At 41.7% G+C, this 72,089-nt stretch overlaps 4 protein-coding genes across 4 annotated transcripts in view; 1 reads left to right on the top strand and 3 right to left on the bottom strand.

Moving 5' to 3' along the window:
* The window catches only part of RAB9B (RAB9B, member RAS oncogene family), an 11,354-nt gene extending 1,474 nt beyond the window's left edge, over window positions 1–9,880 (bottom strand). The window contains exons 1-3 of the mRNA XM_084870531.1: window positions 9,682–9,880; window positions 4,386–4,477; window positions 1–2,079 (exon numbers count right to left, since the gene is read on the bottom strand). The exon at window positions 1–2,079 is cut by the window's left edge and continues 1,474 nt beyond it. Coding sequence (XP_084726657.1) covers window positions 1,434–2,039 — 606 coding nt within the window. The 5' untranslated portion in view covers window positions 2,040–2,079; window positions 4,386–4,477; window positions 9,682–9,880 and the 3' untranslated portion in view covers window positions 1–1,433. The remainder of the gene's footprint in view (window positions 2,080–4,385; window positions 4,478–9,681) is intronic.
* A 24,006-nt stretch (window positions 9,881–33,886) lies between these two features.
* LOC311615586 (rhomboid-related protein 4-like) lies at window positions 33,887–35,569 on the bottom strand. Its single transcript, XM_084870920.1, is given in 4 exon segments — window positions 33,887–34,729; window positions 34,731–34,954; window positions 35,062–35,188; window positions 35,192–35,569. Coding segments are annotated over 4 exon segments (945 nt in total). The 5' UTR covers window positions 35,495–35,569; the 3' UTR covers window positions 33,887–34,438.
* A 20,260-nt stretch (window positions 35,570–55,829) lies between these two features.
* On the bottom strand, window positions 55,830–64,181 carry SLC25A53 (solute carrier family 25 member 53). Its single transcript, XM_084870507.1, has 2 exons — window positions 64,100–64,181; window positions 55,830–58,349 (listed from the first exon to the last, which is right to left on the bottom strand). The coding sequence occupies exon 2, from the start codon at window positions 58,316–58,318 to the stop codon at window positions 57,407–57,409; it is 912 nt and encodes a 303-aa protein (XP_084726633.1). The 5' UTR covers window positions 58,319–58,349; window positions 64,100–64,181; the 3' UTR covers window positions 55,830–57,406.
* Window positions 64,182–65,764: 1,583 nt separating this feature from the next.
* ZCCHC18 (zinc finger CCHC-type containing 18) lies at window positions 65,765–66,961 on the top strand (the record flags this gene model as incomplete). The annotated part of the gene is given in 3 exon segments (XM_084870484.1): window positions 65,765–66,087; window positions 66,089–66,804; window positions 66,807–66,961. Coding segments are annotated over 3 exon segments (1,194 nt in total).
* Between the last annotated feature and the right edge of the window lie 5,128 nt (window positions 66,962–72,089).

The raw sequence follows: 72,089 nt of genomic DNA, 5'->3' as shown, positions 1-72,089 counted from the left end.
GATAGAGCTATGTAGTTACTGTTAAATGCTTGATCCCAGAATAGTTTGAGCATTTTTAAAAGTCCCTCTCCATAGTCTTAGCTATTGTCTTAAGATACATCTAATTATAACATGGCACTGAAATGTAGTTTGTAGCTTATAGGTTTATAGTACTTAGAGCTGGAAGGGACCTGAAAAGAAACATTCAGCCAGTACAGAAATCCTTTTTTATGGTATTTTAACAGATGGTCATCAAGCATCTACTTGAATATTTTTACTGGAAAGTTTGCTATTAAGGCAGTCCATTCCAATGTTGGACAATTCTAATTATGAGAAAATTAATTCTAATTCTGAGTTAAAGTCTGCTCTCTTGTCACTTTTAATATCCTAGTTTGGCCAGCTGAATAGATAGTACAACATACAAACAAAACAAAACAAACAAACAGCAAAAACAAACAAACACACACAAAAAAAACCAAACACACACACACACCCTGTTTCTTCTTATACAATAAATATTGGAGTTAAGGAACCTTGTGAGAAAAGCCCATTATCCCCCACTCTTTTCTGAAGGCTTCTCTGAGAGCACAGCATGATGGACCAAATGACCATCAAAATTATGAGCAGAGAGCACTGCATCCAAAGCCATATACCAAGCAGCATCGCTAAAGTGATAAGAGGTTGTCAGAGAAGAAACATGCCTAGGCAGCAAAAGTAGACTTATGAAGTAAAAGCAGACCAACCATTTATTTGCAAGAGTGGTTGGCATATTTAAGTATAACACATTCTCTAGTACCCTGTTACTTCAAACACAAGGAGTATAATCAATTTCCAGTGTCATCAGTGTATCTCTTATTGAGATGGTATATTTTGAAAAGCTCAGATGGCAGCAAAGCATACATAAAGGTTTAAACAAGGCAGTATACATCATAATACTTTTGTATTCCTAGTAATTGCAATGTCTTTAAAATTCAAGCTTAGGAAATCCTTGTTTGAATTACTATTTTACTGTAATAAAGTTCAGAGTATTATTTCCCTCCTTTGGCAGACATGTTGAAACTGCTTGGCAAAAGTTGGTGGTGACATTTGTTAGCTGATTAATGGACACTGTAAGGGATAGCTAGAGCTCTTTAATTCCTTCATGCAGCTGGGTTCTAAGTTTAAACTATGATTTGAAAAAAAAAAATACTTAAGTCTCTCAGGACTAAAGTTTTCTGAAATGTCCTGATGCACACAAGAAGGAAATAGCAGAAATCACGCAAAATACACTTGACTTGATAAAGCACTTTTTAAAAAGTTGCTCTACAACTTCAGTGTGAAAGGCTCTAATTAACAATTACAACCTTATCTCTTACCCTTTCTTTTTTTGTGTGTGTACAGTTTTAGAGGGGCACAGTTATTCTTACACTATCGACTGACCAATTTGGGGTACACCTTTAAAAGGCTTCTTATTTTTAACAACATGAAGATCCTGCTTTGGAACCACCGTTCAAGTCAATTGTGTGACCTAGCATGCAATGCTCCAACTGTTCCTCTACAGCCAACACCTGCCTGACAGCTTCTTCAAAGGCCACTGTCACATTAGTATCATCTTTGGCACTTGTCTCTAGATAAGGGTAATCTCCATTCTCTATGCACCAGGCTTGTGCCTCCTCAGTAGTCACTTGCCTATCCTCTTTGTCTACCTTGTTACCCAGAACTACAAAGGGGAAGTGCTCAGGGTCTTTCACATCTGCATAGTAGATGAATTCTTTCTGCCAGTTACCAAGGTTCTCAAAGCTCTGTCGGTCGTCCACACTGAAGGTCAAGAGGCAGCAGTCTGCTCCCCTGTAGAAGGGTGTTCTAAGGCTCTTGAAACGTTCCTGCCCTGCAGTGTCCCAGATCTGGAGAGTTACAAAACGTCCATCTACCTCCAGATCTCGATTTAAGAACTCTACCCCTATGGTGTGAAAAGCCTGGGAGTCGAATTTATTCGTTACATAACGGTTCATAAGCGAGCTTTTCCCAACTCCACCATCACCCAAGAGAATGACCTTTAAGAGCAGGGATTTACCACTCATTGTTGCAGCACCAAATGGGGAAGTTTCTAACCAAGATAACCTGAAAAGAAAAGAAAAAATAAGAGGGAAGACAGTTAAACTTGAAATGGAAATCAACTTCATAATACATTTCTCTGAATTGTGGAGCCTTCTAATTCATGCTCATTAACTGATATAGTTTAGCAGAAGGAATAAAACTCTTTTTGCATGAGGAAGAAAATAGGTCTTGATGGTTTGAGGTCTATTGTCTCTGCCAGGAATGGATGGATGCCATGGGACTAGCAAATGGTGCTGCAATTTGGTTCAGTTCTGACCATGTTCTCTCTTAGATGAGAAAACCTAGAGCAGGAATGCCATTAAAATGTGTAACCATATTAGCTTCAGCTTTTGACAGTTCTAAACAGGCAAATAGTATAAAATTAAATTGGAGTTTGAAGTCTGTTCATGATGTACTGAGGAGAGAAGGCTGCATAAGTTAGAATTCTGTCAGTAGAGGTTTAGGTTAGAATTAGACCAAACTTGGAAGAGAGAAAAAGGTCAAGTTTCTTCTGGCGTTTGCCTCATTATACTTGCATTAATATGGATGCCCTCACAAGTAAAGGATCATCCATAATATTTTCTTCATGGAAGAGTAGCAATTAAGTTGGTGACAGTTGACTGGTACCAATATAATAGCTGTCACTCAGGAATAATATCTAGAATAGCTTATTAATTTTTAGTTTATTAGTAGGTTCTAATTCCATACTAGCACTAAAGAAACATATTGTAACCTCGTATTAATAATTATACTGAACCCTTTTGTTACCTCCATAACATGTCTATACATGAAATACCTAGACTGCATCTTAAAAGAAAAAGATCAGCCCTAGCTGGTTTGGCTCAGTGTATAGAGCATTGGCCTGGGGACTGAAGGGTCCCAGGTTCAATTCCAGTCAAGGGTACCTTGGTTGCAGGCACATCCCCAGTAGGGGGTGTGCAGGAGGCAGCTGATTGATGCTTCTCTCTCATGGATGTTTCTGACTCTCTATCCTTGTCCCTTCTTCTCTGTAAAAATAAAAAATAAAAAAATCAATAAAATGTATGTAAAAAAAAGATAAGAGATCAAATGCTATCTTGTACTAGATTCTGTTAGGCTCTTTCATATCAGCTCCATTGTGGAAACTCAACAATGATGATGTTGAGTGTTATTTATGCATGAGACCCAAAGAGATGAAAAGTAATCACTAATCAAACAGCACATGCAAAAGTGTTTCTGGAGCCAAATACATTTGAAATGTAATTTTAATAACCCTTAGTAGTCCTTAAAATTATATTGTATTAATCATGTGTATTAATCATATATTTTTCTAAAGTCATTTTTAGGAGATCCAATGAAAAACATATAAAATATATATCTAGCCGGGTCTGGTGCGGCCAGGCCCGGAGCAGCGGCGGCCAGGCTGGGAGCGGCCAGGCCCGGAGCAGCCGGGTCTGGTGCGGCCAGGCCTGGAGCAGCGGCTGCCAGGCTGGGAGCGGCCAGGCCCGGAGCAGCAGCTGCCAGGCTGGGAGCGGCCAGGCCCGGAGCAGCCGGGTCTGGTGCGGCCAGGCCCGGAGCAGCGACTGCCAGGCTGGGAGCGGCCAGGCCCGGAGCAGCCAGGCCTTGTGCGGCCAGGCCCGGAGCAGCAGCTGCCAGGCTGGGAGCGGCCAGGCCCGGAGCAGCCGGGTCTGGTGCGGCCAGGCCAGGAGCAGCGGCTGCCAGGCTGGGAGCGGCCAGGCCCGGAGCAGCCGGGTCTGGTGCGGCCAGGCCAGGAGCAATGGCTGCCAGGCTGGGAGCAGCCAGGCCCGGAGCAGCGGCTGTCAGGCTGGGAGCGGCCAGGCCCGGAGCGGCCGGGACCGGAGCAACCGGTCCCAGAGCAGCCGGGTCGGGTGCAGCCAGGCTTGTAGCAGCAACAGCCAAGTCCAGAGCAACTAGGTCGGGAGCGGCAGTGACCAGACCCGGAGCAGCTGGTTGTGGAACGAACCAGAGCAACAGAGGCCAGGCCCGGAGCAGCCAGGCCCGAAACAGCTCGCTCCTCGCCTGTACCTGCCCACGGCTGCCTCTCAGACATGGCTGGAAACTTTTGCGGGAACTTGAGGGTCTGCTGAATCAAGTGATGAAGGCTTAGATCTGGATGTGTTGAGTTAGTGTAGCGCTGGGGTGTTGATCTATAAGTGCCTTGGGTGGGGCCTGGATGAGGCTGGTTGACCTATTTGGAAATGTCTTTTGTGTGAAGTGTATCATTGGGCATGTGGAGGTATTATTGATATGAGATAATGCTAAGTAACAGATTTACAAAAAAAAAAAAATATATATATATCTATACAGTTGAGTATAAAATATAAACCTACCCAGTTTGGTCTTTGTCACAATCTTGTCTTTTTCTTGTTTTTTTTGTTTGTTTGTTTTTTTTTTTTGTTTGTTTGTTTTCTGTTCTAGGATTCTAAAAAACAAATTGGGAAACATTATTTTTTTTAATCTATAATAAAAAATATATACTATACTCAAGTCATGAAAACAACAGACCAACCTCAAGCTACCTAGAGAGAATGCTTTTCATAAATATACTTGAGTGTAAAATGCTATAAATGTTTAATATGGACAAATAATTTTATTGCAAGAACTTAAACTTGTCCTAATTTGAGTGTACTTTATGTAATTTTTAAACTTTTATATTGTATTTCTATTGAACTCTCCATTCAAAGTATATCAAAGAAAGTAAGTGATATTCACAGTAGAAGATATTCGGGAAAGGGAAAGCAGAGAAAGCTAAGATATGCTGAGATTCTATGGCAGAGATGAAACTCCTTCCCTTTACACCTATCAATGTTCCCATCTCCAAGAATTTTCTAGCACACTCAGCAATCTTCCTTGAGTTTGTCTCTGCATTTGATTTCACAAGATCAGAGAAGAAAAGTTTATGTTTGAGGATACCCTATTTATAATATGTTCTATTGGCTAATTATTTTACTCATTAATTTTGATCATCTGTCTTGAACACAAGTTTTAGTACTTAACCAGCTTTATTAAATTCAAACACAACTTCATTTAACATCTTAGTTAATTATGGCAAGAATCTTACTTAATCATCACAAGAATACTGGTCTAAACAGCATGGGATGGCCACAGAGGAAGGGGTGGGGGGGGTGGAGGTGGGCAAAGGGGGGGAATGGGGGACATCTGTAATGTCAACAATAAAAATAAAGTAAAAAAAAAAGAATACTGGTCACCCAGCCAGCTTGGTTTAGTGGTTGAGCAATGACCAGGAGGTCATAGTTCAATTCCTGGTCAGGGCACATGCTCAGGTTGTGGGCTTGACCACCAGTGTGGAGCATACAGGAGGTAGCCAATCAATGATTCTCTCTTACCATTGATGTCTCTCTCTCTCTCTCTCTCTCTCTCTCTCTCTTCCTCTCTGAAATCAATTATATATATTTAAAAGTATACTTATCTAAAAAAGAAAAACAGTCCTTAGATTTGTTGAGTATTCTTTCATAGTGAGGAATAAAGAAATGTTAAAAAAACAATCTCTCTTGCTTAAATAATCTCATGTAATTTTTAAAATTTATTTTTATTGTTGAGAGTATTATAGATGTCCTCCATCCCCCCCCGCCCCTTTACTCCCCGCCACCCGGCTTCCTCCCATACTCCAGGCCTTCATTGCACTATTATCTGTGTCCATGGGCTACGCATATATGCATATAAGTTCTCTTCCTGCCCTCCCTTCCTTCTAAGATCTGTAAATCTGTTCCATGCTTCCAAGTCTCTGGACCTATTTTGTTCATCATGTTATTTTCTTCAAATATAAATAAAGAATATTATAAGAGATTTATTAGAATTATAAATTAGTAATTATGGATTTAAATAATGTCTTTTAAATTGATAGGCTTTGTCCTTCTTCTTGGTCTATATCTATTCTAAAGAATTCTCAAGTTTACCACAATTCTTTATTTTTTTCTGTCCTCAGACTGCTGTCTTTGGCACTAGCTCAAGTAACAAACATTTCTTTAAAGGATGATGAAACAAGTGTTAGTACACCTCTTTATTTTTAATACTTGTCTGTGGGATAACTTTCAGAACAGAACTCTTGAACTCTCACTTAAAATAGTAACAGAAGGAAGAGAAAACTTGAGCACAATACTGGTAGTATTAAGGGCTTCTTTAAGTATCTAGCAAACAGGTGTTCATATCATTCAATGACTTACTAACTCTACTTTCCTGACTGTGGATATAGCAAATGAAGGACTGAGTGCATATGGAAACCAAATACTCAGCTCCAGGAATAATGATGAAGTATTAATAACTATCTGACATAATGCTGCAGTTGCTTGTGCATTCCATTTTTGGTCATGTGCACACATAACTTCTAGGTACATAGGGAGGAAAAACAATGTGGTTCAGTGTCAAGTGCACTGGGCTGGCAGCAATCAGGAGATAAGAGTCTTCATCACTGCTTTCTCATTAATTTATTTTATGAAATTGGACAGGTCACTTAATCTTGCTGTGTTTTAATATTGTCCTTTATAAAAACAGAACTGATAATACCTGTCCTACTTAACTCATAAGGATTCAGTGTATATGTGTGGTTAGGATGAATAACTTATGAAGCCTGCAAAGATATGTATGCATTTATTGAAATTTTTGGTTTGAAGTGTTTGTTCCTCTCGCTCCTCCACTTCCTTTCACTCACTACTGGGAGCCTTATGACTCAGTATTAACCCTTCTCAAAAGGGCCTGCCAGTAGGAATATAACAATTCTTCCTTTTCTTTGTCTTCCATATTTGAGAATGTCTTGTTTCCTAATAATTTTGAGCATCTGCATATACCACAGAATCTCAGTGTGGAGGGACCTTAAGGGTCTTCTGGTCCAATCCTGCTACTGCTGCTTGAGAAAGCATTTGAGTGCCTATTGGGTGCTGTTTCCCTACTAAGGTGACCCTCTATTACCTCTGCTGTCTCCAACTCTTGTTTGTTTGCTGGAAGTAGAGATTAATACTGTTCAGTTAAGGCTTGTCTTCTTGCCTTCAGTCACTAAATCCTGCTGATTTTTCCTTGAAATATTCTTTTCTGATCCTCTGCTATCATCCTCATTTGGCCCACATCTTCTTGTATCTAATCTATTATGAAAGCTTCCCTGCTGTTCTCTCTCTTGCCTCTGGTTTCTCCTTACCTAATCTACTTTGCAAAGCTTAGTCACTTGAGCACTCACTGTTGGACATGCATACATGTTTAGGTGAGGTCTTACCCTCAAGGAGTTTACAAATTAACATATAAGCTTCAGATCTCATGTTTTACAGTTGAAACAGTAGCGTTGTACCACCTTATTTTGTTACCAAAACCGTTTTTACAAGTATGTCTTTCTGACACAACCAAATTTTAAATTCCCAGATAGTAAGACCCTTGTTTGTATGTCTTTGAAGACATTTGAACATGCAGCACCAGGGTCCCCATATAGCTAATCAATAAATATTTGTTCATTAATTAACTTTAAGTAGGTGCCAAAAACTAATGCCTCTAACTTTATGCCAAGGTACTATAGAGCCACAATTCCGTAAGAAATAATACCAAATACTATTATTTATAAGGTGACTAAAGAGCAGAAGTATGGTCTTATAGGGGTCACTTTCTAAATGGAATTTAACAGGAATTCCCCCTGTTGAAAGTTGGTTGAAATACTCAAGTTTCCCTCCCCACCCCTCCCCTCACATTTTAAAAATAAGCCTACAGATCTCTCCATTCCCATAAAAAACAAGAGGAGAATAATTATCTTCCTGTTTTCAGTGGTTGCTGGCATCCCCACTATCATCATCATCACACTGAAAATGAATGTGATCTTCTTTATTACATTGTTATCTTTTTTCAAGGTTTGATTTAAATTTGGCATATTCTGGGGAGGAAAAAATTGATTTGCTCTCCCAGAATATGCCAAATTTAAATCAAACCCTGAAAAAAGATAACAATATATGCAAGAGAACCCTTTGGTAACGCTAAGTATATTTAATAGGTAAGTCAAATCCCTTATACATGGCTTATGGATCCCATATCAGGTTAGAATTTGGACTAAAATGTTTATTCTGATTTTGATCCTATTCAGAGAAATATCTGGCTTTAACAGAGCAACTATCCTAGAAATGCAATTCTCCTTTCCTATCCCACGGCCCCAAATAGATTAACAAGCATTCTCTAAGGATAACTTATTCACTTTTTTTTTCAATTAGGGTATACATATTAGAGTCTAAGACTTAGTAAGGTCAATTAGGAATTCATATAACAGATACTTGACAGCTCTCTTTGCTTTTCAACATACTTGGAACCTTCTGAATCTGCTGTGCTGGCACCCACTGATTGGATTTAGTTGGGAGTGGGAATGGAGATGAGGGAGGAGACAGTACAATCATGAGAAAGATGTTGAAGCTTTGAAAATAGTAGATTTTAGTGTGATGATGGAGAGAAGAGTGATAGAAATGCAAATTGGCAAGTCAATTCAGTTGCCAATTATGCTCAAATCCATAGTGCAGATTGGAAGCAAGTCTTGAGAGGGATTGTACTGCATGGTTGGGAGGTAGGGGAAGAGCAGCAGGGGAGAGCTAAGCAGTGGGTGCGAGTGGCACTGGCTGCAATCTACACAGGAGAGGAGTCATAGTTGGGGCTGTAGGGAAAGCCCATCTTGTGGTGATATACTGGTTGAGGCTACTCAACTCACTGTTGATTTCTGGCACAATATTTGTTAATACTGCACTGAAGAACCGGGAGATGCTTTCTTTAATCTATATGAAAATCAATACAAGTAAGAAATGACAAAATATTTGAGTTCCTCCACCTCAAATGGTGTAGGTTATTTCCAATTCAACCTGATGCTTAGTGGTGGTGGTGGGGTTCCTAGCAGGTAAACCCTCTGACATGTACACTGGATTCATTTTGTAGAGCTAACAAGTTATCAGCTACATTCAGGCACTGAGTCCAAGAGTCACAGTCGCCATGCCGCTGAAATGCTATTCTCATATTTATGTCCATGTTTAGATCTTATATGCATCTAGAAGGGACCAATGTGGAATTTCACCTCTAACCTTTTATTCCTCAGGATGACAGCTCCGTGGCTATGAGCCTGAAGGCATACTAGATAGCAATTTGGCACTGTCTCCAGGCCACTTCCTAAGTAGACTAGTTTAGAGACAAATAGGTAAGGTTTGGGTAAGTGATCAAGGTACCAGGAGAAGCTTCTTTAGGAGACCTGGAATGTTGTCATCTCTAGGACGGGGCATTGCTAGCATTGGGGATCTAAAAATGGAGATGCCATGCATAATTTCAGCTACCTCGGACCCAGGTCCTCTCATCTCACCCCCAGCTCTTAGAACCAGAGACCGTGGTGCATGCGCACTGAGCCACACCCGTTCCCCAAGGAGCCCTACCCCTCCCTGCCTGGCTCTGGCAGCCGCTTGGATTACTCAGCAAAGACCACCTCCCCCAACAGTCACCTATCCCCCAACTGCGATCCCTGCACTGTCGAGGTCCCTTTCCAAAAAGGTGCGAGTGCCCTCGGAAATCACCAAGACCTCCCTTTATCCATCTTTCTCCAAACACCCAACCTCCGGGCCTCTGGGGTCCCGGCTGTTGGCCTTGGTCCCTGCCCACGCACAATCACCTTACCCGATACAATGGGACAGAGATAGCAGAGAGCCACGGGCACCAGGCAGTCAGCTCTGGGAGCCGGCCGCCCTGCTCCTCAGCAACACTATCACGGCTCCTATGGCCTCCCGGTCCTCAGTGGGGCAGCAAGTGCAGCTTGGACCTCCGTAGCCGTCACTGACAGCAGCTGCTCGCACGCCCGCCGTTACTGCCGCGCAGCGTCTGGAGCCGGCGCCTGAGAGGGGAGGGGGCGGGGCCCGTGCCGCCTCCTCCTCTAGCCCCTTTCTTGTGCTGGGGATCCGGCTGCCTCTGGCCCTCGCAGGTCCAGAGCGCACCCTGTGTCGCTCGGTTTTTTTGGTGTTCCGTGGCCAACCCAGGTCTCCCTTGTCCTCCTCCCCTCCGCTCAGTAGGCACAGAGACAATGGACAGTCAAATATTGCTCTCCCATTGGCTCCTCTGCAGCTGGGTTCCACAGTCCCATTTCCCGCAATTACCCTTTGACCTACCTCATTTACCTTACAGCTAAACCCTCTAGTTTTAACAAAAGGATAGCACATATATTCTCCTGTTTCAAACAGCGCAGGGAAATATATTACTAGGAAATACATTACACAACACATTACTAGGTCCTCTAGCTGACTACTGCTCATGAAATTCTCATGGCAATCCAAAAAGAGATTCACATCTGCAGCTCAGGCATAGAAGGCACACCATCCTTTATCCTTACCAGTTAACATTCTAGAGGGACATACAGAAAGCATTGCTAGAAGTTTCCGGAAATGTTGCTGAGGTAGAATGAAATATTCCAGTTGTGCCCAGCTTCTTTTTGTTGTCTCCTCTAGCCTTCTGATACCTCCAACTTTGTGGTTTATTCTTTCCTGTTATGAGCTCCTGGGGTTATTTAGCCCATATTCCATCTCTCTGTCAGGTAGATCCACCTGTGAATCTTCTCTGATGTCTGAGAAACTGTGCCTGTAATGCACTGCCCCTCACTCACCATGGACCTCCTGAAGGTCCTCACAATAACCTCCCTCCATCTAGGCCAGTCTCACTCTACTTCTTCACAAGTGAACTATTTAGTCAATCCCACATGGGCCAGTTAAAATGTCACTTTCTCAGAGTAACATTTCTAAATAACCCTAGAATGGAAAGACTGCCTTCTCTTGCAGACTCCTGTAGACTGCTGTGCTTTTTCTTCATAATACTTATCTGTTAATGATTAGGTATTTAAATATTATTATTTTGATTGACACCTGTCTTCTTCCAGTAAACTATATTGCATTATAAAGTCAAGGATTGGGATTGTCTAGCCTAGATTCACCATCATTTCCCAGGCCCTAGGGCAATGCTTGTTAGATAGGACATGCTCAGAAAATATTTGTTGAATACGAATGTCTATCATAGCATCAATAAGTATTGTTCTCTAAAAATAAAATTAAGAGATCTAACTTAATCCCTTTTGCTCCTACTTAAACCACTTCTTCCCCTCTCCTCCAAACACACTAAAACTCTCTTCTGATGGAGGGGGAAGATACACATAGTCCTCAATATCAATTTTTTTACTCCCACATTTGCATCTGTAATAACATTTTGAGCACATATATATAATAAAAGAGAAACATGCAAATTGACCATACCTCCACTATGCCCACAAGCCATGCCCACCAGCCAATCAGGAGCAAGTATGCAAATTAACCCAACAAATATGGTGGCAGCCTCAGAACTGGAGAGAGCAGGAGGCTTGGGTTGCCCCAGGCGATGGATGAAACTAAGCTTTCCGCCTGCCCTGGCCTCTGCTCAAGGCTACAAAGTTTCAATTATAGAAGATAAATAAATCCCAGATACCAGGGCCTCCACTTGGGTCGCTGGGGGTGTGGCTGGCCTGAAAACAAGCACAGGCTCCTTGCCCAGGCTGCCCATGCCCCAAAGGAACCCCCACCCTGATCCAGGACACCCTCAGGGCAAACCAGCCAGCCCCATCTGTGCACCATGCCTCTATCCTATCTAATAAAAGAGTAATATGCAGATTGACCATCACTCCAACACACAAAATGGCTGCCCCCATGTGGACACAGGATGGCTGCCACAAGATGGCCAGCAGGGGAGAGCAGTTGGGGGGGACCAGGCCTGCAAGAAAGGGCAGTTGGGGGCACTCAAGCCTGCAGGGGAGGGCAGTTAGGGATGACCAGGCTGGCAGAGGCAGGAAGTTGGGGCAAACAGGCTGTCAGGGGAGCAGTTAGACATCAATCAGGCTGGCAGGGGAGTGGTTAGGGGGTGATCAGGCTTGCAGGCAGAAGCAGTTAAGGGCAATCAGGAAGGCAGGCAGGTGAGCAGTTGGGAGCCAGCAGTCCTGGATTGTGAGAGGGATGTCTGACTGCCGGTTTAGGCCCGATCCCACCTGCCTAAATAGTCAGTTGGACATCCCTCGAGGTGTCCCAGATTGGAGAGGGTGCAGGCTGGGCTGAGGGACACAAATTTCGTGCACCAGGCCTCTAGTTTGGTATAATATGACCAGATTATTCTTCCTAAAACATTCATCTAAGGCCTTCTAAGATCTGGCTCCTCTCTGCCTTTTATCTCCTCTATACATTACTCTATACAAGCCTTTAAATAAAGCTAAACTGGACTATTGATTTTTCCATGCACATACCTATTAGACATATCTTATATTTCTACTCATAAGGTGCCCCAAGCTTAGACTACTATCTTTGCTCCCATTCCATCTTCTTCCTTGCTAGTTTCAATCTTCCCTTTCTTTTGAGGTCCAGCTGAAATCCTCTTTCCTCAATAAAGTCTAACAAATCCACTTTCTGCCACTTTCTAGTTAGGTGACCTTCAGCAAGTCATACTAACTTCTCTGAGTCAGTGTTTCTAACAGTAAAATTTATATCAATTGCTGGGTTACTGATCTCAAAATACTTATTAATATTTGCTGATCTCAAAATGGCTCAGCAATGAGGCAACCCAATCTAGTAACTTTTCTCTCTTGAACTACTTGATCAAGATTCCATGTGAGCCGAGACTGGTTTGGCTCAATGGATAGAGCGTCGGCTTGGGGACTGAAAGGTCCTGGGTTCGATTCTGGTCAAGGGCATGTACCTTGGTTGTGGGCATATCCCCAGTGGGGGATGTGCAAGAGGCAGCTGATCGATGACTCTCTCTCATCAATGTTTCTAGCTCTCTATCTCTCTCCCTTCCTCTCTGTAGAAAATCAATAAAATATATTTTAAAAAAAAGATTCCATGTGATTGATGTCTTATGGTAAATATTTAGTAATATTTTTATAGTTAGGTAGCAGCTGAACCACCTTTCTCCATCTTGGTTGAAGAAAGTGCCCTGCCTCTCACTGAGAGGCCTAGTGGGGCCAAATACTTCTACTTCTTGCTGACAACAACTACCATGTTTCCCCAAAAATAAGACATCCTCTGAAAATGATACCTACTTACAGGTTTCCTTCTGAGTGAAATATAAGGCATCCCCCCAAAAGTAAGGCCCCCCCTAGGCTCTGTCTCAGAAACTTTGTGAAATCTAAACTGCAAGAAGTTGTGACTTGGGTGAAGAATTCATGGGAGAAAATCACTGACAGTTGCATTGCAAATGCACTGTGAGCAAGATGTACTCATTGACAAGAAGTACTCATTTAAAGACAGTGCTATTGCTAAACATGAGAGATTTGGTCCACTGATTCTGAAAGAAATGGAGTCACAAGAAATTCACCAGGAAATTCAGGAATTGGATTGTTATGATGATGTTCCAGAAGATGATGCCATGATTGTCATTGAATAAATGAGTAAATTCTTGATACTGTAGGATTCACAGTTTGTCTGGTTTGTGTTGACACTACCGTACTACCGTACCATATACAGGTCATAAATTTCCTTTATTTTCATTTAACAATAAATGTGTACCGTATTCTTCTTCATGGAAAAATAAGACATCCCCTGAAAATAAGACCTAGCGCATCTTTGGGAGCAAAAATTAATATAAGACACTGTCTTATTTTCGGGGAAACAGGGTAGGATATGAGCACATGACCTAGACTCAGCCACTTGACCTAGGTGTTTAGCTCCTTCTCAGGACTTTGAAAATGGAGGAAGTGTATACAGAGGATGTATGTTCGACTTCCTGTTTAGGCCCCAATCCTGTGAGAGGGCAGACAGACATCCCTCTCACAATCTAGAACTGCTGGCTCCCAACTGCTCACATGCCTGCCTTCTTGATTGCCCCTAACCCCTTCTGCCTGCCAGCCTGATCACCCCCTAAACACTCCCCTACCAGCCTTATTGATGCCTAACTGCTCCCTTGCCAGCCTGTTTGCCTCTAACTGCCCTCCCCTGCAGACCTGGTGACCTCTAACTGCTCTCCCCTGCAAGCCTGATCACTTACAACTGCCCTTCCCTGCAGATCTGGTGCCTCCCAACTGCCCTCCCCTGCTGGCCATCTTGTGGTGGCTATCTTGTTCCACATGGGGGAAGACATCTTTGACCACATGGGGGCAGCCATCTTGTGTTGGAATGATGGTCAATTTGCATATTACTCTTTCATTAGCTAGGATAATGTGTTTTGTTAAAGAATATTTTTTGAAGACTGTGTTTAAAATGCTGATTCTCAGCACTTTTCTGCTTCCAGAATCCTAATTCAATAGGTCTGAGATCAGGACTGGAATTTATTTATTCATTTATTTATTTACTTACTTATTTATAGAGTAATTTTTTTAAATTATTGTTTGGAGTATTACATAAGTCTCCTTTTCCCTCCATTGACCTCCCCCCAGCCACCCCAATCCCCCAGCATATGCCCTTACCCACCCTGTTTCTGTCCATTGGCTATGCTCATATGCATGCATACAAGTCCTTTGGTTGATCTCTTGTTCCCTCTCCCCACCTTCCATCATAGATTGGACAGTCTGATAAATGCTTCTATGACTCTAGCTCTATTTTTGTTCATCAGTTTATGTTGTTCATTATATTCAACAAATGGGTGAGGTCATGTGATATTTGTCTTTCTCCAACTGGCTTATTTTGCTTAGCATAATGCTCTCCAGGTCCATCCATGCTGTTGCAAATGGTAAAATGTTCCTTCTTTTTTATAGTGTCATAGTATTCCATTGTGTAGATGTACCATAGTTTTTTAATCCACTCATCTGCTGATAGGCACTTAGGCTGTTTCCAAATCTTAGCTAAGGTAAATTGTGCTGCTATGAACATAGGGGTGCATATACCCTTTCTGAGTGGTGTTTCTGTTTTCTTGGGATATATTCCTAGAAGTGGGATTACTAGAAGGACTGGAATTTTATGTTTTAAACAAGAGCCCCATCAATCCTCATGTTTAGGTAAGTTTAGGAACTCTGCTAAAAAAATGAAGCTACTTCAGAGTTTAATTTTGGTACACTTACTTTTTTATTGGAATATAACATACATACAGAAAAATCCACAAATTGCTCCAGGTATCTTCATGAAGTGAACACACTGTACAATTTACATCAAAATCAAGTCAATAGCATTGTAATAACTATGTATGGTGCCTGTGGGTACTAGAAATATTGGGGAGAACACTGTGTGAAGTATCTTATTGTTTAATCACTATGTTGTACACCCGAAACTAAAAAGAGATAATATTGTACATAAACTGTAATTTTAAAATAAAATTAAAAAAGAAATCACGACCAACACCCTAGAAGATCCCAAACTGCCCCCTCAGAGCAACTACTTTTTCTAAGGTAACCATAAACCTAATTTCTAACAGCATTGATTAGTTTTGTCTTTTTGAACTTGATGTAAATGGAATAAAATGCTGTGTACTCTTCTGTACTTGGCTTTTTTCATTCAATATTATTTTTGTGAGATTCATTTATGTTGCTGTCTGAATGGCCATCGGTCATTTTTGTTACCATTCTTTTATGTGAATACTAGAGGCCTGGTGCATGACATTTGTTCAGGGGGGAGGTCCCCTCAGCCCAGCCTGCACCCTCTCCAATCCGGGACCCCTCATGGGGAGCAGGCCTAAACTGGCAGTCAGGTATCGCTATCACAATCTGGGACCACTGGCTCCTAACTGCTCACCCGCCTGTCTGCCCTGGTCACCCCCCACTGCCCTCCCCACTGGCCTGGTCACCCCTCACTGCCATCCACCCCCCCCCCCGCATTGGCCTGGTAGCTCCCAACTGCCCGCCCCACCCCACCCCCGGTGGCCTGGTTGTCCTACACAGCCTGCTGCTCAGTGGTTTGGTCACCCCTCACTGACCCCCCTGCCGGCCTGGTCGCCCCACGCAGCCTGTTCAGTCATCCGTTCAGTTGCGAACGTCACTTAGGCATATATATATATATATATATATATATATATATATATATATATATATACACATATACAGTTTATCTATTCTACTGTTGGTTTTTTTCCAGTTTGGGCTATCATGAATAGTATGGCTATATACTTTCTTGTGCTTGTCTTTTTGTGGATGTATGCACTTATTTGTTAGATATCTACTACTCAGGGTCACTTGTCACCGGATATGTACATTCTTAGCTTTAGTAGATCATGCCAAATGTTTTCCAAAATGATTGTTCCAATTTAAACTTCAACCTGTAGTATATAGGAGTTCCAGTTTTTCTACATTATTGCCTACACATGGTGGTATTAGTCTTTTATAAAATTTCTTTATTGATTAAGGTATTACATATGTGTCCTCATCCCTCCATTAACTCCCCCCACCTCATGTCCTCATGCCCCCTGGTATTAGTCTTTTTTAATCTATGCATTTTGTTGGGTATGTAGTAATATTTAATGTGGATCAAATTTTTATTTCCCTCATGACTAAAAAAGTTGCTCCTTCAGGGTTTTGAGGCCTCAAGAAACTGGCTAGGATGATGGCTTGATAAATATACCATTAATCAAACTTTTCCCCTGACAACTCTGACAGAGTACATGCTGTATATGAGGTATTAAAAATATTTGTTGATGAGTGAATCAATAAATGAAAATAAATTTAAAAAATGCTTAACTACTTTTTGTAACTCTTCCATTGCTTTCACCAAGCATTGAGAGCTTTGTTGAAAAAAAAAAAAACAGTTGTGGAAAACCATTCTTTAATGATGTAAGAAGGGATAACAGTTCTTCATCAATTCAGAATTATTAAAATTAAGGAGCCTAGTAGGTTTCAATGTGAGTTACATAATTAAACGGAAAAATTAGGTAGTGAAGGATAAATTGAGGATTGTAATGGAGCTTAATAAGTAGGTATTACAATTTTTAAATTTTTGTTTATATCTCTGTAATTTGTATATGTAATGTGTATAATCAGAGGATAGTGGATACGAGTTCTTTATTCATTCATTCAACAGATATTTGTTGAACATCTACCAGATGGCAGGCATTGTGCTAAATCATGGTAACTTGAGAGAGCATTGACTTTGTATATTAACAATACCTGGCTTTGAATTCCTAATTGTCTGGAAGTTATTTAACTTTTCCAAGTCTCAATTTTCTTATTTGTAAAATGTAATTGTAATGTTAATCTTGCAGATTTTATTAGTATTAAACAAACAAATGCATATAAAGTGCCTGGTACAAAGAAGGCACACAGTACATTAATTCCCCACAACACTTATCACAGTGTGACTGTTACTAGACTAAATAGGTCCAGTTGTCTTCACACATCAAAGCTCAATAGACATGAATAAGAGTTTCAGAAAAGAAAGTAAGAGTTTATTAGTTGAGGAAGTGGAGCCATGCTGGGAGTCACAGGTGAGCTAAATCTCAAAGACCTGATTCCCTGATGGCTTTTAGGGGATGAGTTAAATAGGGAACAAAGGGAGCTAAGGTCATAGTTAGGGTCATGGTCTCTACTGATTGGTAGGCACTAGGGTAGGAGTTAGCTGATCATTGCTTCTGGTCCTGATATCAGCCATGACATCGTTTCATCTGGTTTTGCAAAAATGTGATCAGTGGGGTCATTCTGGAGCTGAAACAAAACTGAGGCCTGTTATGCCTGATCAAGTAATTGAATCGATACACCCTCCCCTGGGAATTGACCTTTAGGCCACTTCACAATGGACAATCAACTTGCTTAGACCACATTCCACTTGCTAAGACCATTATCTATCCCCTTCAGAGTTTCCCAGAATCCAGAACTGCAGAGAATTCTCTGCCCAGAAAAAACCTGCCTAGAGTCCTTTAAAAACCTCTGACTCCCTGTCTTTGGGGGCTGGTGCCATTTTGGGGCTCAGCCCATATGGTATCCAGATGAACTAATAAATTTATAATTATTCACCCTTTTTTTGGCCTCATGCATTCCTCCTTTGGCGACCCTAACATTTGGTGCTAAAACCCAAAAGGGTTCCATGGGGATGGGGAACCATCGCCACGGCTTCAATCACCCTGACTTTGCTATTTGGAGAGCAGTAGGCAGCAGCAGCTCGTCCTGAACTTACCTCTGAATCCTAGTTAGGTGACTTGATTTTCAGCCTTGATCAGGCCTCCCTCCCTTATGGGCCCTCCTGAATCAGCCAAGGAGGACACTGGGTCGGGAATCATCTCTCCTTCTCCATTGCTGACCCTCCATCCCACACTGGTCAATCTTCTCTAGGTGAGTGATGTTCCACAATTTCCCTTGTCTTGAGTCTTCTGCCCACTCTCTCTCACTGACTTCTCAAAAGTCTCTCATCTCAAAAGTCCTAGAGCTAGGCCAGAAGACTCCTCAGCCATTGGCTTTGAATCCTTCTGGATTGGGGACACGCACGCGGTCCAGAGGGTCACTTCTCATTTCTCATGGTGATTTGTTGAGCAGCAGGGACACCTGCCCTAAACAGTCACCTTTGGATTTGTGGTCTGTCACTCACCCTTCCTCTTTTGTGGGCCACACTACACTCCCTCTGCACGCTCATGGGGAGACCACGCCCAACCACCTCACTTTATTTTGTAACACTATCTGGCCACAATATAAACTAGATAATAAGTCTAAATGGCCTGAAAATGGCCTTTTCCATTTTAACACATTGCCTGATTTAGATAATTGTTGTCACTACAATGGAATATGGTAAGAAATTTCCTACTCTAGGCCTTTTCACCCTTCAGTCCAAATTCTCTCTCTTAGTCTTGCTTTAGCCATCAGATCTTTCTCCTTCACACAAAACATCATACCCCTAACACTTCTGATTCTGAATCTACTTTTGACCCAGCAGATCACCAACCTCCACTCCCTTACACATTCCCTCCATCACCTGCAGTAGATTACCAAAACCCAGACCTTCCTAACCAGTAACCAGCTTCTCCCCTAGCCCACTGAGAGCCCAAATCCTGAGAATGTGAGCTTCAATACAGCCTTTTCCCCACCTAACAGTCACTCTGGGGTTACCTAAGACTGCCTTTCTCAACAGCCCCTTCAAATCCCACGCCCATTTTACCCCTGAGGGACTTAGCAGGAACTGAGGGTATAATCCGGATACACATCCCATTTCCACATCTGACCTCTCACAGAGGTGTCTCAGGTCTTTTCCCACCATCCCTACCACCTTTACTAAGGAATTTGACAAACAATGAAATCACTCAGGGCCCTGACAAAAATCCAACTCTTTCTCTTTCACATCACAGAGGCCTTACAGAAATTTACCACATTAGACTCCATCTCTCCAGAGGGAGCCCTTCTTCTGAACACCCATTTTATATCCTAATCAGCCCCTGACATACACCACAAACTTCAAAAAATGGACCCAGGCCCACAAACCGCTCAAAAGGACCTCATTAACATGACCTTTAAGGTCTTTAATAATAGAGACAGGAAGACCCAAATCCAAAAACAAAGGCGAGATCAGGCCAAGGCTGAGGCCCAGATGGAGGTCTTCCAGCTCCTAGCCACCTTTCTCATGAAACCCAAACAAAGTGCCCGTCCTCCAACCAAGGGTAAGTCAGGGGCTAAGCCTCCTCTAGGCTCATGCTTCAAAGGAAACAAGGAAGGACACTGGACCACGTCCTGCCCAAAACTGACAACCCCACATGGGCCCTGCCCAAGGTGTGGAAGGAAAGGCCACTGGAAATCAGACTATAGTCTAGCCCCTCCAGGTCAGACCTCAGTAAGGCCTCCCTCTGGATCAGTTTGGAGCTCCCAGACCTCCTGGAACTGGCCACTGAAGACTGAAACTGCCCAGGCCATGAGTGGGTCCCATAGACTTACATCACCAGGAGAGAGCCTCGGGTTGTGTTGGCAGGTAAGCCAATCTCCTTTTTATTTATTTTTATTTTTAAAATATATTTTATTGATTTTTTACAGAGAGGAAGTGAGAGGAATAGAGAGTTAGAAACATCAATGCGAGAGAAACATTCATCAGCTGCCTCCTGCACACTCCCTACTGGTACATGCCCTTCACTGAAATGGAACCTGGGACCCTTCAGTCGACAGGCCGAAGCTCTATCCACTGAGCCAAACCGGTTAGGGCCAATCTCCTTTTTAATTGACACTGGGGCCACTTATTCTGTCCTCCCTGAATTTTCTGGGACCCTTGTTCCCACCTCAGTCTATTATGGGGGTTACTGGATTAGTCTCATAGCCATTAGCCATCTCTACACTGCATCTTACTAAATACCCCCATTCACTCTTTTCTCATTCTACCTCAGTGCCTGGCCATGGCTATCATGCATTCCCTCAAAAAACCCAGTTGTCCCAAACCACCTCAGTTTCATTCTCTCACCCCACAAAACCAAGCCATTCCTTGGACTATAAACACCTTATCTCCTTATCTCCTCTATAACTATCCCCTCCTCTGAACAAGAATTGTCTTATTTAACAGGCTCACTGGGTACTCTCGCCTCTGGGTTCACAACTTTAGTCTTCTTGCTAAGCTCCTCTATGACATGACATGGTGAAGGGACCCCTCACTGAGCCTTTTTATCTGAAGGCCAATGTTCTCACCCCCGCCCCCCCCCCCTTAATGCTCTCGAAACTGCTTTCACCTTAGCACCTTCTCACTCCCCACCCCTTACTTAACAGTCCTGCTACTATCAGAAGTTGAACTCATTATCACACAAACCTTAGCATGTTATCTTTATGGGAAAATGTGGCAGTTTTAAATCCAAGTGTCTTGAGGCCTGAGAACAGGCTGCTGGGCCTCCTCCCTTTACCCTCCTCCGTCTGCCTTCTCTCCAGCCTCATATGCCTATATATAATTTTCCAAAGTCTATGGTAACTTAAAGACTTTGGAGCATTGCTGGGTTAAATTATAAACATCTTTAAAATAATATACTAAAAAATATGGAAATATTGGTTACTAGACATCTTCTAATTTGCCTGCTATTAGTTTTTTATTACAGAAGGTATCTTGTACTTCGTTGAGTGTGTATTTTCTTGAAAGTAAGAATGTGTTTAAAGTGTGTTGACAAATATGAATGCTGGTTGTTTACTTTTTGGCTAAAGCTTGTTATTTGTGAATGGGTAGGAGGTTTGTGTTGTCCAGTGAGTCAGGAAATGATCACCCCTGACATCTGCAAGGACCCCTTATCTCTTAGTAAGCTAAAGTAGCCCCACCCCAGGCTCTCTCCTGTTGCTTAAGTCTTTATATCTGAGATTAGACTTTCTTTATTTCCATCACTCGTTCATAGTCCTTGACACTATCATTGAAAGCCTCAACAGGTCTTTCTGATTGGTATTTAGGAACCTCTTTCCCCTTTTCTTTAAAAAAATATATATCTATATCTATATCTATATCTATATCTATATCTATATCTATATATATTTGAGTTTTTACAGAGAGGAAGGGAGAGGGACAGAAAGAAACATCGATCAGCTGCCTCCTGCACACCCCCCACTGGGAATGTGCCCGCAACCAAGGTACATGCCCTTGACTGAAATGGAACTGGACTTTTCAGTCCGCAGGCCGATGCTCTATCCACTGAGCCAAACTGATTTCAGCCTCTTTCCCCTTTTCTAGCCTTCTTAAAAGTCATACACTGCAAAGGACACTGAATCAGGAGTGATCCCGTAATAAAAGGAAATAACAAAGGAGACCAGGAGGCCAAGGAAGTGGCACAGAGGAAGCCTCCATCTCCCCAACTTTTAGCTATACCTCATGTAACACCCAAATACACTCCAGAGGAACTTCAGTCCCTATTAGTTCTTGGTACAATAAGTAAGATCCATGGTTAAAATTTCAGGGAAAATATATCCTTCCCCAGAACAGGCCCGTGATATTTTACAAATTACTCAAAATTCCTTACATATTGGATACAGACCACGTTTACAACTCCTAAATCCATCATCACATGTCCTAGCCTAGCCTCCCTATTGCAAGATATCACCAAAACCTGTTCCAATTGTTATCCAGTATCTCCCCAAGGATAGGTTAGACCTCCTTTTTACCCCCACTCATTAGACTATTGGCCAAATCCCTAGATAAGACTGGCAAATTGATTTCACTTGCATGCCCCCTATTAAAAGAAACAAATATCTCTTAAACTTAGTAAATAGCTTTTCAGGCTGTGTAAAAGCATTCCTCACTAGGTCTGAAAAGTCCTCCAAGGTCACTCAATCTCTCATTCAGAATATAATTTCCAGATTCGGCCTACCTACCTCATTACAATCAGGTAATAGACCTGCTTTCAAATCTCAAATAAATCAACAGTCTCCTCTACTCTGAATATCCTGTGGCACTTATTACCCCCTCCGCCCCTATCAGCCCCAATATTCAGGCAAGGTAATAAAGGCAAACTCCTTAATTAAGTCTCACCTAACTAAATTAACTCTCAAAACTAAAGAACCTTAAAGTACTCTCCTACCTCTAGCCTTTATGCACATCAGGGCATCCCCCCATAATCCCTCCTTTCTTAGTCCCTTTGAACTCATCTATGGAAGAACCCCTCTTATTAGGAAACTTTCCTTCCACAGAGATCCCTCTTGGAGACTATGTTCCCATTTTAAATCCCATCATATAATTACTGAAGAACATACTGATCACGTCCTACCTCAACTTTTACAGGAGAAATCCCCCCCCCCCTATTCCTCCTAAAGGAAATCCAGCAATAATTTACAGTCCTGACAATGTCCTTATCAGAAACTCTTAACTGCCCTAATTGCAGCTAAACTATCAGGGCATACCCTATGGTTCCACCTTTCCAGATTAAAACCCATCCCCATAACATCTCCATCACATGAGCTGGAGTCCCCTTTGTATTACAGCCACCAGATCAGGCCACCATACTCTGCTTTACCCACATACCAGAAGAAGACAAATGAGTGAGCACCCCTGCAGGTGCCTCCTATGTATTGACCCTACCAACCCTGACTTCTCTGAAAGCCCACATCCTCTTCCAATATGCATCCTCCAGATCCTAGCTACTTCTCCCACTCTTTTTGCATCAGGATTCTCACCTTTCTATGGGACACCCTTCTACAAAGGAACTTTTATTACCCATGAAATAAGATTTCCTTCCTTCTGAATCCTGAACATACCCCCATCTTGTGACAATCCAAACCCTGGAAGTGGGAATTAGTTATCCTTTTCATTCTATTCCAGCTCTCCTCTCCTGTACCCATAAGGGACTTTCTCACCTCCACTCATCTCAAGCAAACATTTAACCTTACCCATTCCCTCCTAAACCAGACCAATCCAACCTTTGCCATGGATTGCTGGCTCTTCCTTTCCCTCTCCTCTTCAGCATATACAACCATCCCTATACCAATCAAGAGATGGAATCAGGCAAAAATCACTCTAGCTCATAAAAGTAAAAGGGAACTATATTTCTCAAAAAGGCAGACAGCTTTCTAGGTAATTATCTTATAGCCCAGGCAAATCAAGCCTCCCTTCTTTTCCATACTTATGTTCTATATCTTACTAAGGTAGTTCCTTCCTCCCTCTTGGTCACAGGTCCTATCATTCTACACACCCCACTATTAACCTAAGTTCCGTTATACTTTACAAGGTCACAGGGCAATATAACAATAGGCCATCTCCCATCATCAGCTTGCAATACCACAGTTAACCTAGAACTACCAAATGGCCATTGGTCCCAACATCTTGACTACCAGGTCTTCCCAGAAGCCAATGGTTATTTCTTATAACCAGTCCATTTTACTTATCCAACCACCGAGGCCCAAGCTTAAACTGTTCCTTTCCTTCCCTTTCTCTTTTCCCTTGAATGCCCATTCTAGCATCCCCCCTCCCCTTTCACTGCAAAAAAATCTCAACCACTCATCTGTCACCCCTTATCGGCAGCGCCATGGTGACTATCCTCTCAACTTGGAGCACAGAACCAGGAAAAGGAACCTTATACACGTTAGTCTACCTCTTCTCTCTATACCTTTCACCTTGTCTCCATGATCAGGAATGTTTCTTCCCCTGTGGAGAAAACATATAAATCTGCCTCCTGATCAATTGGACAGGAACCTGTACTCTCATTTATCTCTCACCCAATATAGATGAAGCCCCGAATAATCAGTCTTTTTTAAAAATATATATTTTATTGATTTTGTACAGAGAGGAAGGGAGAGAGATAGAGAGTTAGAAACATCGATGACAGAGAGTCATCCATCAGTTGCCTCTTGCACACCCCCTACTGGGGATATGCCCGCAACCAAGGTACATGCCCTTGACCAGAATTGAACCCAGGTCCCTTCAGTCCCCAAGCCGACGCTCTATCCATTGAGCTAAACCGGTTTTGGCGAATAATCAGTCTTTACCAGTCCCCATAACCCATCATATTTGACACAAAAGAAAAGTCCAGATAATCCCTCTCCTAATAACCCTAGGCATAAGAGCAGGGGTTAGAACTCCCATAGTGAGCTCAACCATTGCTCTACATATTTTTAAATCCTGTCTCAGGATTCAAACTAGCCTTATCCAGCACCCTGACTCACCTGTCTCCTTCTCCCTTGCATCTCCACTCCCTTAATCATGAATAAAAAAATAAAATAAAATAAAAAAACACCGTCATGCACTGCTGGTAGAAATTCAGACAGGTGCAGCCACTGTGGAGGACAATATGGAGTTTCAAACAAAAACAACAACAACAACAACAAAAAAACCTAAAAATGGAACTCCCATTTGACCCAGTAAAACCACTTCTAGGAATATATCCCAAGAAACTGGAAACACCAATCAGAAAGGATATATGCACCCATATGTTCATAGCAACACAATTTACCTAAGATTTGGAAACAGCCTAAATGCCCATCAGCAGATGAGTGGATTAGAAAACTATGGTACATCTACACAATGGAATTCTACACTGCTATTAAAAAATAAGGAGTTTTTACCATTTGCAGCAGCATGGATGGACCTGGAGAGCACTTTGTTAAGTGAAATAAGCCAGGCAATGAAAGAAAAATACCAATGATCTCACTCATTTATGGAAAATAAATAACATTACAACCCGATGAACAAAAAGATAGATACAGAGGCAGTAAAGCACTGAACAGACTGCCAAATTACAGTGGGAAGGCTGAGGAGAGTTTGGGGGGGGGGGAGAGATCAACAAAGGACTTGTATGCATGCATATAAGCACAACCAATGGACACAAGACACTGTGGGGTGGGATGAGGGCATGCAACAGGGGGTAGGGGAGGCTGGGGGAAGGTCAATGGGGGAGGGAAAGGAGATATATGTACTATTATTCGTACTACTTTAAACAATAAAATAAAAATTTTTTAAAAAAAGAAACCAGATGAAAACTCTGCCTCCTAGGCAGCCATTGACTCCTTGCAGTCACCCAGATTTGGTTCTGATTGGTCAGTTTATATGCCAGTCAGCATCTCTGCACCTATCTATGGGCCTGATCAGAGAGGAGGGGCTGATCAAAAACCACCCCAGACTGCTGGTGAATGGGCTGAACCACTGATCTCTTGGAAAGAGAGAGGCACAGCTGCTGGTGAGGCCCCAAGAGAGAGAGAGAAGCAGGGTCTGATCCCTCAAGGCTGCAGATCCGACCCTGCTTCTCTCTCTCTCTCTGAGCCTTTCCAGCAGCTGCAGTAGCTGCTGATTAGCCCTGCCTCTCTCTCTCCTGGAGAGGTCAGCAGTTCAGCCTGCTCATCAATCTCTTTATTTCTGCATCTCCTCTAAGTCTCAGTGTGCTTTTCTCTTTCCTTCTAGGTGTAGAATTTCCACTCAGCCAGCCTTCCTGTGGTTCTGGATGTTGTTCATTTTGTCTTTTAGTTGTAGTTTTGATGTGGTTGTGCAAGGTAGCAAGTTCAGGTGTTTACCTATGCCACCATCTTGGTTTCTCACCCTGTCATTATTTCTTCAAACAGGTTTTCTATTCCTTGATCAGTTTCCTCTACTTTTGGCATCCCTGTTATGCAGATGTTGTTTCGTTTTGTGTTGTCCCAAAGTTCCCTTAGCCTCTTATCCTGTTTTTTAATTTTTTTTTCTAGATGCTGCTCTGCTTATGTATTTTTTTTTCTACCTTGCCTTCTAGCTCACTGATGTGGTCTTCAGCTTCTTCTAGTCTACTATTTATGCTTTCTATTCAGTTTTTTTTTCAGCGATTAATTTTTCATTTTTTCTTGGTTCTCCTTCATTTCCTTTTGGTTCTTGTACACATTATTAAATTTGCCTTCCATTTTTTTCAGAGACCTTCTGACCATTTCTCTGAATTCTTTCTATGACATTTTGCTTTACTCAATTTCATTTACTTGCTTTTCTGGTGATGCCTCCTTTTCTATTGTACTATTATTTTATGCAGGCTGTTTCTTTGTCTCCCCAAGATCACTCCTCTTTGGATTTCTGGTCATTTAGCTTTTTCTCTTCTGCATTGACTTAAAGGCACAAAATACACCACAATAAGATACAGCACACAGGGCACCAAACACAAATGTTTTCGCAATACTAATAACCACAAATAAAAGTGATCACCAGAAGAAAGATTGTTAGGGGATAGAAAAGAGTCCAGAAATGATATTGAGAAAAGAAAAAACTTTAAGAGAGAAAATAGAGAAGAAAAAAGAAGGGGGGGTAATATATGTATATAGGGAGAAAGCTCTAATAAAACAACAAATAATCAAAACAATGCAAGCAACAAACAGCCAGAGATGAATGCAAACTACAATAACAACTAATACAAAATATGTAAACTACAAACTCTCAAACAACAAACATCAAGATAAATCTGAGGAAGCAGAGCTTATTTCCAGAAGGTAAGGTCAAGGAATTGAATGAATAGGGAAATAGCCACAATTCAGTATAGAGGAGGTAGGAAGTGAATGAGTGTATAAGAAGAAAATTTTTTAAAAAACTAAATACAAAAAAGAGAATATATATATATATATATATATATATATATATATATATGAAAAATTTCCCCTTCTTTATTCTATATATCTATGTATTAATTTACTATTGGTAAAGGAGAATAGAGAGTAGCTAGGCATGAGTTTGTTATTATAATTAGTTAAGCTATTAGTAAAAGAATAGAACAAGTGAGGGAAGGAATAACAGAAGCAAAAAACAAAAAACAAAAACCCAAAACAACAAAACAGCAGCAACAACAAAAGAAAAAAACCAAATACAAACAAGCAATAAAACCAAACTAATCAACAATCAAACATTAACAAGACAGACAGAAAGAAAAAGGCAAATAACTAAAAGAAAAAAGAAAAACAAAACAAAAGGGAAGTAAAAGAAAATCTGGATAGTGAAGAAAGGGAAGAGAAAAGTGTATATGGGTTTGGAGCAGGGGAACAGAAATTAGATATATGAGTAAGATCAATTTTTAACAGGAAGTAAAAAGAAAGGATAGATAAAAACTAAAGCAAGAACAGGGTAAGAAAAACAGGGCAAAAGGGGAATGTGAGGAAGATAGTGTTAGTATAAAGGAAAAATGGAGATAGATTAAAATAATGCTACAGGAAAAATAAAAATAGAATGTAGAACACTAATCATAAAATAAAATAAAATAAAACTTAACAAGATAAAATAATAGTAGTAATAATAGTAATTAAAAACAAAAATATAATTTAAAAAAAGGTAAAATCAGGTGAGAAAGAAAAAAATTAGTTTCTCAAATAAAATATAAAAAATAAAAATGTGAAGTAGTGAAGGTCGTTCCCTTTCTCTACTGTTCTGTTTGGCAGATCTGTTTCCTGTCAGGTAGACAGCCCAGTATTGGCGTTCTCTGCACTCCACAGCTCATCTGCATCACAATCCTTTTTTCAAACAGTTGGGTGCTCTTTGTTTCTTATCCTGCCTTTAGTTGCATTCGCACAAGAGTCAATTTCTGATACAACCCCTGGGTGGCAGTGTTTCTGTATTGATATCCAGGGCTAAAAGGCTCCTCCCCTACCCAATGTTTAGACAGCTTTCCCTGCAGTTCTTAATGCTGGGTTAGAGGGATGGACTTCCCTAGAGCTGGCTTTCTGTTCCTTTCTCCGCACTCTGTTCTCCAGGTTCCACAAAAAAAACCCAGCTTTCCCCTGCAGTCTCGGTGAGTGTTTTTTAATTGGAAGATCCTATGTACTAGGCTTAGTAATCAGAAGAATTTAAAAAATAAAATAAAATAAAATAAGCCACAGGATGAACGCAGACTAGCGTCTTCCCCTGGCACTCCACAGCCAGTACACTGGCAGAACTCCAGACTGCCCTCCTCTGCCCAGCCCTGCCAAGGGGTTAATTTCTATAGTCTCCTTCTGCCTGCAGCCCTGTGGACCCCCTTCCACATTCAAGGGCTACAATTACCCCAACAGCGTGTATTTTGTGGGGAGAAGTCTTCCTTTGAGACTCTAGTTCCCTCTGCACACATTTTACACACATTTGTCCCTTCAGCTTGGACCCCAGATCTCACCTCTCCCTAGGCAATACCTGACTTTTCCGTCCATGTATTTCCTCAACATCCACGGATTTCTCACCAGTTGTGTTTAATTCGCCAATTCTGGGTGAATATTAATTGATTCAGCTGTTCCTTCTCTCTGCTCTGTGAGAAGGCACAGGGGTCATCTGCGTACTCATGCTGCATGTCTCCTCCTGGACAGACTTTCTAGGCGCCCACGGTTGGAGAGGCTGGAGTCTTGGTGTTCCTAGGTTCACAGCTGAGGTAGCTGGTCCCCGGGGTCTGTGGTCGTAGGGTCCTGGGTGGTATCCAAGGATCTCCCTGGTTGAAATTAAGGCTGTGCTACAGATCGCCATCACTCTCCCCTTCAAGATGGTGCAGTCTCTATGCAGAGCAGGCTGCTCCAGGAGAGATTTCAGCAGCAGTAGAGGCTGCCTGGCCAGGGAAGCCCAGTCCAGCAGTCCCTAACAATTCCTGGAATATAGCTATATCTCACTCACAAATACATACACTCCTCACACATCCACTCACTCTCCTTTTGATTTCCCACTCGCACACTCTCTTGTAGCCTGCCGGCCTGTCAGCAGCCATCTTCTAATTCTCAATGCACCAGTGTTTTAATACACTCATCTGCTGATGGGCACTTAGGCCTTTTTCAAATCTTAGCTATTGTAAATTGTACTACAATGAACATAGGGGTGCATATATCCTTTCTGATTAGTGTTTCTGTTTCTTGGAATATAGTACTAGAAGTGGGATTACTGGGTCAAATGGGAGTTTCATTTTTAACTTTTTGAGGAAACTCCATACTGTTCTCCACAGTGGCTGCACCAGTCTGCATTCCCACCAACAATGCACAAGGGTTCATTTTCCTCCATATCCTAGCCAACACTTGTCTTTTGTAGATTTTTTGATGATAGCCATTCTGACAGGTGTGAGAAGGTATCTCATTGATATTTTGATTTGCATTTCTTGGATGATTAGTGACTTTGAGCATATTATTATATGTTTCTCGGCCTGCTGTATGTCCTCTTTCAAAAAGTATCTATTTAGGCCTTTTGCCAATTTTTTTTTTATTGGATCATTTAACTTTCTTTTGTTAAGTTGTATGAGTTCTCTATAAATTTTGGAGATTAAACCCTTATAAGAAATATCATTGGCAAATATTTTCTCCCATGTAGTGGGCTTTCATGTTTTGTTGATGGTTTCTTTTGCTGTGCAGAAGCTTTTTATTTTGATGTAGTCCCATTTGTTTATTTTCTCCTTTGTTTCCATTGCCCGAGGAGCTGTGTCGCTAAAGATATTACAATGACATATGTAATGACATTGTATTTTACTGCTTATGTGTCTTGTAGGATTTTTATGGTTTCCTATCTTACATTTAAGTTCTTTTGCCATTTTAAGATTGTTTTTGTGTATGGTATAAGTTGATAATCTAGTTTCTTTTTCTTTCTTTCTATTTTTTTTTTTTTTTGCATTTATCTGACCAAATTTCCCAGCACCATTTATTGAGGAGACTGTTTTAACTCCATTGTATGCTCTTTCCTCCTCTATCAAATATTAATTGAACCTAATGGCTTGGGTCAATTTCTGGGTTTTCTGTTCTGTTCCATTCGTCTATATATCTATTCTTCTGGCAGTACCAGACAGTTTTGAGAACCTGAGAATTGTGGCTTGGTAATATAACTTGATATCTGGTATTGTGATTCATCCAACTTTGTTCTTCTTTCTCAGGATTGCTATGGCTATTCGGGAGCTTTTTAAAATTTCACATGAATTTTTGGAGAGTTTGTTCTAGATATTTGAAGTGTGACATTGGTATTTTAATAGGGATTGCATTGAATCTGTAGATTGCTTTGGATAGTATGGACATTGTAATGATGTTGCTTGTATCAATCCATGAACATAGTATGTTTGTCCATTTGTTTATGTCTTTCTCTATCTCTTTTTTAAATGTTCTGTAGTTTTTCGAGTACAGGTCTTTTACCTCCTTAGTTAAGTTTATTCCTAGGTATCTTAATTCTTATGGTACAATGGTAAATGAGATTGTCCTTTTCCTTTCTGTTCTGTGGGTCCATTGTTGGTGTATAAAAAGGCCATTGATTTCTGGGTGTTAATTTTGTATCCGGCTATATTGCTGAATTCATTTATTAGGTCTAATAGTTTTTTTTTTTTTTTATGGACTCTTTGGGTGTTTTGTATGTATAGTATCATGTCCATCTCTGAATAAGGACAGTTTTACTTCTTTTCCAATTTGGATGCCTTTTTATATCTTCTTCTTGTCTGATCGCTATGGCTAGCACTTCCAGTACTATAATATATCAAACAGGCATGGTGAAAGTGGACATATCTATCTTGTTCCCATTCCCAAGGGAAATGGTTTTAGTTTTTGACCATTGAGTAAGATGTTGGCTGTAGGTTTGTCATATAAGGCTTTTATTATGTTGAGGTGTGATCCCTCTATTCCCACTTTGCTGAGTATTTTTATCAAGAAAGAATATTGGATTTTGTCAAAAGCTTTTTCTGCATTGATTGATATGATTCTGTGATTTTTGTCTCTCAATTTGTTTATGTAATGTATCACATTTATTGATTTGTGGATATTGTACCATCCTTACATCCCCAGAATAAATCGCACTTGGTCATGATGTGTGATCTTTCTAATGTAATGCTAGATCTGATTTGCTAGAATTTTGTTGAGGATTTTAGCATCTATGTTCATCAAGGATATTGGCCTGTAGTTCTCTTTTTTGTGGTGTCTTTATCTGGTTTGGGGATTAGGGTAAAGCTGGTTTCATAGAAAGAGCTTGGAATGTGCCTTCCTCTTGAAGGTTTTGGAATAGTATGAGGAGGATAGGTTTTAGTTCTTTTTGAATGCTTGGTAGAACTCCCTTATAAAGCTGTCTGGACCAGAGCTTTGGCTTGCTGGAAGATTTTTCACTTCTGCTTCAATTTCTTGTAGTTATCAGGCTATTCAGCATTTTTTAATTCTTTCTGATTGAGTTTTAGGAGCTTGCATTTTTCTAATAATATGTCCATTTCATCTAGGTTGTTCATTTTGTTGGAATAGAGTTGTTTATAGTATTTTTTCATATTCTTTTATATTTCTGTGGGATCAGTTATTCGGATCTGATTTTCATTTCTGATTTTGTTTATTTGGGTCCTCTCCTCTGGTTCTTGAGTGAGCCTGGTTTATCAATCTTGTTAATACTTTCAAAGATCCAGCTCTTGGTTTTGTTGATCTTTTGTATTGTTTCTTTTGTCACTATTTCATTTATTTCTGGTCTGATCTTTATTATTTCCTACCTTCTGCTTACACCGGGCTTTTCTTGTTGCTCTCTAAGTCTTTGAGTTGTAGCATTAGGTATTTTATTACCACTGTTTCTTGTTTGTTTTTTTTGTTTTTGTTTTTGCAGTAGGCTTGTAGAATTATGAACTTCCTTCTCAAGACTGCTTTCACTGTGTCCCATAGATTTTGGATTGTTTTGTTTTCATTTTCATTTGTTACCATTATTTTTTTTTTCTTCCTTGATCTTTCTGGTAACCTAGTCATTGTTTAATAGCCTGCTGTTTAGTCTCCATGTGTTTGATTTTTTTGGATTGTTTTTATTGTAGTTGATTTCCAGTTTTATGCCACTGTGATCTGAAAAGATGCTTGATATGATTTCTATCTTCTTGAATTTGAAGAGACTTTGCCTATGACCCAACATATGGCCGATCTTTAAAAATGACCCACGTGCACTTGAGAAGAATGTATATTCTGTGGCATTGGGGTGAAGTGTTCTAAAGATGTCAGTTAATTCCATCTGGTTTAGTGAATCATTTAGGATGGATATTTCTTTGCTGATTTTTTTTGTTTAGACAATTTGTCCAATGGTGATAGTAGGGTATTAAAGTCTCCTACTATGGCCGAAACCAGTTTGGCTCAGTGGATAGAGCATCAGCCTGTGGACTGAAGGATCCCGGGTTCAATTCCGGTCAAGGACATGTACCTTGGTTGTGGGTACATCCCCAGTAGGGAGTGTGCAAAAGGCAGCTGATCGATGTTTCTCTCACTGATGTTTTTAACTCTCTATCCCTCTCTCTTCTCTGTAAAAGAATCAATAAAATATATTAAAAAAATAAAATAAAGTCTCCTACTATGATTGTATTGCTGTCAATCTCTCCCTTGATATCCTCACAGGATTTTTTTTTAATGTATTTGGGTGATCCTTTATTGGGTGCATATATGTTTACTAGAGTTATTTCTTCTTGTTGGCTTGCTCCCATTAGTATTATAAAGTGGCCTTCCTTATCTTTTGTTATGTCCATCACTTTGAGATCTAATTTGTCAGATATAAATATTGCTACCCCAGCTTTTTTATTTTTCATTTCCATTCACCTGAAACACCTTTTTCCATCCCTTCACCCTCAGTTTGTTTGCGTTTTTTGGTTCTGAGGTGTGTTTCTTATAGACAGCAGATATATAGGTCCAGTTTTCTTATCCAATCCGTTACCCTATGTCTTTTGATTGGGGCATTTAATCCATTTACATTTATAGTTATTATTGATAGGTAGTTGTTTTTCACTATTTTTATTATTTATGCCTGTCTTCTTTCTTCCCATCCTATTTTTTAATATTTCTTGATTTATTATTATGATATACATCAGTTTTCTTATTGCAAAAGTGATCACACACACACACACATATATATATATATTAAAAGAGCAATATAAAATTATAAAAACAAAAAGCAAAATCCTTTTTGCTCCACTCCCCAAAATAACCTCTTATTTTTCTTCCATAATATGTTTGTTTTATGCATATGAGGGACATGTATATTACTTTCATAATCAGAAAACTCTATATAAATCCTAGATAAATTGAAGTAGATGTTTGCCGCTTCCAACTCTTTAAAAAATAAGTATCTCAGTGACTAAGACATCAGTGATATCAACTATCCTTTTCATAAAACAGAAGCACTAGGAAGCACTTAAATGATTGGCCAGACAGCAGGGTGTGACTTAGATACTGAAGTAGACGAGTGGCTATTACAGAAGCCAGTGAAAAGGCACTTTGATGAGAAAAGGCTTCCTCAAGCGCGATTTCTCAGAGAACATACCATCAACACCTTGGCCTACTCTGCATGTGGCATCTCTGCTTTGCTGACGGGTTAAAAAACAGCCCCCCCCCCCCCCCAAGGCCTGAAGAAGGCCACCAGGGAGGCTGCCCCATGCTGGTGCCACCTGATACCCAGTTGTTCAATGTACTGTCAGAAGAGGCGCCACGGAGTGGACAGTGAGGGAATGGAGTGTGGGAACTGGTCCCTACATGTAGGCACTGGCCTAGTTTGTGAGAGAAAGCAGGGCCAGGGGAAGGCTGCTCGCAGGCAGCTGTCCAGCAAGCACTTTCCCCACCTGCTCTCACTAAAGCTCTTCTGGTCAGACGCTCTGTAAGGCCAAGCAATACAAGGCCAAACCACGTGCACTGCCAGCACCACCCAGATGCAGGGGCCAAGGAGCTGGGGTCCTGCACAAGGAGATGGAATCAGTGCGGTGGGAGCCACATCCCGGTCCTGGGAGGTCGCCATGGCAACATGCCAGGAGGACCAGGCACTGCTCCTCACTTCCTGCAAAGTCGAACACGGAACAGGCCAGGTGGAATAAAGCCCCATCTTAGGAGCTGGAGCTGGTGGAGACAAACCTCCTGGTGAAGGTCAGAGTCCTCAAAAACAAAACAAGGCAGAGGCGCCTTGGAGTGGACAGTGAGGGGATGGAGTGTGGAAACTGGTCCCTACGTGGAGGCACTGACCTTGTGTGTGAGAGAAAGCAGGGCCAGGGGAAGGCCGCTCGCAGGAGGCTGTCCAGCAAGGCTAGCTACAGGGCTACCAGCCTGCTTGGGACTCTAGGCTCCTGGGGCCACGGAAGACACACGGGCAAGGCAGATCTGAGCGCTCTGGACTATAGCCGCTCTCTGCTTCTGTTTAGTCATCAGGGTTTGGAGGAACCACACGGGCAGTAATGACACCACTGCTGTCTGCGGGATGCGGCGTCCTCACTAGCGGTGGAATTGGTGAAGCCGCATTCTCCTCATTTCTTCCTTTGGTGTTAGCCGGAACCCATAGGATGGGGGCGTGTTCCTGCTGTTTCCTCGGTCCCAGAGGCTGTCTCTCAGTGCTCTCTCCAGCTGTTCCTCCCCACTCAGTCCTCCTGTGTAGGCATCATAGTTCCTGGATGCTTCTTCCTGGTAACCAGGCCTGGCATATGGGTAATAATCCTGAGATCCAGAGTAGCCTGAATTATTAAAGTAATATTGCTGTCCTGGGTAGCCATTGTTGGAGGAAAAAAATGCCTGCACATGTTTCCATGATTTTCTTCAGAGGCCCGTGAGTGTACATGAGTCCAACGAGGATCCCTGCCAGATGCCTGGCGAAGGAGGTCCCTGGAGAGATTAAGTGAATAGCCACAAGTTCTGCCCAACAAGCAAATTTGTTGGGTACAGGAAAGCCCAAAATGGTGACAAAGCCTCCAGGGCAATAATGGTTGTTAAGAACTTCCAAGGCAAACAAAACTCCTCAGCTTCCCAGCTACTAGATGTGTAACCTCAAGCAAGTTTCTTTACTTCTCTGAATCTTAGCTTCCCCATCTATGAAACCAAGACAATTCCAGCTCCTTATCAACCTGAGAAACCTACAGCACAACTCCTTTTGAACCCGGGCTCACCCATACACTCTACAAGAGCAAATTCCAAGAAAAGGTACACCACGCCAGTGAGCAGGGAGAACACGGTGATAACATAGGCAAACCATCAGCTTCCTAGTCTTCTTTCCAGATGTATTCCTTTCCATAGCATGGACACCATATTGAAATACAGATGCCAGTCGTCCACATGGTGAAAGGGGGAGAGCAGCAAGCGCTGCCAGTCTTTCTCTAGGTAACATTTCTCCACACTGAGGCAGGAGCTATACAGTGGCTTCAGAGGACTCAGGAAGAACCAGATGTTGACAGCCAAAGTAGCTAGGGTGACAGGTGGAATATTATTGATTCCGACATGAAAGATTTGAGAAAAGAGCAGCATAAGCCCAGCATTCATTCCTCTTGGTCTCCGCTGCATGGTTAGATGCCAACCCAGTGAGAGGAATATGTAGGACCCAGGGAGGTATACAGGCAGCTGAATGTTCTCTACGGCCCACCGGTGTCCTCATGTCTTCAAACGCGCACGTGCGTCATCACGCACTGGCGGCGTCGACCAACTCTCTCCTATTTATTTATTTATTTATTTTTTTGCAGTAGTCCCTTCAGCATCTTACATAGCTGGTTTGGAGGTAATAAACTCTCTTAGTCCCTTTTTGTCTGTGAAACTCCTGATTTCACCCTCAGTATTCATTGATAGCCTTTCTGGGTACAGTATTTTGGTATTCAGACCCTTGCTTTGCATTACTTTGTGTTTCATTCCATTCTCTTATGGCCTGATGTGTTTCTGTTGAGAAAGCAGTTGATAGTCTGATGAAAGATCCCTTGTAGGTAACTCTCTCTGGCAGCCTTTAAGATTCTTACTTTGTTGCAGGTGTTTGCCAATTTAATTATAATGTGTCTTGGTGTCAGTATTGTTGGGTTCATCTTGTTTGGTACTCTGTGTTCTTCTTGGACTTGTGTAATTTTTTTTCTTTTCCCAATATCAGGGAAATTTTCTGTCATTATTTCTTCAAACAGGTTTTGTATTCCTTGTTGAGTTTCCTGTCCTTCTATAATCCTTATTATGGGAAAGTTATTTCATTTTGTATTGTCCCAAAGCTGCCTTAGGTGCTCCTCCTATTATTTTAAGTTTTTTTTGTTTTGTTTTTTTAATTTTCTGCTCTTCTTGAGTATTTTTTCCTACCTTGTCATCTAGCTCAGTGATGTGGTTATCCATTTCTTCAGGTCTACTGTTGATGCTTTCTATTCTGTTCTGTATTGCAGTGATGTCATTTTAAAAAATTTCTTCTTAGTTCTTCTTCATTTCCTCTTGGTTCTTACACATATAGTTGTATTTGTCTTCCATCTTTTTCAGCATCTTTATGAAGACTGTTTGAATTATTTCTCTGACATATTGCTTGCTTCCATTTCATTTACCTCATTTTTCGGCGATTCCTTCTTTTCTTTCTTATTGGGGCTGTTTCTTTGTCTCCTCAAGGTTGCTCTTCTCTGTGTGTCTGGTTATGTAGGTCTCTCTCTCCTGTGTTGACTGAAACAGACAAAATACAATACAACAAGACACTACGTACAGGGAACCAAACACCAGTGTATTCACAATATCAATAACCCCAAACAAAGGTGACCATCAGAGAATAGAGAATTAGGGGAGATAAATGAATGCAAAACTGATATTGAGCAAAGGAAAAAATGTAAGAGAGGAAAAAAAGGAGAAGAAAAAAAAATGCATATTTATGGGGAGAAAACTCCAAAAACCAATAGCTAATCCAAAAAATGCAAACAACAAACACCCTGATATGAATGCCAACAACAAACAACTAATAAAAAATGCAAACAACAATCACCCAAATAACAAACACCCAGCTGAATCTGAGGAGGCTGAGCTCTCTCCAGATCTCTGACTTTTCCATCTAAGGATTGCATCACCAGCAGTGTTTAATTCACCAATTATGGGTGGGTGTTATTTGATTCAACGTTTCCTTCTATCTGCTCCTTGAGAAGGTGCAGGACCCATTTACGTATTTAATGCTGCTTTGTCTCCATCTGGACAAACTTTTTAAGTGCCCATGGCCTGGGAGGCTGGAGTCTTCCTGTTCACGGGTTCACAACTGAGGAAGCTTGTCCCTGGGCATTGTGCTTGTTGTAGGGTCCCAGGAGATATCTGAGGGCTCTCCTGTTGAAAATAAGGTTGGGCTTCTGATCACAGCTGCACTCCCCTTCAAGATGGCTCGGTTTCTGCGGCAGAGCCAGCTGCTTTGGGACACATTTCAGCAGTAGTAGTGACTGCCTGGCCAGGGGAACCTGGTCCGCCAGTCCCCAAGAATCCTGTGGGATATAACTGTCCCTCACAAATAGAGAGACACTCCCTGCACATCCATGCACTCTCCTTTCGCTATCTCATTCACACACTATTTTGCAGCATGCTGTCCTGTTGGCCCCTATCTCAGCTCTCCATCCTCATTTTTTTAGTTTTTAAAGGACTACATATGTCTCCTTTTTCCCTGATTGATCCCCCCTGACCATACTCAACCACAGGGCAAGCCCCACCTCCCCAGTGCCTGTGTCTGTTGGTTATGCTAATATACATGCATACAAGTCCTTAGGTTGGTCTCTAACCTCCTCCTCCCCTGCTTTCCCTCTGAGGTTGGATGGTCTGTTCAGTGCTGCCTTGTCTCTGGATCTATTTTTGTTCATCAGTTTATGTTGTTCATTATATTGCATAAATGAGTGAGATCATGTGATATTTATCTTCTTCCCACTGGCTTATTTCACTTAGCATAATGCTCTCCAGTTCCATTCATGCTGTTGTAAATGGTAAAAGTTCCTTCTTTTTTATAGCAGCTTAATATTCCATTGATTAAATGTACCAATGTTTTATAATCCAATCATCTGCTGATGGGCATTTAAGCTGTTTCCAAATCCTAGCTATTGTAAATTGTGCTGCTAAGAACATAGGGGTGCAAATATCCTTTCTGATTGGTGTTTCTAGTTTCTTGAGATACAGTCCTAGAAGTGGGATCACAGGGTCAAATTGGAGTCCCATTTTTAGTTTTTTGAGAAATCTCCATACTGTTTTACACAGTGCCTGCACCAGTCTGCATTCCCAAGAGCCGTGAAGGAGGGTCCCTTTTTCTCCACATCCTCTCCAGCACTTGTCATTTGTTTATTTGTTGATGATAGCTATTCTGACAGGAGTGAGATGGTATCTCATTGTTGTTTTGATTTGCATCTTTCAGATGATTAGTGACTTTGAGTATGTTCTCACTTGTCACTCAGCCTTCTGTATATCCTCTTTTGAAAAGTATCTATCTAGGTCCCTTGTTCGTTTTTTGATTAGAATGTTTATCTTCTTTTTGTTAAATTGTATGAGTTTCCTGTTAATTTTGGAGATTAAACCTTTATCTGAAATAGCATTTGCAAATATGTTCATCCATGTAGTGGGCTTTCCTTTTATTTTGTTGATAGTTTCTTTTGCTGTGCAGAAACTTTTTATTTTGATATAGTCCAATTTGTTTATTTTCTCCTTAGTTTCCATTGCCCTAGGAGCTGTGTTGGTAAAGATATTGCTATGACATATGTCTGCAATTTTGCTGCCTATGGTGTCTTGTAGGATTTTTATGTTTTCCTGTCTGACATTTAAGTTCTTTAACCATTTTGAGTTTGTTTTTGTGTATGGCATAAGATCTCGTTTCTTTCTTTCTTTCTTTCTTTCTTTCTTTCTTTCTTTCTTCTTCTTCTCCTCCTCCTCCTCCTCCTCCTCCTCCTCCTCCTCCTCCTCCTCCTCCTCCTCCTCCTCCTCCTCCTCCTCCTCCTCCTTCTTCTTCTTCTTCTTCTTCTTCTTCTTCTTCTTCTTCTTCTTCTTTTTTTGCATGTATCTGACCAAATTTCCCAGCACCATTTATTGAAGAGACTGTCTTGATTACATTGTATACTCTTGCCTCCTTTGTCAAATATTAATTGAGTATAGTGCCATGGGTTGACCTCTGGGTTCTCTGTTCCTTTGGTCTATATGTCTGTTCTTGTGTGAGTACCAGGCAATTTTAAGAACAGTGGCTTTGTAATATAGATTGATATCTGGTATTGTGATCCCTCCAACTTGGTTCTTCACATGAATTTTTAGAACATTTGTTCTAGGTCTATGAAATATGCCTTTGTAGTTCAATGGGGATTTCATTGAATCCATACATTTTTTGGGGTAGCATGGACATTTTAATGTTGATTCTAGCAATACATGAACGCAGTATATTCTTCCATTTGTTTATGTCTTCCTCTATCTCTTTTTCAATGTCCTATAGTTTTCCAAGTACCTCCTAGTTAAGTTAATTTTAAGGTATTTTAATTTTTTTTTGATGTAATGATAAATGGAATTTTATTTGTTTGTTTCTCTTTCTGGGAGCTCATTATCCTTTCTAATAAAAGAGTAATATGCAAATTAACCACCACTCCACTATGCCACACGCCATGCCCACCAGCCATTCAGGAGCTAGTATACAAATTACCCAAACAATATGGCTGAGGCCATTGAGTGAGCAAGAGACTTGGGTTTAGCAGGCAATAGAGGAAGCCAAGCTTTCAGTACACCCTGGCAAGTCCAAGCCTCCACTCAAGGCTACAAAGTTTCAATTATAGAAGATAAATAAGTTCCAGGTACCAGGGCCTCCTCTTGGGTCACTGGGGGTGTGTAGCCAACCTGAAAACCACCGCAGGCCCCTCGCCCAGGCTGCTCTATGCCCCAAGGAAACCCCCACCCTGATCTGGGATACCCTTCAGGGAAAACTTGATGGTCCCCACCCATGCACCAGGCTTCTCTCCTATCTAATCCTAACTAATAAAAGAATAATATGCAAATTGACCATCACTCCAACACACAAGATGGCTGCCCCCACGTGGATACAAGATGGCTCCCACAAGATAGCCATCATGGGAGGGTAGTTGGAAGGGACCATGCCTACAAGGGAGGGCAGTTGTAGGCAATCAGGCTTGCAGGGGAAGGCAGGTAGGGGTCACCAGGCCAGCAGAGGAGGGAAGTTGGCAGTGACTGGGCCTGCAGGGGAGGGCAATTAAGGACAAACAGACTGGCAGGGGAGCAGTTAGGCATCATTCAGGTTGGCAGGGGAGTAGTTAGGGGGTTATCAGGCTGGCAGACAGAAGTGGTTAGGGGCAATCAGGAAGGCAGGCAGGCGAGCAGTTGGGAGCCAGCAGTCCTGGATTGTGAGAGGGATGTCTGATTGCCCATTTAGGCCCAATTCTGGTAGTTGGACATCCCTTGAGGGGTCTCAGATTGGAGAGGGTGCTGGCTTGGGCTGAGGGACACACACCCCTATGCATGAATTTTGTGCACTGGGCCTCTAGTTGGTGTATAAAAAGCTATAGATTTCTGAGTGTTAATTTTGTATGCTGCTACATTGCCAAATTCATTTATTAAGTCTAGTAGTTTGTTTTTTTTTAATGGAGTCTTTGGGGTTTTTTTTTTATGTACAGTATCAAGTCATCTATGAATAAGGACAGTTTTACTTTTTCTTTTCCAATATGGATGCCCTTTATTTCTTTTTATTGTCTGCTTGCTATGGCTAGCACTTCCAGTACTATATCAAACAGGAGTGGTGAAAGTGAACATCACTGTCTTGTTCCTGTTCTTAGGTGAAATGGATTTAGTTTTTGCCCATTGAATTTGATGTTAGCTGTAGGTTTGTCATATAAGGATTTTATTATGTTGTTTTATGATCCCTCTGTTCCCACTTTGCTGAGAACTTTTATCAGGAAAGGGTGTTAGATTTTGTCAAGTGATTTTTCTGCATCGATTGATATAATTGTGTGATTTTTGTCTCTCAATTTGTCTCTGTGATGCATCACATTTATTGATTTGTGGATATTGTACCATCTATGCATCCCTGGAATAAATCCCACTTGGTCATGGTGTATGATATTTATAATGTAATGCTAAATCCGGTTTGCTAGAATTTTGTTGAGATTTTAGCATATACCGTTATGTTCATCAAGGATATTGACCCACAGTTCTCTTTCTTTGTGGTGTCTTTCCCTAGTTTTGGAATTAGGGTAACGCTGGCTTCATAGAAAGAACTTGGAATGTGCCTTCCTCTTGACATTTTTAAAATAATCTGAGGATAGGTTTTAGTTCTTTTTGAATGCTTGGTAGAACTCCCTTATAAAGCTGTCTGGATCTGGGCTTTTGTTTGCTGGAAGATTTTTTATTACTGCTTCAATATCTTTGGTGATTATCAAGCTATTCATGGTTGTTTATTCTTCCTGATTGAGTTTTGAAAGCTTATATTTTTCTGAGAATATATGTCCATTTCGTCTAGGTCCTCCAGTTTGTTGGAACATGTTTGTTCATAGTATTTTTTCCTAATTCTTTGTATTTCTGTGGGATTGGTTATTTCAACACTTTCATTTCTAATTTTGTTTATTTGGGTCATCACTCTTTATTTCTTGGTGAGCCTGGATAGAGGTTCAGAAATCGTATTTATCCTTTAAAAGAGCCAGCTCTTGCTTTTATTGATCTTTGTATTTTTTTGTTTGTTTGTTTGCTTGTTTGTTTTGGTCTCTATGTTATTTATTTCTGCTGTGATCTTTATTATTTCCTTCCTTCTGTTTATGCTGGGCCTTTCTAATTATTTGAGTTGTGGGTTTATATAATTTATTGCATTTTTTTTGAGGTAGTCCTGTAGAGCATAAGCTTGCCTCTGAAGACTGCTTTCAGTGTGTCTCATAGATTTTGGATTGTTGTGTGTTCATTGTCATTTGTTACCAGGATGCTTTTTATTTCTTCTTTGATCTCTTTGGTAACCCAATCATTGTTCAATAGCATGCTATTTTGCCTCCAAGTGTTTGATGTTTTCATTGTTTTTATTGTAGTTGATTTATAATTTTATGCCACTGTGATCTGAAAAGATGCTTGATATGATTTATATCTTCTTGAATTTGAAGAGACTTGTCCTGTGTCCCTTTATATGGTCTATCTTTGAAAATGTCCCATATGCACTTGAAAAGAATGTATGTTCTTTAGCTTTGGGGTGGAATATTCTGATGATGTCAATTAATTCCATCTGATCTAGTGAGTCATTTAGGGTTAATGTTTCTTTGCTGATTTTTTGTTGAGAGGATTTATCCAGTGCTGTCAATTGGGTATTAAAATCCCATATTATGACTGTATTGCTGTCAATCTCTCCCTTGATATCTTCCAGGAATTTTTTAATGTATTTGGGTGCTCCTGTACTGGGTGCATATATGTTTACCAGAGTTATATCTTCTTGTTGAATTGCTCCCTTTAGTAATATGAAGAGACCGTTCTTAACTCTTGTTATGGCCTTTGCTTTGAGGTCTAATTTGTCAGATATAAATATTGCTACCCCAGATTTTTTTTTTCATTTCCATTTGCCTGAAACATTTTTTCCCATCACTTCACTATCAGTCTGCGTGTGTCCTTTGTTCTAAAGTGGGACTCTTGTAGGCAGTGGATATTTGAGTCTTGTTTTCTTATTCATTCAATCTCCCTATATCTTTTGATTGGGATATTTAATCCATTTACATTTAAGGTTATTATGGATAAGTACTTGTTTGTTGCCATTTTTATTGTTTATGCCTTTATTCCTTCTCCCCTTTTTATTTCTTCTTTTTATAGCAGTCCCTTTAGCATTTCTTGCATTGGTGGTTTGGTGGTAATAAACTCTCTTTGCCCTTTTTTATCTATGAAGCTCCTTATTTCACCTTAATTTTGAATGATGGACTTGTTGGGTATAGTATGCTTTGCATCACTTTGTATATTTCATTCGATTCCCTTCTAGCTTGGTGTGTTTCTCTTGAGAAATCAATTGATAGTCTAATGGGAAATCCCTTGTAGATAACTTTCTTTCTCTAGCAGCTTTTAAGATTCTTGATTTGTTGTTGGTGTTTGCCAATTTAATTATGATGTACCTTGGTGTCAGTATTTTTTAGTTCATCTTGTTTGGGACTCTGTGAGCTTCTTTGACTTGTGTGTTTTTTCTCCCAAACATCAGGGAAGTTTTCTGTCATTATTTCTTCAAGCAGGTTTTTTATTTCTTGCTCAGTTTCCTCTCCTTCTGGCACCACTATTCTGTGGATGTTGTTTCATTTCATGTTGTCCCAAAACTCCCTTAGGTTCTCCTCCTGCTTTTTAAGTTTCTCTCCCCTTACACCCCCCCCCCCCCCCGTGTCTGTTCTGCTTATGTGTGTGTTTCCTACCTTGTCTTCTAGCTCACTTATGCAGTCTTTAGCTTCTTCTAGTCTACTGGTGATGTTTTTTATTGTTCTTTATTCAGCTATGTCATTCTTTATTCTACTTGGTTATTCTTCATTTCCTTTTGATTCTTACACATGTCGTTGAATTTCTCTTCCATCCTTTTCAGCATCCTTATGACCATTTCTCTGAATTCTTTCTCTGACAAATTGCTTACCTCCATTTAATTTCCTTCCTCTTCTGGTGATTTCTCCTTTTCTTTTGTATGGGGGCTGTTTCTCTGTCTCCCTATTCTCACTATTCTCAGGGTGTCTGGTTATGTGGCTCACTCTCTACCACTTTGACCAAAAGGCACAGTGTACAATTTGACTAAATATGACACAGAAGGAACAAAACACAAATGTATTCATAACACCATTATTCCTCCCCAATAAAGGTGATCACTAGAGAAAATAGAAATATGGGAGAGAAAAGAGAATAAAAATGATATTGAGTAAAGGAAAAAAGGTAAGAGAGAAAAGAACAATAATTTTAAAAGGGGGGAAATATACATATATAGGGAGAAAATACCCAAAACCAACAACTAGTCCAAAAAAATGCAGACAACAAACACCCCCCAAAAAAAGGAAGGGAGCTGAATCTGAAGAGGTAAAGTTTATTTCCAGAAGGTAAGGTAAAGTAATTAAATGAATGGTGTAATGGCCATGATTCAATAAGGAGAAAAGTAAAAACAAAACACTCGACAAAATAAAATTAAAAATTAAACAATTAAAAGATAATAATAATGATTAAAATATATATTAAAATATATATAAAAGAAAAATTATATACATAACATTTCCCCTTTCTTTAATCTATCTATCTATCTATTCATCTATTTTTGAAAAAGGAGAATAGAGAGTGGATAGACCTGAGTTTGGTGAGTGAAACTAATTCAGCTATCTATACTAATACAAGGCTAATATGCTATTCAGACAAGGTTGACTGGACATCTTCCAGTTGTACTGCCTCCCTTCTGGACAAAGCCACAGTGGCAGGGGCCAAGACAGAGGCTTTTAGGGAAGATCAGGCCGGCAGGGGAGCAAGCAGTTAGGGGCAAGATCAAGCTAGTTCAGGGGAGCTAGCAGTTAGGTGGTGATCAGGCCAGCAGGGGAGGGCAGTTGGGGTAATCAGGCCAGCAGGGGAGTGGTTAAGGAGTGATCAGGCCAGCAGGCAGAGGCAGTTATGGGTTATCAGACCAGCAGATAGAGGTGGTGAGGGATATTAGGCAGGCAGAGGTGGTTAGGGGTGATCAGGCAGGCAGGCAAGTTGTTAGGAGCCAGCAGTCTCGGATTATGAAAAGGATGTCTGACTACCAGGATCGGGCCTAAACTGGCAGTTTAACATCCCCCAAGGGGTCCCAGATTGGAGAGGGTGCAGGCCGGGCTGAGGGACCCCCTCCCCACCCCCCTGTTCAGTGCATGAATTTCATGGACTGGGCCTCTAGTTAGTAGAAAAAGAGAACAAGCAAGGACAGGAAAAACAAAAGCTCAAAATTAAAAAAACAAAAACAAAAGCAAACAAACAATAAAACAACCTAACAAACAACAAGAAGAAGAAAGAAGGAAAAAAATGGCTAGTGAAGAAAGAGAGAAGAGAAGGATGCAGGGACTTGGATCAGGGGAAAGGAAATTAAATATATGAGTAAGCCAACAGAAACTACTATAATAGTAATGCATCAATAAAGCAGATAAAGTAGATAAATTTTTAACAAGGAGTAAAAAGCAAGGAGAGAGAAAAACTAAAATGGTAACAGGAGAAGAGAAACAGGATGAAAAAGGGAGAAGAAAGGATGAAAGGTTTGACATAAAGGATAAAATGACATAGAGAAAAATAATGATAAAAAATAAAAATAGACTGTAGAACACTAATAAAAAATTGAAAGGTTAAAAAAGAATAATAATAATAGTAATAAAAATAAATAATATATAATAAAATAAAGAATAGAGAAAAATTTTAGTTTCTTATATAAAAGATTAAAAATAAAAAAGGGAAGTAGTGAAGTTTGTTCGCTTCAGCTGAGTTGTAATGTCCCATGGGGGCTGGTTTAAGATCCCTCTCTACTGTTCTGTTTGCCAAGTCTGTTTCCTGTTATGTAGTCAGCACCGTGTTGGAAGTTCCCAGCAATCCACTGTCCTCTGTGTCAGAGGCCATAGTCTAGGTTTCAGGCAGAGGGGGTCAATCTGCCTACTTTGTTTTTCTGCCTTCTTTCAGTAGTATTTACACAAGCATCTATTTCTGACACAGCCTCCAAGGGGTGGTGTTTTTGTATTAGTTTCTGGGACCAAGTGGCCCCTTAAACCAGTCCCCAGGGGCTCCCTGGGATTATTTAGAATATTTTTTCCCTGCAGAGCTCAAAGGCTGGGTACAGCAATGCTGCTAGGAGGAGTCTGGTCTTCGGGAGAAAAGTGTCTGTTCAGAGTTGGAGGGATCGGACTGTCCCAGAGGTGGCTTCCTGGCCACCTCTCCCTATTTTGCTCCACACCTTTCACAGAACCACCTTCCCCTACACTGCAGCCTTGGTGAGTGTTTGTAATTGAAAGATCCTATGCACTGGGTTTAGTGAGTAAAAGCAAGGAAATTATAAAGACAGAGCAACTGAGCTGCTGTGCATTTCTCTCCCCCTGGCACTGCATGGCTGGTGCAAAATTTCAGGCTGCCTTTCTGAGCACAGGCTCCCACAGCTGTGGGCTCAGATCTAGAGCCCCCACTGCCAGCAGCCCTGTGCATACCCTTCCACAATTGAGTGCTACATGTGTCCCCTAGTGATGTGCATTTGGTGCAGTACAGTCTCCCTCTGAGACTCTAGTCCCAGCTGAGTGTGTTTCTCCCTTCAGCACAGATCCCCAATCCCACCTCTCTCCAGGAGACCTCTGACCTTTCTGGCCACAGCTGTGTTTAATTTGCCAATTCTGTGTGGATGTTATTCGATTTAGCTGTTTCTTCTATCTGCTTCATGTGAAGGCGCAGGACCCATCTGCCTATTAGGCCACCACCTTGTCCCCCCTGGACAAACATTTTAGGAGCCTTCGGCCAGGGAGGTTGGAGTCTTGGAGTTTGTGGGTTTGTAGGTGAAACAGCTGGTCCCTGGCCGATGTGGCTGTAGGGTTCTGGGTGGTGTCTGAGGTTTCCCCAGGTGGAGGTGAGGCTGTGCCCCCAGTCACAGCTGCTCTCCCCTTCAAGATGGCAGAGCTGGCTGCTCCTGGAGAGATGTCAGTGGTAGCAGAGGCTGTCTAGCTAGCATGGTCCGCCAGTCCTCAACAGTCCTTTGGAATATAACTGTCCCTTACTCACAAATACACACACATCCACACACTCCCCTTTCGCTCATTCACACTATCTCCCTCACTGCCATCTTGTTGGCCCCCATCTTGGGTTCTCTCCACACTCATTTTCATTAAAGAGCCAGATTAAGACCAATTTATTTACTGTATGAAGTTTAGTTTCAGTTTGGCCTGATTGTTTTCATGAACATAATAAGAATAGCAATTGATTATATAAGCTTTTAAAAAAAAAAAACCAAAAAAAAAACAAACAAACAAAGAAAGAAAAAACAAAAAAAAAACCCCTGCTTTGCTGGAATCTCATGATTGAGCTTTTATTAGCCCTGCAGGGTGTAGAAGGTGAGCCACCTAGTTGTCATCAGGGTTACCTGCGGTATCTATAGACTTGTGTGCATTCCTCAATTTCTTGAGGTCCCCAATGATGTCATCCTTTATTCCTTACCTGGAAAGACTACCATGAACCATATGATAAAGGAAGGTACCAGGCCATTTCTTGCCAGTGGTTTTTTTTATTAGTTTCAATTAATTTTGAGAATGCTTTCTAATGGTGCCCAAAGTCCAGGTGCATCCTTTTTAGGCATGACATTTCAGTCAAATTTTTGGTTAGTAAAACCATAATTGGAAGCTCGTCTTATTGAATTTATGCAAAGAAACATATTGCCATGACTTATTCATTAAGAATTGCCAAATCCTGCCAAAACCGGTGTAGCTCAGTGGATAGAGCGTCGGTCTTTGGACTAAAAGGTCCCAGGTTCTATTCCGATCAAGGGCATGCACCTTGGTTGCGGGCACATCCCCAGTGGGGAGTGTGCAAGAGGTAGCTGGTCGATGTTTCTCTCTCATCGATGTTTCTAGCTCTCTATCCCTTTCCCTTCCTCTCTGTAAAAATTCAATAATATATATATATATAAAAGAATTGCCAAATTCTACCCTTGTCGGTTTTGCTCAGTGGATAGAGTGTTGGCCTGTGGACTGAAGGGTCCCAGGTTTAATTCGAGTCAAGGGCATGTACCTTGGTTTCAGGCTCCTCCCTGGCCCAGGCCCTGGTCAGGGCTTGTGCAGGAGGCAGTCAATTAATGTGTTTCTCTCACATGATGTTTCTCTCTATCTTTCCCTCTCTCTTCCATTCTCCCTAAAAATCAATGGGGAAAATATCCTTGAGCAAGAATTAACACACACACACACACACACACACACACACACACACACGCACACACACACACACACACACACACACACACAGAGAGAGAGAGAGAGAGAGAGAGAGAGAGAGAGAGAGAGAGAATTGCCAAATTCTGAAGGGATAAGGTAGGGAGAAAAATATAAAAGCTTCCATATTGCTTATGAAGGTATAATTTACCAAATTTTTCTAGGGAAATAAAAACAAGAGTCCAGCCAAAACCATTTTGGCTCAATGGATAGAGCGTCGGCTTGGGGACTGAAGGGACCCTGGTTCGATTCCGGTCAAGGGCATGTACCTTGGTTGCGGGCATATTCCCAGTAGGAGATGTGCAAGAGGCAGATGATCGATGACTCTCTTATCGATGTTTCTAACTCTATCTCTCTCCCTTCCTCTCTGTACAAAATCAAAAAACAAAAAACAACCCAAAACCAAATATATTAAAAAAACAAAAAGCAACCAAAAACCAAAAAACAAGAGTCCATATATCTGAAAGACAGAAAGGGTCTCTTCCAAAATCAGGGGTGATTAGGTTCTGACTCATTGGACCCCATCACCCAGGTGTTGCCTGGGGATGGTCATGTGGGTGGGTGGCACATGTGCAGAGGGCAGGTTTACCTTTCATTTCCACATTGAGATGAATTCTGATGAAGGACTTACTCCACAAATGGACAGGTAGGTTTCTCCCACCCTGACAGAGACAAGAGAAATTAAGTGGAGGAAGGGGACTGGAACCTGACTAATTTAAAACTTTCACAAACCTTCTTACAACTTTCAGAAATAAAGCTTTAGAACTCACTTTCTTTTTTCTTCAAAATGTATCTCAATGCCTCATGCATTCTATCATTAAATCCATATATTTTCCAATTTAATTTGAATTTTTAATTCCTAGGAACTTTAATTTTCCAATGATAACCAAAAAGTAAATAATCAGAATTTTTTAGAATGATATTTTTGAACACACATTAAACACATTTTCAACAAAGCACAAGACATTACATTAACAGTTCCAAATTTACTTAATAGATTTTCTATAACAAAAGCTAAAATCAAGTGAACTTAAAACTTGTTGAAATATTTATATATTTATCATTTAACCCAGCAATGCTCCAAAGCTTTTAAGTTTCCAAAGACTTTAGAAAATTATGTATAGGCCTATGAGGCTGGAGAAAAGGCAGGGTGGGGTGGGGAGGGGAGGAGCAAGTCCCATAGACTGTTCCCAGGATTGCAGTTCCCAGGCTTCTAGCCGCTTGGATTTGAACCCGCCACATTTTCCCTTTGAGATATATGTTAAGGTTTGGGTGATAATAAGTTTTACTTCTGATAGTAGCAGGACTGTTAAGTGTTTGCAGTTTTGTAGTTAAAAAAAAGGGGGGGTGGTTAAAATGGCAGCTGCTTGCCCTTTGGGAGGGGGTTGAGAAGGCGAAATTAGGAGTTTCTCATGGTTTTAGGGGCCTGGAGGTGGAGGCATAAAGGACACAACAGGAGGAGGAGCAGAGTTTGGGGTGGCAATGGAGCTCAAAGAAGGCCTGAATATAGGTAATCTCAGACTATTTGCCTAGGCAGTGGCAGTATAAATCCAATTGGAGAATGGTGTTATTATTTAGGGTACCTTTCTGGTACTAGGTCTCCTAAATGTCTAATTTATATTATGGCTATGCTATATTGCAATAGAAAATGAAGTGTTTAGGTCTAATTTCATCTGGTAAATGGAAGGCCTTAAGATTCTTTAAAAGGTAAGCCGGAGGTGGATCCTTGATATGGGTTGAGGTTGAATTGCCCATGGTGTTACTGCCATAAGGATGTTTGCAGAAGAGTCACCAAATGAGAGGGAGAAATTAATGGCCAGTGTCCCAGCCTGATTGCTGGCCCCCTTCCTTGTGCTGAGGCTTATTCTAGGCAGCATCCTTCCATGACTAAAGACTCAGTTTGGGACTCAGCTTCCCCCAGTGGCCAGGATAAAGAGGGGTGTCCCCTGCTATTTATTTCCTAGTAAACTGCTGGTTGGACCCAGCTCTGGGATTCCTTGTACCTTGTGCTTACTATGACAGGTCCAGCCTGCAAATGAGCTATCTCCCCCCATGAAACACCGGAATTAGCAATGCTGAGACTCACAGTCCCCAAAATAAAATCCTGCAGGGTGTTTGGGGCCAGGGTTTGGGCGAGTGTGTGCTTTTTCATAATGTGCCTCCATTGCTTGGGCATTTGCTTGAGACTGCAGGCTGCCTAGAGCAATTTTGCTTGTTCCAAGCCCTGTTTATCCTGTCACAGGAGTCTTCTAGCAGCAGCTGCCCTAGAGCTTTTAAGTGACTGACCCATGCCTGAAGGTGGTAGCCCTGTGGGGAGCTGAGAATCTCGATCCCTAGTGCTCCCCCCCCCCAAAAAAAAGTAAGAATAAACAAGTAATTTTTTCTGTCAAAGAGCAGTTTAGACAGATGCCATTTTGGACTGTGTAACTTGGCAGCCACCATTTGGGCTCATGTGACTTGGAAGCCACCATTTTGACTCATGTGCCTTGGCAGCCACTATTTTGGCATCATGACTTGCAGCTCCCCTGGCGCCCCATCTTGAAATGGCAAAGGCCAACCCTTCCCTTTAAATTAACCCATCAAAAAAGACTGTGAGCCTGGCTCCAATCAAGAGTAAGGACAGGTCACATGCACAGGAATAAAAGCCTGAGCAGACTGCCCATGCAGTGTGCCTATGCTTCCAGACCATGTGGTTGAGCACCCCCCTGCAGGAGTAAAGACATGTACCTTGCTGCCTGGCTCCTGAATATCCTTTGTGTTTTATCAGGACCCCTGGTTTTGGGAGCTTGCTTTATATCTAACATCATCCACTAGTAGAAATCAGAAGGTCTGATAATCTGGCATTTGGGAGTCCAGAAAGCCTTGGTCTGTGTTGGACCCCATGACTAAAGGTTTCTAGGGATTGGGGGTGGGGAGAGAAGAAGGAAAAAAAGGGGACTTCCCTTCTGGATATCCCCATAGGGCCACCAAAATGAAAGGTGAACATGATGGATGATGCTAAATAGCCATCTCATACTGTGAATGAAGAAAACTTGAACTTATTTAGGGAAAAGAGATGGTGATGGGATATCCAAAGGGAAGGGCTGTGCAGCACCGAGCCACCAGGACATTGGGCCCATGATGGTAGCACCCAGGAGCTGGAGCTTTATCCTTATATGCAGTCACTGGTGGGAAACTTTTGACATCAGTGGGTTTGGGGCTGAGCTGGTGGGCTTGGAATGCAAAGGTGTTTGTTCTCCTGTGGCAGGAAGCTTACAAGTGGCCCTACATTGACAACAACAAATGCTGACAAGGATGTAGAAACTCTCATTCACTGTTGATGGCAATGCAAAATGGTACAGCCAGACACTTTGGAAGACAGTTGGGCAATTTTTTTAAAAACACTAAACATATGCTTATTATACAATCCAGCAAATTTTTACCTTTGGTATTTATCCAGTTATTGAAAACATGTCCACACAAAAATATGCACACAGATGTTTATAACGAATTTATTCATAACTGCTAAAACTTGGAAGCAACCTATATGTCCTTTAGTAGATGAGTGAATAAATAAATTGTGATACACCTATTTATTCAGTTCTTAAAATAAATGAGCTTTCAAGCTATAAAATGACATGGAGGAATCTTAATTGAATATTACTAAATGAAAGAAACCAATCTGAAAAAGGCTACATACTGTATGATTTTAACTATATAAACATTCTCTTAAATGTAAACTATGGAGAGAGTAAAAAGATCAGTGGTTGCCAGAAGCTGGAGGGAAATGAACAGTAGAACACAGAGGATTTGAGTGGTGGGCAGTGGAACTACTCTGTATGATACTATAATGGTATATACATGTCATTATACATTTGTCCAAACCCATAGGAAGTGTACCAAGGGTGAACTCTAATATAAACTGGATTTTAAGTGATAATTGTTATAAATGTAGATAATGGGAGAGGCTATGTATATGTAGGGGTAGGGAATGTACAGAAAACCCCTGTAACTTCCTCTCAAATTTGCTGTGAACCTAAAATTGCTCTAAGGAATGAAGGCTTTTTAAAGTAAATTTATCATTATTGAAATAACCACCACTACCTGCAACATGAATGATTCTCACAAATAATGTGAAGTGAGATAAGACAGTCACAATTCCAAGTATATAAAGTTTAAATATCTGTAAAAACAAAACTGTATTGCTTAGGTTTGCTTACTTATATAGAAGATAAACCTATAAAGAAAAGCAAAAATAAATAAATAAATAAAATGAAAGAAAGAAAGAAAGAAAGAAAGAAAGAAAGAAAGAAAGAAAGAAAGAAAGAAAGAAAAACAAAGAAAGAAGGAACTTACAATAGTCAGGATGGGGGTTACCTCTAGGAAGGTAGAGGAATGTCATGCCTTGGGATTGGGGAGCAAGAGGAGTGAGGGGTTGGGGTAATCAATGTGTTCTACTTTTTGTCCTGGGTAGTCGTTAAGTGGCTGATATATATATATAAAATAGAGAAATATGCTAATTAACCAGGACACTGTAATGGGCCGACCAGACAGGAGGAGGTTGCACATACAGTGTCGAGGGCGGGGCAGCAGGGGCTCCAAGAACCTGCTCTCAGGGAGGGCCTGATCAGCAGCTGCTGTGGCTGCTTCAAGAGCTGGAGAGGGAGGCAGGGCCAGACTGGCAGTGGCTGCTGAGGGTCCCTGGGAGCGAGGCAGGGCCTGACCTGCAACTCGAGAGTGGGCAGTGCCATGCTATTTTGAATCGCGTGCTGGGCTCCTAGTAGCTTTATAAATGTTCTTTTAACTGGCAGTTCTCTTTTGAATGCTCCTTTCTTAATTAAATGAAAATCAAGGTCACCAACTGGGATTGAGGATGAGGAAAAGGTGTTGAAGATTTTATTAGAAGGAAGATGGTATCAAAGAAACAGAGAAATTGAAGTGAACAGAACAGAAAATTATAGTATTTCTTACTCTTTTCATGAAACTTTTCACAATTTCCTGATTTATTGTGCTTTTATCATCATATGTTACATTATTATATGCAGTTATCCTGAACATGTAGTTAGATTATAATGCTATTTAATGTTTTAAAATAAAATTTAAAAGCAAAATTAAATATTAATAAACCATATAATTGTGTTAATACGTTAGTTTTTTATATTTTTTTAAAAATTTCTTTATTGATTAAGGTATTACATATGTGTTCTTATCCTCCATTACCCCAATTCTTCCCACTCATGCCCTCACCACCTGGTGTTTGTGTCCACAGTTTATGCTTCTATGCATGCATACAAGTCCTTTGGTTGCACTTATCCCCACCCTCTACCTTCCCCCTGAGGTTTGGTAGTCTGATGGATGTTTCTCTGTCTCTGGATCTGTTTTTGTTCATCAGTTTATGTTGTCCATTATATTCCATAAGTGAGTGAGATCATGTGATATTATTCTTTCTCTGACTGGCTTATTTCACTTAGCAAAACACATTAGTTTTAATATATTAATGATCTATTATTTCACCTTATATTTTAGAAAAGCTTATGTAGTTTATATTTAGACAAAAATACACAGGGCTTATACAGGGAATTTTATTATTTTTCTTTCAACTTTTTATTTATTTATTTATTTATTTATTTATTTATTAAAAAATATATTTTATTGATTTTGTACAGAGAGGAAGGGAGAGAGATAGAAAGCTAGAAACATCGATGAGAGAGAGTCATCAATCAGCTGCCTCTTGCACACCCCCTACTGGGGATATGCCCGCAACCAAGGTACATGCCCTTGACCGGAATCGAACCCGGGTCCCTTCAGTCCCCAAGCCGACGCTCTGTCCATTGAGCCAAACCGGTCTCGGCTCTTTCAACTTTTTATACCAAGTAGCTTCAGTGTTAAATTTTACATTTTATAAGTTTTAAAGACATCAGTATTTAAAAACCTCCTTATTTTATTGATCTCAAGTTCAAAAGCCATTTTTAGACATCAGAAAATCTAACCACATTGACTTCACAAAACTAAATATGGACATTTAAAATTACTAGAAACGATTATACTCTTAAACTTTTCTCAAAAGATTTAAATGGTAAAAGTTGATAGGTTAATATAATTTTATAATTTTGCCTATATTTTTATTATGAACCAATTTTTAAAAAATATTTAAATTATAACATGCTTTATTTGTAAATTTGTGTTTATGTTATAATTGCATAGCTTCAAATATTAATATAACTAATGTAAATTTAAAGTTTTTATAAAGGCATATTGAAACAATTACCACCAATGTAGCTTTAAAATATTCCGTGAAATTGGATTTTCTGATATTCTATAATAACTGTGCCATTTTCATAGAGATAAAACAGTCTTTTAAAAATAATTTGAATCTATAAACATTGAATCTAGAAATACTACAATTGCAACTCTGATAGTTCAGGAAAAATGTCGTGTGTGTGTGTGTGTGTGTGTGTGTAGCAAAGAATGAAGTCTCAAATAATAAAGCAACTATAAATAATGTTAACAATAGCTAAATTTGGGTAAAGAGCATGGGGATGTGCTATATACTTTAGTTATGCTGGCAATTTTTTAAAAGTTTGAAATGATTTCTAAATAACTTAAAATGAAAAAAGGGACATATACTGGCAGTGACTTAAGTGGAAATTGACAGCATAGCTGGAAATAAATGCATCTCTTGCATAAAAATGTGGGCAAATACAATAATGTATCCTCTCCTTTTCAGCTTAAAAAACAAAATTATAGCTAAGTTATGAATTTTTGTAAATAATATTTTCTTTCTTCTGAGCTAGCCTAGTTGCTGTTCTATTTTGCTGTCACTTGTGCAGACTCTGTGTTTTTACTCCTTGAGTCTATAGGCAGAGTATAACCCTATCCCATCTAAGTCTGCATGGGATCATACATGGGAACTCATCGGCAGATATTCTGGACCAGCCATTTTCTTTTGACCTTGCTGGCAAATGCTCTCTGATTACGTATCACCTACAGTGGTGTCTAATTTTTGTGATATTCAGTGAAGGAATTCTCACTACAAGGATCTACAATCACATCATTACAAATGACAAATTCAGTTGGGTATGGATGTGCAATTGGAGGTCAATAATATATCTATCTATAGGGGAAAACTACAAAATATGTCATCTTGGAAATCCTCAAAATTCCAGCTGCAATTAAAGAGACTGTTAAGCAATATGTTTCTGTTAGTGAAATTTCAGTTCCTAAAGTGTTGCTAATAGCAAACATACCATCAATAACAAACCGGTCAAATGTTCCAGTTGAAAGTCACTTATTACATACTAGAGGCCTGATGCATGAAGTTCGTGAAAGCATAGGCCTTCCTTCCCCCCGGCTGCTGGCACCGGCTTCCCTCTGGCACCCAAGACCCGGGCTTCCCTTGCAGCTCTGGCTTCTTCCGGAAGGTCATCTGGTCTAATTAGCATATTATGCTTTTATTATTATAGATACTAGAGACCTGGTGTATGAAATTTGTGCATGCGGGGGGGTGGGGGGGAGGGTCTCTCAGCCCAGCCTGCACCCTCTCCAATCCAGGACCCCTTGGGGGATGTCTGACTGCCTCTCACAATCCAGTACCACTGGCTCCTAACCGCTTGCCTGCCTGCCTGCCTGATTGCCCCTAACCCCTCTGCCTGCCTCCTGATCGCCCCTAACCACCTCTTCCTCGCCCTGCACCTGGGACCCAAGATTCTATCTTCCAGCCAGTTGCAGGCACCCAGGACCTGGGCTTCCTCCCTCCAGCTGGCTGCAGGCACATAGGACCTGGGCCAGCGTGGCTGGGCTGGCTGCAGCTACAAGGAACTGTGGGCGAGTAGCTTTGCCTGGGCTGCAGCTGCAAGCACCTAGGACCCTGGGGTGGGCAGCTTGTCCTTCTCCCAGGCCACAGGAGCAGCCACTGGCACCCAGGACTGTGGGGACCATGGGGCACATGGGTTGTCCCTCTGCTGGGCGGTAGCCTGGCTGGTCCCCATTCCTCTCTTGTGAGCTCAGTTGTGCCTGGCTGGTCCCCATTCCTCTCTCCCCAGTGTTGAGTGTCTGAGCCATTACCGAATGATGGCATGAGGGCATGACAACCATTTGCATATTAGCTCTTTATTATATAGGATTATCAGCAGCAGCATCATTATCATTAACACAAAACTAAATATACTAATAAAAGAAAACAAAATCACACCCCAAAAGTATGTGAGTTGGTAACATTGTCTTCATGTACAAGAGACAGCTCCCTGAGGATAAAGACCATATCACAGTTTGATAATTTAATAATCCAATCATTATTGAGCACCTAGGCACAATAGAAAATTTAAAATGTGTACAAGAATCCCTGTCTTCTAGGAGTTTTACAGTCTAGTAGGAGGTATTGAAGAACACCAAGAACACAGGGCCACATGACATTAGTGACATAATGGAATCAGCGCCATATATTAAATGTTATCACAAGAGACTACCACCACATTCAGCTGTGGGTAATCAGGAGAGGCGCCACAGAAAAGGTGGCTTCTAAGCTGGACTTTGAGGTTCTGGAAGGATTTTGGCAGAATGGCATGTGGAAAAGGGACACTGGATGTAAAGAGAATAAGTGTGGGCCAAAGCATGGCAATGGTAAAGTTTGGGGCATTTAGGGGGAGAAAACAAATAGTTCAGTTTAGCTGGTATATGAAATCTATGTAAGTGAGAATGGTGTTATGAAATGCTAAAAATTATGAGTACCATATTTTGAATCGCTTTGAACTACAGGTTAGTATTTCTGATCTTTAATTTATGTCATTGTGACTATATCGATAGCAATAAAATATGCAATGATCTGTGAGGATTTCTTAGGGAAACTAAAGTGGTTTCTAGGCAATGCCATTGCTTTGTCCCCAGGCAATCTATAGTAATTTTCCCCTATTTTACATGCAACGAAATCACTTTCTTCAAAGTCTATTCTTTCTATCCATCCAGGAACCACAACTCTCCCCACTCCCACTTCCAGTTCAACAGTTCTTTTGGCACCCAATCAATTGAAACAAGTCTAATTTAGGATTCCCAGATACAACTGCCACATTGAAACTACCCATAGTTGTGAGAAATGAGAATAGTGGTGATAGGTATAGTGAACAATGTCATGAAAATTAGCCATTTGAGAAGTTCTATGCAATCCCCATCTTAAGAGTCAAGCTTTAGTTCTTTGAAATTGGAGTTCCTGGTCCTCCACTCAGTTTGATCCAGAGAACAAGAGGGGTCCCAAAACTCAAAGTGCCAAATTAAAGTTCTTTTAAACTTTCCTCTTATTGTCAAAGAATTCCTTAAAGAAATTATATTTCATCTGGGTGACAAGTTATTTATAGGCTCCTAAGTCCAGGGCTGTTGAAGCTGTGGACTGGCAAGAATGACTTTCTCTTTCTGATCAAGGAAAGATTCTGGGCTTTGTCTGTTCCCAACAGGGTAGCGGTTGGGAACTTCTCTAATGCACTGACAGTTCAAATATGCTAAAGAATGATTGTATTAGATAATTAAGCCAAAGAAGTAAGCTATTTAGATAAACACGAGAATACTCAGAATAATAAAGTTGCCATGGTCACACTTCCTGAAGCTAGTCAGTCTTTCAGTCTTTCTTGGAATGAGACTTCCTCTGAAGGAAGTCATGGATAGCGGTAGTGAGGCCCCATGTCACACTGGACCTTAGGATGACGAGGGATCCTCCACGGTAGATCAGGAACACCTTCCGGCCTCGAGTGTCCCACATGTCCTGGGCAGAGGCCCACAGGCTGGGCATGCTCTGCCAGCCAATATGGGACTGCATATTGGCAACTAGTACAATCAGAGGATAGAGAACTAGGCAGGTAATTGTTCCATTGACACTTCCAGACACCATGGCAGGGACCCAGTGAGGTAGGCCTTGTTTTGCCAAGCCATCCTGGATGGGGTCCTTGAAGGAGAAATACAGAGCACTCCCCAGGCTGTTCCTGAGAAGGACAGGCCAGAAACCACGATAGTACCCCAGAGACAGCCGCCCCCAAAGCCCATAAGAGTTGAATTCCTTGAGAATGCTGAAAGTACTAGGGAAGCGAGCTTGCTTGCGACCATCTTGGAGCACGTTTTGCACCCTTTCAAAGGGGGTGAGTGCCACAGCCTCCACCACACCAGACATGAGCCCTGCAGCCCAGCGGTGTCCCAGAGAGTGTGGCCCAACAGGGGAAAGAGAGCACAGCAGGCTATCATAAGTCCCAAATAGTAGAGTCCCTTGCAACGTCTTGGAGAGAAGAGGCGGGTAGATTCCCCGGTAGAAGTATTGGGGGCCTTCATGCCAAAGCTGTCGCAGAGCCTCTGACACCGTCACAGCATGGATCTGTTGCCGGAATACAACCTTATAGATAGGAAAGGTCAGAAAAGTAGACATAAAATTGGAAATGGCCCCAAGGGCATAGGCCTGGGAATGCCAGCTTTTCTTTCCAGGAGTCTCTGCTTGTGTCCAGTGCTGAAGCTCCTTCCCGGGAGAGTGGTTCGGTTCCCCCATGCTGGAGATAACTGGGTGCAGATGGAATAAACTGGCAAGAGTTGGGGGGAATAGGTTAGGCTGACTATTAAATCTGTTAGCATTTTCACTGCTTAGTACAAAAGAGAGTGCCGAGAAACTAGGCTTTCAGGAAACAAGCCACTCTTTGGTTCAGTTTCTGAGAAATAAGAACTCTTAAGGACGAAGTAAAACAAAAGCAGTTAGTTTTTATGGAGTCACCTCTATTGTGTTTTGCTGACACAGCAAATATTCTAATATTCAAAGAAAGTTTAAGATTGAATGAAACTGGAGAAAGAGGGCTCCAAAGCTATTATATTCTGTTTTCACCATATGAAAAGTCACATTTTATAAGTTGCTAGAATAATAAATCTTTATTCTCTTTCTGAAAAGTGGCACTATCTTGTACAGCAGAAAGGCATTTAAAAGTTGTCTTTACAAGTTAGAAGTTTTAGGAGTGGTGAGTCTTCCTCTACTCTGTTTCTGTAGATTCTTGCCTATGTTGTAGTTGTTTCATGTTCCTCTATCAGAATGAGGAATAGAAAGAGGAGCTGTTCCTAGAAATGCAGCACCAAAAGGCTCTGCACCTACCAATTTCCATGCCTAACCTTGTATGGGAGAGCAGAGGTTCTCAGCCTTGACACTATTAATACTTTGGGTCAGAAAATTTCTTGTTCTAGTGCCTCTCCTGTACATTATAGGCCGGGTATTTAGTAGTATCCTGGCCTCTACATACTGGGTGCCAGTAGCACCAGTTATGACCTAAATAGCCATGACAACAAAAAAGATCTCCATATTGCCATACGTTTCAGGGGGGAGGGCAGACAGAATTGCCTCTGGGTCAGAACCATTATAAAAAGGGAAGAAGCAGTGCTCAGAAACAATTTAATGCTCAGTGTGGATCTAAGAACCTAAGAAAGCTTGTCAGGAAGGACATAGGAGCTCTGCTAAGCTGAGGGACTGTGAGGGTCCCTCTGCTTGGGCCCCTTTAACTGAGCACTGGCCAGGAGCAAAGGCTAAAGAGGCCCACTCCCTGCATCCCTCTGGGGCCCTGGCAGTGATCTCCATCTCTCCAAAGCCAAAGGGACACCTTCCTCACCCCAGGCAGGAGGTAGCTCCACTCAGGCTCCTAAAGCCACTGGGCCTCCTAATTTCCCAGCTGTCCTCCCAAGTGACTTCTTCCCCAACTTTTACCTGCACCTAAATAAAGATGAGTGATTGGGGAAATGTCTATTCCTTCTTCTATTTCAGAGTGCAATAATGTACCACTTTCTGCCAGTACTTTCCCAAGTAACCTAAAAACATGTGTTGACTAGCTGCATAAGACAGGCTGACTTAGTAGAAAGAAAACTGAAGTAGGACTTGGCAGACCATCATTCTGAGTGCCAGTTCTGTTATCAACTTCCTAGGTGACCTTTAGAAATTAATTTACATCTTGTAGCCTCCTCCATCTGAGTTATAAAATGAACAAACAGGTAAAAATCTCTCTAGGCATCCTCATACTGTGCATGTCAGGGCATTGACATGGGAAAGTTTTGGCAAATATCTGATAGAGTAATTTGGCAAATATCTGATAGAGGAATCTGATAGAGGTAATTGTACTTTTCCATCCCTGATTTTTTTTGCCCCCCCCCCCAGTCATTTTCAGGGATTAAAGGTTAATTATTTCGACATATCTGACCTTAAACATCTAATTTGTCATTTTATAAATATAATTTTTCCTAGTTAATGGGAGTGAGGAGAGAGTCCACTTTTTCTTGTTCAGATGCTAGTCTTGGGGACAGACTAACCTAAGACTGAATTCTGCCTCCACACTTAGTTGTCTGACCTTTCAAGAAACTTTACCAAGTCTTGGTTTCTTCAGTTATAAAATAGAGACAATAGATATCTTTTAATATGTAATTGTGAAGATTAATAAAATCAAATGAGATAAAGTGGTTGAGCATCCATAGCATGGTGGCCTCAATAAAAATAAATAAATAAAAATCAGATGCTTCCTGACCTCACATCTGTCTCCACAAAGCAAATGCTCCTGCAGGACATTCTCAGGCCAGCCAGAACCAGATGATGTGGTATGGTGGAACCAATCCCATGTTCATTTGAAGGTGGGAAAGACTTTTCTTCTGTGAATGCCAAGGTGTTAAATAATCCCAGACAGCCTGCCCTCTTAAGATGAATTTTGAAGTCAAGACCACAGGATGGGCCTGGAGTTGGACTGTGTCTCCTGCATTTATAGCCTAGTAAAGTGAACCCAGGGGATTCCAGACTCCCGTGGCCAGACTAGTCCAGATGGACAGCCTGTGTAACCATCCCAGGATCCAGCCCCATATTTGTCCATTCATTCAGGGCATACATGAGCCAGTTTTTTGGTCAGCTCACAAACATGTATTCATGTGCATGTATGATCATCTATAACTGGGTAAAACACTGTGGAGCTGGAAGTGAATAGAACTTTGTGCCTGCCCTAAAGGTCTTGGAAATATAGAGGGATAGACAGATTAACAATGAGCTAATCTATACTAGAAAGCAAAATAAAGTGTGCAATCAAGGACAGAGTAGAAAGGCAAAAGCTATGTATTCCTCCTGGGACAGGAAGCAGCCAAATTTTTTTTTCTTCAAGGGGGGCATTTGACTTGATCTTTAACCAATAAGCAGACCCTCATTAAGTAGAGGAATGAGGGCAGATATTCTAGGCTGAGGAAGAGGCCTTAAGCACTGTGGCCTAAAAGCATGAGTAGTGCATGGCGCTGAATGCAGACCATGGCAAGGAGATATAGGTGTGGCAGACAGAGAGATGATTTAGAATAAGGGCCATATTTGTTTTCCACACTGCAATACATTGTGGGTTTGAGTTTTGCAGTGCCAATTCCTAGCTTTATGACCTTGGCCAAGTCTCTGTCTCTTTACCTCTCTGTGCCTCAGTATGCTTATCTGTAAAATTATTGTCATGAAGGATTCACGAGATGAAAAATATAAAATGCTTAGCACAGTACTTGGTATTTAAGTTGCTGCATGAGTTATATTAGTAGTTTCTCTTTAAAAAATGATATCCCAGGAATAAAGATTGCAACTACATTGTTCTAAAGGCTAAAATCAGTCTAATGTACTGTGTCATCTGCAGAGTTCTTTTCAATTATTTGTTTGGAAGACAGCAGAAAATAGCTGTTCATGGCCTTTGGAGTATGACTGCCCTGCACTGGAGTCCCAGTACCTCCACTAACCAGCTATGTGGCCTTATGCAATTTACTTAACCTCCCAGAAACTCAGTTTCTGGATCTGCAAAATGGAATAGCATGCTTTCTTGACAGGGTTGCTGAGAAGCTTAAATAAGATAACAGATGGAAAGTTCCTGGAACAGAGGCAGCCAGTCAAGGGCAACCATTATTGTTTCAACTGTTCAATTGAAAGCTTTTATCTTCCTAAACTTTGGCCTATTAAGGTTCCTTTGTGGAAATTGGAAAATGTGGTCTCAATTGAGCCATAAATTGAAACACAGTCCATATATTAAGGCCAGAGATAAGGATGCTCTGTACCCAGTTGGAGCCAAATTAGCAAATCCTCCTCCCAGTCTTGGGCAGAGAACTCCCACTTTGCTCTAATGACCAGATCCAAGTACATTTACACAATCCATTTTCTTTCACTATTTTTTGTCAGAGCTTTAAGATCTATTATTTATCCTATTTTATCCACCCTCACCAGGTCCAACTGCAGATCACCTAATTTGGTGATGAAGTCAATTTAAACACAGAAGAATCTACTGAGACCCAGGGTCAGTTGTCATGGGATCAGAGAGCAGAATCAAGAGTCTAAAGAAAACCTAAGAGCTACTGCCAGCATCACTCCTGACTGTGTAAGTTGAGCTTTCTACCTCCCCTCTCTACCCCATTCACTATTCCATCCATAAGAAAAAGTCTACAGTCCTCAAATGAAAAGTGCTTCATCTCCAAATCTGAATTTTTTTACTTCATGGAACTCTAGGTATTGGGCTGTAAATATAGAAGGCAGAAAGGAGCAGGTGAAGTACCTTGGCAGGTTGAAAATGATGAGCCCAGCAGTAAAAGGGAACCAGATTGTTCATTTGTTTTCAAGTATCAGAAGTCAAGACCAAGAACCACAGGGAAGCCTTCTAGCCATAATTGACATAAGTGAAGTAAAGACCTGCTTCTAAGAACCAGAAGTCATGGAAAATTGAGCAGGTTTTCCAGCCCCTGGCTTCACAACCCATTCACTCTGGACAGCCCTCCATGCCGTTTCCATGGAGTTGCTCCTTCTCTGGGGCCAGTGATGGCAAATCCAGCAAATGAGAGGTCCCCTCAAGAGCTCACAGAAAGGCAACCTAGCAACCTGTCCTGAAGCCAGGAAATGAAAGAGCTCTATCAGTAACAGAGAGCTATGGTTGGGGTTCAGATCAAATTGTGTTTCATTTCTCACACTTCTTTCTCATATTTAAGTTGAAAGAGGAAGATGCTACAAAGAAAGATTATAGGGAAGTGGTTCTTAACCATTTCTGAGTGGCCGACTTATTTTAAAATCTATCAAGCTGTGGACTCAGAAAGATGGAGAGGGTCCAAATTCTTTGCCAATAATTTCAGGAAGGACCCTAGATAGGAATTTCTGCTCTGGAGTTCCAACTCATGACAAATATACTGTGGACAGGTACATTGGCAGCAGGCCTACTCACCTGATGTGGTTCGAAAACCTCTCTACATCTCAGAATTAACAATGACAGTATTTAAAAATATAAATCATACTCTCCAACCTAGTCCTAGTAAATTCAAATCCCCCAGAGGTGGGTCTCAGGAATCTGCATTTCTCAAGAGCTCTCCAAAATGATCCTGAGGCAGCCAGCCTTGTACCTACACTGTGGTTAATAGCATGGGTTGTGACATCAGAGAGATTTGATCCAAATTTTAGCTTCACCTTGTAATTTCAGGTGTCATTTCACATCTGAGCTTTATCTCTTTTGGGGGCATAAGCTGTAGAAATACTGTTTTACTTAAAAAAAAACTGGCAGTTTGTTTTAGTGTAAAAAGAGAAAGAAAGTTGTCTTACCTTCCTCTTGGGTATAATGGGTAATGTAAAAGTTGCCCATGTCTTCCCACACCCCTCTCCCTATAGCCTCCTCATCCCCCTCCCTCTGCACTACCAGCACACCAAGATTGCTGTTGATAAGGTTTGAGAACACCAATGTAAAAAAGATCAGTTGGGCAAATAGCATTTGGAGAACAGCAGGCGTGGGTGCAAAATTGAAGCTGATGTTTATTTGCTGTGTGATTCCAGGCAACATACCTAACCTCTCTGTTTCCTTATCTATGAAATGGAGAGAAGTTTTTGTGAACTAATTCTACATAATTCTAAGTGAGCCCTCCCATCTCCACTTTGGCTCTTCTCCACTAACCCTCAATCTGAGAGTAGGGAGGGAGGAATGTTCACAAGAGGCAGCCTTTGAAATCAGACATGTTGACTTGGGCATGAGCTCTTAGCTCTGCGCTTCCTGCCATATTGCCTGGGCGCTTAAGACCCATCTCTATTAAATGGGCACGCTGCTGCCTTCTTCCCAAGGCTGCAGAGAAGAATCAATGAATATTAATGCAAGAGCATCTGCAAGTAGAAAGCGCTCAATAAATGCACCCCCCTTCCCTCTATACAAAGGTGAGGAACTCTTATTGTTCACTTGATTTCTGTCTCACCTCATGTTTAATGCATCCAGTCGCAGAGTGAGAAGAAAAGTGAGGTAGAAGGGGAGTAGGAGAAGAGAAGCGAAGAGAAAAGCCACAAACTCACGGGTAAAATGCAAATCGGCAGAGTCCGGTGATTCCCAGCTGCACTTGACACTGCGCTGTTGCTCGTGCCTGTGTGCTGCAGCCCCCGCCAGTAGCTCCCCCCTTTTGCTAGCAATGGAGTCCGCCCCTGAGTCCCACTGATTGGCCGCGCCGCCAGGCTCATTATGCTCTTTTGTCTCAATGGGCAAAGGCTGAAAGAAGCATTGGCTGCTGGGAGGGCCCTTCGGATAGGCAGGGGAGGCCTCCGCTGCTGTGGGAACCATGCAGCCTCAACTCAGCTCTCCCTTGTTGGGCGGTCTTGCAAAGCAGCTCCTTCTAGCAGCCCCAGGTAGTTTAGTGCCTAGGAAACACCATCCTACCCCACCCCCGCCTCAGAGCCTCAGAGATCTGAAGGCATCCCTTGCTGTCCACTGGGCAACATCCACTGCCTGCTGGATGAGTACAGGTAAAGAAAGGGGGTGCGACTGCCTGGCGCGGTGAAAGGCTCAGGGAAGCTCCACCAGGACTCGGGGCTCCATGCTTGGGGAATGGAAAACTGTGAGGCAGGGGAAGGAGCTCTCACATAGCCCTGCTGGAGGGAGGAAGTGGGGTGTCACAGGATGCTGCCTAGTGGGCAGGATTTGCCTAGACTGAGGAGGGGTTCGTTTTCAGGAGGGATAGTTAGGAGCAAGGGGTGGGCCCTTTTCATCCTGGAGGGGAATATGTTGGTATTAGGTCCAGCCTCTATTCCCTTTCTAGGTGTCAGGCCTTCAAAGCCAAATGAGAACTTGAAATCTGTGTAGCTGATTGCAGAGCTGGTAGGCTGACGATTTCCTTGGGAAAATGTAATGGAGGGATCGCTTTGGCTTGTATTCAGAAGATGGGAGAGGGAATTTTCTGTCTGGATACAGCAGTGGTTGGGTGGGTGGTGGTGGGAAACAGAATGAGAGAATGAAGCTGCTTCTGATTCTTCTCTTCCCTGCCTTGCCTGCCTTGAGGATGCAATCTAGAGGGCCTGAGGACTGGAATATTCAACCCCAGAGGGCACCTGTTGCAGAGGTTGGAAGTGAAATAAAACCCTTGTTTTCGAGCTCTAGTAAGAATCTGAGAAATAATGGGCAAACTTTGAGAAGGGGCTATAGTGGAAAACTGAGACCAAGAGTTTAATCTTATTTATTACCACAAATCTGTGAGACTTAGAGCATTGCACTCTATTTTGAGAGCCCAGTTCAGCTCCACACACTATTTTATCTGGAATTCCAAGCTACAGTTTGTTCATTCTCCACCCTCCTGGAGGATTGGTAGGAAGGGATGGATATGGCTCTGAAAAGTATCCTTGTTAGCATGGGACACCCCCCTAGCTCCAGAAGGTTGTAATGGACAGTTTCCTGAAGGATAATTTTAGGGCATTGGACAAATATAAAATGTACTGCAGGATGTTCAGGAAGGTTGAGAAACCTACTGCAGGCTGCTTCCCTGAGGTCTACTACCTTATTGATCTTTCCCCAACTTTTTTTTTACAGCTCCTATTGAGATACAAGGAAGGCAGAGCCCAGGAAAATTGCTTTGGGGATTCCTCCAGCAGATTAGGCTTTTGTAAAAGCCTGAACATCTTGATATATATATATATATATATATATATATATATATATATATATATATATATATGATTATCAATCATTTGGTCATGGCTAGCATCATTATTCTTGTGGGTAATAGCTGGTGGCAAAACAGACCCTTGCCTCCTTGGGCTCATTCCATATTGAGGTCCTTGGGGAGGAGTCTTAGTCCTTTAAGGGTCAACATGACAGAAAGAAACATGAATTTGTTTTCCAGCAAGGTGGTACCAGCCCAAGGGGAAGAAACCTTTGAAAACCAGCTAATCCAAGTAAATGGGGTCCTGCCAGATTGGAATATGCCTGAGGAGGAGAAGCTCAAGCGCCTGATGAAAACCCTTAGGGGCCCTGCCGGGGAGGTCATGCATTTGCTTCAGGCAGCCAACCCCAATCTAAGTGGCAGATTTCTTGCACGCAATGAATTTGGTGTTTGGGGAGTCTGAAAACAGTATCACTGCCCATGGTAAATTTTTTAACACCCTGCAGGCACAAGGGGAGAAAGCCTCCCTTTATATGATCCGTTTAGAGGTGCAGCTCCAGACCGCTATTCAGGCAGAGATCATAGCTGGGAAAGATGCAAACCAGACTCACCTGCCCCAGCTCCTTTTAGGAGCTGATATGAATGGGGACCTGCACTACAGGCTGAAGCATCTTCTCAGGATATATGCAAATGATCAGGAGCATCTTCCCAATTTCCTGGAGTTAATCAAGATGATAAGGGAAGAGGAAGATTGGAATGACAATTTTATGAAACAGAAGCGGACCAAGAGATCTGAGCTAATCATGGAGAGGGCCCCAAACCCTGTGGCATCTCAGGGCCCCCAGTCAATCATGATCAGCAGTGCTGACTGCGATGTGATAGAACTAGATGATATCCTCAATGACTCAGATGAGGATGTGATCCTGGTGGACCCTCCACTTCCATCTATGGGTGCCCCTCCCCTTAGAAACAGGGTCCCACCTCAGGATCAGACTCTGGTCATTGATTCCCCCAACAGTTCCCAGATTCAGTCTCCTTCCACCAGTGGTAGTTCTGGGTATAAGAGTGATGGTCCTGGGGATATGCGTAGAGCCAGGAAGCAAAAATACACAACCCATTGTTCATATTGTGGAAAGAGGGCCACTCCAAGGAAACCTGTGACAATGAGAGCAACAAGGCCCAAGTATTTGAGAACTTGATTATCACCCTGCATGAGTTGATACTTACAGAGGAGGAGGAGTCAAAAGAGGTACCCAGTGAAAACAATGACCTCCCTGAGCTACAGTAAGGTGATAGACCCAGCCTTAGTGAATCCTTAGATATATTAAAAATACTGGTGATGATAAAAATGGGGGTAGGTTTCTATCTGCATGAATTAATCCACAAAGTGTTTTTTTTAAATAAATGTATTTTATTGATTTTCTTACAGAGAGGAGGAGAGAGTGATAGAGAGCTAAAAACGTCAATGTGAGAGAAACATCGACCAGCTGCCTCTTGCACACCCCTTACCGGGGATGTGCCCACAACCCATGTACATGCCCTTGACCAGAATCGAACCTGGGACCTTTCAGTCCGCAGAACGACGCTCTACCGCTGAGCCAAACTGGTTTCGGCCACAAAGTGGTTTTTTGGGGGGGATGAGGAGGTGTTGGATACCAACAAAGTGGAGGGGATGGCCTGACCTCTGTCCCTGCTCCTTCTTCTGTCTCCCTAAGGGTCTTTTCTCTGCATCTATTTCCTTGCTGATTTTATTTGTTTTATGATAGGAGTAGAACACTTGTTAAACCTTTTAAAATGTAGGAAAATAGAAAAACTAAAATACAAATCACCTGAAACTCTCCACTCACATAACCATTGTCAACCCTTTGATGAATGTCCTTTTGGATATTTACTTATAATTATATACCCAGATATATGTATACATAAAAGTGATCAAATATAAGTGCTGTTCTATATTGTGCAACCTTTCACCAAGCTATATGTGGTGACTTTTTATGTCAATGAATATATATAAGCATCAGGTTTAATGTCTGTGTGGTATTACTTTTAGGAATATAGAAGAAAAATAGGAAAACTAAATATAGAAGCTATAATTAGGAGCATCATACTCTGAAGTCGAATTTTTAGACATGAAGAAAAGGGAAGCTGAAAAAGACTGAATACCTTCCAAAGAGCCCCTTATCACAATTGATTTCTCTCCTAAGTCACTGAGTCAAGTCCCCATCCACTTGATAATAATGTCCCAATGCTTTCTTCTCTAATGCATCTGAGAAATCTGATGATGGGACAGGGGTAGGGGCAAAAAAGGCAAGAGCCCCAACATCTTACTCTCCTCAGGACCACAGGGTCCAGAGTTCTGTGTGAAACCTCTGGCTCTGCAGTTCCAGGCTTCCTGTCAATCTTCAGGGACTCCATTCCTGTTCACTTTGGGAAGGGACAGTTCTTCCCTTCCTGGGTAGTTTTCATAGATTACTGCTACTGCTGCTTCTGGACAATGCCTGTAAGCAGCAACAAGATTGTCCTTTGGGCTTACAATACCATCTCTGCCTCCTCCCTAATTACACATAAACTAGCTACTCTTAAGAGTGTGATACCCGGAGGACTTCCAAGCTTTACCCTAGTTGCATGCTAGAGGACACCAGCAGCCCAAAGATTCCAAGCTTACTTCACCCCAACCCAAGAATAGGAATAGCCAGGGAAGGATGAAAAGCAATCTGGATGTCAGTGCATGTAAAAAAAAAAAAAAAAAAGGAAATTAGAAAACTCACGTACCATTTTAGAATTAAGGGCATTAAAAGGAGAGAGAAGGCACAGAAGGACCTTCCTGACCTGCTCCATTTCATGGCCTCAGATTGGAGGGTGATAAAAAAAAAATGTGTGCTCTGGGCACATGGCTCAGATCGTTGGAGTGTCATCTTATACACTAAAAAGTTGTGGGTTTGATTTCGGGTCATGTACATACCTAGGCTCTGGTCCCAGGTTGGGGTGAGTATGGGGGACAACCAATCAATGTTTTTCCTCTCTCTCTCTCTCTCTCTCTCTCTCTCTCTCTCTCTCTCTCTCTCTCTCACTCTCTTTCTCTCTCTCTCTCCTCCCCTATCTCTCTCCCTTCCTCTTTCTCTAAAATCAATAGAAATGTATCCTCTGATGAAAATTTTTTAAAATGGCATGTGACCTCAGTCCTTAAGGGTCCCATGTTTCTTGCAGTTTTATCAGTTTCTTTCCTTGTGAGCGGCACAAGGTTGGTAGGGAGGTGATTTCCTTTAAGATAGGGAGTGCAGTGAAATAAATGCAAACCTGAGGGCATTTTTCAGGAAGGAAATAGGAGCTCTGCTAAGCTGAAAGGACCACTGCAGTGAGAGATGGTGTGTGAAGAGGAAGCATAGATGCATGAGTAAGAGAGAGGAGGAGGCGGGTAGGAGCAGATGACCAGGCTGGGTACTCACATTTAGATTGGCAGGAAGCCTTGTAGGAACCACAGACCCAGAGGTTTCACACAGAACTCTGGATCCTGTGGTCCTGAGGGGAGTGAGATGTTGGGGCTCTAGTTATGCTAGCAGTTGGTGGCCCACTTAATAGGGACAAAGACTTCAGAGGCCCAGAGGGTGGGGAGGGGAAAAGCCAGGTACTGCAAGAAGCCCACTGCAGCCTTTCCTGGACTGCTGCACCCAGAACCTGACTTGAAGGGCTCCTCCTTCTAGAATCACTCCTCAGCTCCTCCCTGGCTTCTTACTCCTGCTCCATCCAGGACCCCACAATCTAATTTTATAATGCCCCCACTCCAAGCCACACACTCACACTCTCTCTTGGTGGAGGGGGGTAGAGGCTCAGACTCCCCTGATGTGCCATCACCCCTCCCCCACCCCACATTCCATGTTTGCTGTAAGCCCCACCTCCTCACCCCTTGACCAAGAGACTGTGAGGGTCCCTCTGCCTGGGACTCTTTAGCTAAGCACTGGCCAGGAGTAGAGGCTAAAGAGGCCCACTCCCTGCATCCCTCTGGGGCCCTGGCAGTGACCTCCATCTCTCAAAAGCCAAAGGGACACCTTCCTCACCCCAGGCAGGAGGTAGCTCCACTCAGGCTCCTAAAGCCACTGGGCCTCCTAATTTCCCAGCTGTCCTTCCAAGTGACTTCTTCCCCAACTTTTACCTGCTCCTAAATAAAGATGAGTGATGAGCCCTGGCCAGTTATTCTCAGTGGTGTCAGCCAGGGGACTGAAGGGTTAAGGGTTTGATTCCTGGTCAAGGGCAAGTACCTGGGTTGTGGATTTCATCCCTGGACCTGGTCAGGTTGCCTGTGGGAGCCAACCAATCAGTGTGTCTCACACAGAGGTTTCACTCTCTTTTCCTCCCAACCCTTCCATTTGTCTGAAAATCAATGGAAAATATCCTCCGGTGAGAATTAAAAAAATAACAAATCTTTAAAAAAAAGGTAAGTGGTGAGGGAAATGCTGTTCTACTCTTCTACTTCAGAGTGCAATAATTTTCCACATCCTTCCCACATTGAATAACTTACACAGATAAACAATCCATGCTATCATAATTTATTTCTGGGCCCATGTAGAGTAAAAGGAAAAATAAATAAATGCTACACTTTCCACCATCCTCCTTTTCATTGGAGCTGCTTTGGGGTTCAGTATAGATTGCTGCTTTGAAAACTTCTCTGATTCATCCCCCTTTGGCCCTTCTCCATCCTCTTTGTTGTGTAAACTTGAAATTGTGTAAATTTTTTTATAGATCCTCCCTTCCCCCAACTTGTGGATGGAGAATGACGTAAACTCCACCTGCAGTCCGAACTGAGCACCTAACAAAGCACCTTATATGGACTGTACATTGAACCACCAATCAGCACCTGCCAAATACCCTAAGCCCCTGATTCCTAATCATGTGCCTTACATGAAACCACCAGTCAGCGTGTGCTGAGTGCCCTAAGCCTGGTCCCTTCCTTTTCCTCCCCTCAAAAGGCGTGTTCACCCCAGCATGTGTGCTCTTCCTCCTCTGGAAGGCAGCCCGGAAGGAGTATTCTCCACCAATAAAGCCTGTGTCCTGGCATCCCGGTCTCTAGCCCCTCTATTTCATCTTTCAAATTAGCCTTCAAACCATCTTTCTATGTCCTACAAAAATGCATAACCATTTCACTCAAATGATGAAAACCAGAAACTTTATTTCACTTTATGTGAAACTGGCTTTTCCTTTATTCAAGAAATATGTATTCTCTTTATTTGGAAGACAAGGCACAATAGGGCATTCTGATCAGATTAAGAGTTAGCCAATTACGGCTTTTAGAGAATTTTATGTTTGATAGCCTTATAGGTCTTTTCCTTCCTTTTTTTCTTCATTCTCATTAGTTGCTCAGGCATGAAATGAGCTTTTTTGTCAGGAGAAACTAACCTTTGAATAACCTTTTGCATTATCTCCTTCCTTCTAAACATTTCCCTGCCTTGGTTTCTAAGACATTGGTGTCATAGTTTCCCCTCCCAGAGCTTTTTGTGCCTAGTTCTCAGTCTTTGCTGAACATTCTTTCTCTTCCTGATCCTTCCATAATATGGATAAAAATTAAAATCACCACAATACTACTGTGATTTACTGAAAACTTATTTATGTGCCAGGCACCTTTTAAATGCAGTATCTCTTTAATTCTCATAGCAATCCCAGAAGATAGTTATTACTTACTTTATAATTACTATTAATATTATTATTAGTTGCCACATATTCAGATGAGGAAACAGGCTGGAAAATTAGGAAACTACCTAGGACCAGTTAGTGGTAGAGCCAGGAATGAGAACCTTGACTAACTGACTCCAAAGCATGCACTCCTTGCTTGGGTTAGGTCTCAGGTACACAATACTCTGTGTTGTAGGTACTGAGAGGGCAGGGCGGGGTGAGAGGGCAGGGGGGCTGAGAGGGCAGGGGGGGTGAGAGGGCAGGGTGGGGCCAGCTCCCGGTAACTGGACCCTAGCCCTAACCCAACCAATCAGGTCAGCCAAGGTAGTGCCCCCCCCCTATAAAAACCATTGATATGTTAAATCCTTCCTCTCTCCCGCCATGCAGTCACCACTGGTGTAAGTGGGACCGCTCGGACTAGTCCGAAATAAATACAGGCTTTCTGCAATTGCATCGGATTCTATCAGTATCTGCACATGATGCATGAGGAGCCTGAGGTCTATGCACATAAAGTGATTAGCCAAACATCATAAGAGCAAGTAGCTTGCATGTCTCACACAAGGATGGATTCTTTAAGGAACACTTGTTTGACAGAATGGAGGCTTTTTTCTACCTCCTATTTCTTTTCCTCTGCATTGCAACTCACCTACTGCCTGGCAACCATTTCCTTCCCCCCCCCCCACACACACACACCTTCCTACCCCCCCCCCCATTCCTCCTTCAGTTGCATTATCACATTCCATTTGAGCAAT

This window comes from Pipistrellus hanaki, assembly GCF_964339955.1.
Source record: "Pipistrellus hanaki genome assembly, chromosome: X".
Taxonomy (NCBI): domain Eukaryota; kingdom Metazoa; phylum Chordata; class Mammalia; order Chiroptera; family Vespertilionidae; genus Pipistrellus; species Pipistrellus hanaki.
The sequence above is the reverse complement of the archived record's forward strand: the minus strand, read 5'-3'. Positions and strand labels throughout refer to the sequence as shown.

Coding starts and splice junctions, on each gene's coding strand:
- SLC25A53 (XM_084870507.1), bottom strand. CDS start 58,318: ATGGGGGAACCGAACCACTCTCCCGGGAAGGAGCTTCAGCACTGGACA.